This window comes from Electrona antarctica (assembly GCF_951216825.1).
Source record: "Electrona antarctica genome assembly, contig: scaffold_435, whole genome shotgun sequence".
Taxonomy (NCBI): Eukaryota; Metazoa; Chordata; class Actinopteri; order Myctophiformes; family Myctophidae; genus Electrona; species Electrona antarctica.
In genome coordinates this window covers 32,860-104,948 of record NW_027637086.1, presented here as the reverse complement: position 1 = coordinate 104,948, position 72,089 = coordinate 32,860, and the positions used below count along the sequence as shown (strand labels likewise).

The following is a 72,089-nucleotide window of genomic DNA, read 5'->3' as shown; positions in this document are numbered from 1 at the left end:
AGCCGTCTTTTGTCCAGTGTCCACTCTGGGTCTGGAAACAGCTCTTTTTTTACATTTGACAGCAGTAGAAGGTCTGCTGCTCGGAATTTTACACCTCTCCCGCTTAGCGGAGAGTGGGGCGTGGTAGAGGACATCTCCCTGAACGCGTGCGTATGTCACAACACTTGCCTCGCGGAGCCGTCTTTTGTCCAGTGTCCACTTTATAAAGTCCATGCACTCCAGTGAATAGCATTTATCCATTTAGATAACTTTTTTACGTTATTTAATTACTTATTTTTACACAGAAACATAATGTGTGTCTTATAGCATCATATAGAATCATTTAAATGCTTCATTTGTAGTTTTAATGTGCAAATTAATATTTTTTCAATACTCTAGAGGGTACTCTTATTTTGAAGAGATCGTCCACCGGAAGTCTTATATTTGCTCCCTTAGATTTGCCAGAAAAACAGTGCCGAAGACATGCAGGAGTAAAGTTATCTTATTGTTAAGTATAAGTTTAAAACGTCTAAAAGTGAAACTTACATTGTTTGACGGACTAATTCCATTACTGTTTGTGTGCGGCTGTCCGTCTGTTGTGGAACACTTGGTTGGACTTTGGATTTGTAGGCAGAACAACGAGGTTTGTTTATTTGAGTTGTGTTTACGTTTAGCCCCATATGTGCCATCTCCCTACGCTCATTCTGTAGCTCCGAGATGCTACAGAATGAGCGTAGGGAGAGGGCACATATGGGGCTAGTTTACGTTATGTTTGTATCATATCATTACACCCCACTGAGCAATAGCCGGCTATTGCGTCTAAAAATGGGAAGAAAGTCTAAAAATAAAGTTTTTTTAGACGTCTATTCTTAGATTAGACGTTGATTAGCGGTTGTTTAAACGTCTATATATAGACGGTCTATATATAGACGTCTAATCAACCGCTAATCTAAGAATAGACGTCTAAAGAACTTTCATTTTTAGACGTTTTTTATCCCATTTGTTGGAATGTATGATCATTAATGGCCTGTATATATATATCTCTATGTATATTTATATCTATACCTTTATCATTAATTGCCTGTATATATATATCACTGTATGTATATTTATATCTATACCTTTAATTGAGAGCACGTGACCTGATCACCTGACCGGTCACGTGATCATGTGATCAGTGTATATAAGGAAGTGAAAATAAACACACTGCTCTCGGCCATGGACTAAAGAGCAAAGGCATATCTGTTCTCTGTGTCAATTTGTTCATCCTCTTTTAGAATGTATTCTGGCTAGCTCAGGACTGCTGTTGATTTGACGCCATATGCGCTAGCTTGATTTAACACCATTTTTAGACGGTCCTTTAGAGGAATATTAGACGTCTATTAGACCAAAAAATGCTCAGGATGCGTGTTGTGAGAGCTTGTTTATAGTCGGACGTTGGATTTAGGCTGATATTAGAATGGTGTACTTCTGCGTGTTGCCAAGTGTTTGCACATGGACTATTGTCTCTGAGGTTGGTGGATTGAAAGGGGGTAGTAGTAGTAGCTTATAGTATACTAAACTATACTTGTGTAAATTAAATGATTGCACACAGACATTAAATGTCATATTCAGTACACTTGGTGGAGTAGATTTGTGTGAAGTGGACCTCTACTAGCCGCAATTTGCAATTCTAGATTTCTTTATAATGCCATTATCCCATTATGGGATGAATCTAGAGTTGCAATAGCCCTGAAACATGACTGTCATGATGCACGAGCGTCATGTGAACCATGGCTAGAGTTGCAAATACCCTCCTCCATTGACTCCCCATTCATCCAATTTGCATTTGAGATCTGCTTGTATTAAACGACGTTAAAGTCACCAACATTGCAGCTGTTTAGTCTATCATCTATCACTGTAATATTAATACTGGTAGCCTACTGTATGTTGGAGTTTTTCACTCCACACACAAGTGTGTGGAGTGGAGTCTGTCGTTCAGAAGCATAAGTAAGGGATAATATCTGGCTAGGTGGTCATTGTCGGGAGATAGTTCACCGACAGGGAGTTTAACCACCGCAAGCCTCATCCTGTTTAATTTCAAGGACCCCCATTTCGACATGCATCCACGTCCACGGACTCCCATTTAATGGCATTTCTATCTTCTATCTCTTTATATTGTAAAATCAAAGTTAATTTAACTCTGAGAGTGTACAATGTTTGGTTCCCAAACTATAATTCAGCTGGGGACCCCCTGGAACTCCCTCAAGGACCACTGCCTTATATCATCATTATGGGAGGGAGAAGAGTCTAGGATGTGTAGCTGACATGATGTTTAATGCCACAATGCATAGGAAACATAATGATGTGATGTATATGTTATGCACCAAGTGACCCAATGTGTCTTTAGGGTTAGGGTTAGGGTTAGCCCTAACCCCTTGTAGCAGCGATGGATCGAGTGGAAGGAAGGCATACATCAGATGCTTACTAGTTGTTCTCACTCTCTGAGAAACATGTACATGTTCATTTGCCAAAGAAGTAACCCAGAGAAAGAATCCTTTGGCCAGTAGTGTTGGGCAGCTTCAACGTTTCCCAGCCGCTCTGGGGGTTGGTGTAAACACATGTAACAGTAGTGTGTTCTCTCTCCACCTCACCTCAGCCATGGATGACGACATTTTCGACGACATCCATGACGACATTTTCCTGGATGCTGTCTGGCAGAGAGAATCACCACAGGCTGCCAAGAGGATGAGACTGGACTCTGACCATGTGAGTCAGGGGCGCCTAACTTTGTTTCCAGGTGGGGAGCACAGATTTGGACTCATATGCGCGCGCAGCGACTCAGCGTTTTTTCGAGGCCGAGTCGGGTGTCTTAGCGCGATTCTAACTCTGTTAAAAGCATGACAGCCACTACTAAGAAGTCACTACTGACCTTGTTTAAAAATACCCGCATGGTTAACTGCAGGGCTAACAAGCATTGGTAGGCTACTGCACATTCATGTCATGAATAATAATTTAAGAAATCATAGCAGATTATATGAGTTAAAAAAAAAAGGATCTCAATTCCACAGCTGTGAAGGGAAAGCTGTAGTACACATGGCCGGCCTGTAGATGGCCACCAAAAAAAAGAAAAAGCTTATTCTGGTATTTCACACAGGTGTTACCAAATAACTAATTATCTTGCCAGTCAGATGCGCATATGACATATCTAGGACATATCAATTTAATCAGCAGAGCAGTGCTGCTTCTCTCTCTGAGTCTGCACACACTGACTGACCAGCTAAAGTTTATGCCTACTTTAAACCATAATATGACAAACCTTGGATTAATTCTTCTGAAAACGAGCAGCAAGCACGAAGTAAGTGATTCACACAGGCGGGCATTATTGGAAATGGATATTTCTGGGGGCGCAGTGCGCCGGTTCATTTTAATCTGCTGGAGCAGCTGCTCCGTTTGCTCAATGGCTCAGGCGCCACTGATGTGAGTGACCACAAGCATCATTACCAGATCAGCAACATGACTCACAGATTAATAATAGTTTATTTGTCTTGGATATTGTTGTCGTTGCACTTCAGGAGGACGACACCAGTGTACCTGTATCCTCCCTGGATGCTAAGGTGTTTGTGAACTACCTCCATCCCAACAAGCTGTTAGAGGGTCTCAACAGGCTGCGTCTCAACAGATTCTTGTGTGATGTGATTCTGTGCTGTGAGGGACAGGAGATCCCCTGCCATCGTCATCTACTGGCCTCCTTCAGCCCTTACTTTGAGGTAAATACACACGTCTATTGCCCTGCTGGTGTTCAGGCAATGACATTTCAAGTCTGCCTTGTCCTTTACATGAATCAATTCATCATTCTACACAAAATTAATTAATCGGTTAACAATGTAAATTATAAATAAACTATGGACACTCCAAGCCAACCATTCTCCTTTCCAATGTGCACAGGCCATGTTTACATCTGGTATGAGGGAGTCCACACAGGACAGAGTGACCATCAGTGGAGTGGAACCTTGCTGGTGAACTACGCCTACACTTCTGAGGTCTCCGTCAGTAATGATAATGTACAGGTAATGTATTTTATTATTATCATAAACATCATTCATTGTCTCCATGTTAGTCCTACATAACATCAGTTCCCCATAAAGCTAATGTGTTCATTTGTTCCAGGCTCTGCTGGCAGCATCAGACCTGCTGGAAGTCACGGCTGTTCGAGAGGCCTGCTGTGACTACATGAAGTGTCGCGTGGACGTAAATAACTGTGTGGAGTTTTACTGCAGTGCCGACGACCACTCCTGTGAAATGTTAAAGAAACACAGCTTGGATCATATTCTGGAATACTTCGGTGTCATCTACCAGAAGGTCAGTGGTTGGGTAGCGTGATATTGGTCCGACCTCCTGTTAGATCGACCATTACTAACCCTATCTCTAACTCTAACCTAAACATAACCGCAAGCACGGGAGCAACGCATCCCTCACCAACCTTAATCCGGTCTTTTTAACGCATCCCTCACCAACCTTAATCCGGTCGAACCAACGGGAGGTCGAACCTTATGGCAGCCCCCCAGTGGTTGAGGGTCATACATTTGGGTTGTTTTATTACCATAACTAAACTTCCCACCATCACAACTGACCTGGGTAGAAACATTCAATCAGTCACAGTGATTAGATATACGTATATTACCATACGATACAGTCATATGTCCATTTCACTAATCTATCACCAGTGAACATTTCAGACGAGAAAATGTGACTTCAGTGTGAAGTATGGAAACAGTGTCTTCATCTATCAGCTAATTGTGTTTATTTTTCTACCAATAGGAGGAGTTTCTCTCTCTCTCCATGGAAAGGCTGACAGAGGTTCTCTCCAGTGACCATCTGAATGTTCCTGAGGAGGACATGGTGTTTGAGGCTGCCATGCTGTGGTTAGACAAGAGTCCTACCCGTAAGCAGAGCTTTGGACAGGTCAGTCATTTCTTAGGCCCAGGCTACACGTATATGGATCTTTTGCTAAACACACATTTGTTTGTGCGTTTGGGCCTTTCAGCCACACGCAAACTGCGTTTTCGGCCACTCAAACAGAGGTTTTTGGAAACGGATAAATAAGTGAAGATTTTCTAAATATCCGGATCAGTGGATCTGTGTAGTAATGCGAAACTGAGCTTTTGAGAAACGATGATGTCACCGCTTATTAGCGCATATCATTTTTACTATAGGTGAGAAATGCATCTTGTGCCTGCATGGAAACTACATGGATATCTATCCTATAAGTTAACAACTTTAAAACGTATCATATGTTGCATCAACTGCAGCGAGCAAAGGCTCTGCTCTGCTGCATCCAATAATAAATATATCAGCCTACTAGTCCAGTGCGGACTGGTGATTTCATTTGTATTGGTGCCGAGTGCGAAGCTTGAGGTTAATTGCGGACCGCTACAGATAAACTGTGGATATTAACCTACCAGTAGGCTACACCTGCAACAACACGTCTATGTGTGGTGTGTGCATAGCCGCATGTGAAACTATATTCTCCTGCTGTATTTTGCTCTCCATTTCATGGTCATGGAGGGGAGAGAGAGGGGGTTCATGTTCCACTTCCACTCACAATTTAGGTGGTGGCTTTTAAAATGCGGTTATTCCTTCATTAAAAAATATGATTACTCATAAGTGTAAATATAAAATCAAATATAATATAGCCTACAATTGAAACCTGCTACTGCAGTGATTTTATCCTGTGTTCAATGCGTTTCTGCGTTTGTGTGTGGACTCAGATATCTCTGTCGTATGGGCAGGGATTACTAAGACGGAGGATGAATATATCCGTTTTGCAAAAGATCCATATACGTGTAGCCTGGGCCTTAGTCTCTCACCTTGTAAGACAATCGGAGGTCTCTATCAATGTCATGTTGATCACCCAATATCCAGTTGGACTAGTACTAGCCTGGAACTCACCTATGCTTTTTATGGCATAGGCAGCTCCCGGCAGGATCCGCCGGGAGAAACTATGCGCAGCTGCGCGACATGAGACTAATTACTTAGAGCGACAGAGAGAGAGAGAGGAGTGTGTGTGTGTACGTGTGTGTCAATTTAACAAAGGTGCAGAGGATCAGAAATCAGCAGAGAGTGAGAGATGTTTGCACTACTCTATGCCGAATTTAAGTGGACTCGGACCCAGACTTTATTTTTCTCCCTGGAAATAAAAACGTCTGGGTTTCCGAGGCTAGACTAGTACTAATACTTGGTGTTCTGTGTGTTCTTCAAGGTGTTGGAGCACATCCGTCTGCCTCTCATCAGTCCCTCCTACCTCCACACTGTGGTTGAGAGTCTGGATGTGGTGAAAGAACAGCAGGGCTGTTCATCTTTGAAGCCAAGGGGGAGCAGCCACACTCTACCAGAGCACACCCACGCAGGATCACAGGTATCCTGCTGAACACATGCATGCATGTTGGACCTGATGATGCTGGAAAAAGCGTATCTGCCAATAAAGAATAAGCCTTCTATTCAGGCTTCATAGTGGTTATTACATCATGATTCCATTATTTTTTCCTCATTTCGTTTTTTTGTGATTTTATATATGTCAAAATGCACACCAATTGTCTCCTGGATTCATTCAGTGACTGCTAATGTAGTGCTGCCTCTCTGGAGAGAGAGTTCCAGAGGGCTGCCACACTGCAGCCTCTATCCCAGAAGGTTGTACTCTCCATGGGGAGAGAGTTCCAGAGGGTTGGGGCTGCCACACTGCAGCCTCTATCCCAGAAGGTTCTACTCTCCATGGGGAGAGAGTTCCAGAGGGTTGGGGCTGCCACACTGCAGCCTCTATCCCAGAAGGTTCTACTCTCCATGGGGAGAGAGTTCCAGAGGGTTGGGGCTGCCACACTGCAGCCTCTATCCCAGAAGGTTGTACTCTCCATGGGGAGAGAGTTCCAGAGGGTTGGGGCTGCCACACTGCAGCCTCTATCCCAGAAGGTTCTACTCTCCATGGGGAGAGAGTTCCAGAGGGTTGGGGCTGCCACACTGCAGCCTCTATCCCAGAAGGTTCTACTCTCCATGGGGAGAGCGTTCCAGAGGGTTGTGGCTGCCACACTGCAGTCTCTATCCCAGAAGGTTCTACTCTCCATGGGGAGAGAGTTCCAGAGGATTGGGGCTGCCACACTGCAGTCTCTATCCCAGAAGGTTCTACTCTCCATGGGGAGAGAGTTCCAGAGGATTGGGGCTGCCACACTGCAGTCTCTATCCCAGAAGGTTCTACTCTCCATGGGGAGAGAGTTCCAGAGGGTTGGGGCTGCCACACTGCAGCCTCTATCCCAGAAGGTTCTACTCTCCATGGGGAGAGAGTTCCAGAGGATTGGGGCTGCCACACTGCAGTCTCTATCCCAGAAGGTTCTACTCTCCATGGGGAGAGAGTTCCAGAGGATTGGGGCTGCCACACTGAAAGCTCGAATACATTTTGGTTTCTCCTTCAACTCTTAAATCTACTCTGTCTCCCCTGCTCCTTCTCCTCTGCTTGTTGAAGTGGTTGTGATGCTGGGAGGGTCCAAAGTTGAGAGCTTCGATCCACTGACCAATCAGCAGAAGACTTTTGAAATCCTGCCCATGGCGTGCATAAAGGAGTATTCTGTGTGTTCATCAGGTGAGGATTACCATCTAGTAGGGGGTATTATCGTCATGAAATAGCTAAAATCGTTACGCGGTGGAAACAAGCACCAAATTTCAGACACATTAAAGGCTTTTTATAGGGAAAAATCCAAAATGGCCGCCAGAAATGACCTATTATTCCTAAAGGTGATATAATTCTGAAATGTTTTCAATGTCAGTTGTCTTGCCATACAGAACACGGGTGTATATTTCAAGCACTGCAAAACTGATTGATTCCTGCCTAAGCACTTCAAAAGGATTAACCATCAGTTTTATTTTGTATCACCTGCTTAGGTGGTCATTTAAAAAAAAACTCACTTCCTGTTTAAAACATTTTGGGCACGCCTTGTAGGATGCGTTAAGATCACCCAATTGACATTTGTAACACATGTCATGCTTTTATGGGTGTCTTTTGCATCACCTGTCAACTGTAGGTGGCCATTTTCAATTTAGTCAATAACGCACTTCCTGTTTCTGATTATTTTGGGCACCCCTTCTATGATGTCTTAGGATGACCCAAGGGACATGTGTGCAAAAAAGTTGTGCTTTTGAGATTATTTTGGCGTCTTTTGAGTCAATCGACAACACTGTAGGCGGCCATTTTCAATTTTGTCAATAATTCACTTCCTGTTTAAGATTTTTTTGGGCACCCCTTCTGGGATGTCTCAGGATGACCCAAGGGGGACACGTGCCGAATTGTATGCTTCTATGAGATTCTATAGGCGTTTTGAGTCAATCACCAACACTGTGGGCGCCGGCGGCCATTTTCAATTTGGTCAATAATTCACTTCCTGTTTAAGATTATTTTGGGCACCCCTTCTGGGATGTATTAGGATAACCCAAGGGACATATGTGCCAAACTGTATGCTTCTATGAGATTCTATAGGCTTTTCAGTCAATCACCAACACTGTAGGCGGCCATTTTCAATTTTGTCAATAATTCTCTTCCTGTTTAAGATTTTCCTGGGCACCCCTTCTAGGATGTCTTAGGATGACCCAAGGGACGTGTGTACCAAAATGTATGTTTTTTGGAGATTGTTTTGGTGTCTTTTGAGTCAACTGTCAACAGGCTGACAGAGGTTCTCTCCAGTGACCATCTGAATGTTCCAGAGGAGGACATGGTGTTTGAGGCTGCCATGCTGTGGTTAGACAAGAGTCCTACCCGTAAGCAGAGCTTTGGACAGGTCAGTCATTTGTTAGGCCCAGGCTACACGTATATGGATCTTTTGCTAAACACACATTTGTTTGTGCGTTTGGGCCTTTCAGCCACACGCAAACTGCGTTTTCGGCCACTCAAACAGAGGTTTTTGGAAACGGATAAATAAGTGAAGATTTTCTAAATATCCGGATCAGTGGATCTGTGTAGTAATGCGAAACTGAGCTTTTGAGAAACGATGATGTCACCGCTTATTAGCGCATATCATTTTTACTATAGGTGAGAAATGCATCTTGTGCCTGCATGGAAACTACATGGATATCTATCCTATAAGTTAACAACTTTAAAACGTATCATATGTTGCATCAACTGCAGCGAGCAAAGGCTCTGCTCTGCTGCATCCAATAATAAATATATCAGCCTACTAGTCCAGTGCGGACTGGTGATTTCATTTGTATTGGTGCCGAGTGCGAAGCTTGAGGTTAATTGCGGACCGCTACAGATAAACTGTGGATATTAACCTACCAGTAGGCTACACCTGCAACAACACGTCTATGTGTGGTGTGTGCATAGCCGCATGTGAAACTATATTCTCCTGCTGTATTTTGCTCTCCATTTCATGGTCATGGAGGGGAGAGAGAGGGGGTTCATGTTCCACTTCCACTCACAATTTAGGTGGTGGCTTTTAAAATGCGGTTATTCCTTCATTAAAAAATATGATTACTCATAAGTGTAAATATAAAATCAAATATAATATAGCCTACAATTGAAACCTGCTACTGCAGTGATTTTATCCTGTGTTCAATGCGTTTCTGCGTTTGTGTGTGGACTCAGATATCTCTGTCGTATGGGCAGGGATTACTAAGACGGAGGATGAATATATCCGTTTTGCAAAAGATCCATATACGTGTAGCCTGGGCCTTAGTCTCTCACCTTGTAAGACAATCGGAGGTCTCTATCAATGTCATGTTGATCACCCAATATCCAGTTGGACTAGTACTAGCCTGGAACTCACCTATGCTTTTTATGGCATAGGCAGCTCCCGGCAGGATCCGCCGGGAGAAACTATGCGCAGCTGCGCGACATGAGACTAATTACTTAGAGCGACAGAGAGAGAGAGAGGAGTGTGTGTGTGTACGTGTGTGTCAATTTAACAAAGGTGCAGAGGATCAGAAATCAGCAGAGAGTGAGAGATGTTTGCACTACTCTATGCCGAATTTAAGTGGACTCGGACCCAGACTTTATTTTTCTCCCTGGAAATAAAAACGTCTGGGTTTCCGAGGCTAGACTAGTACTAATACTTGGTGTTCTGTGTGTTCTTCAAGGTGTTGGAGCACATCCGTCTGCCTCTCATCAGTCCCTCCTACCTCCACACTGTGGTTGAGAGTCTGGATGTGGTGAAAGAACAGCAGGGCTGTTCATCTTTGAAGCCAAGGGGGAGCAGCCACACTCTACCAGAGCACACCCACGCAGGATCACAGGTATCCTGCTGAACACATGCATGCATGTTGGACCTGATGATGCTGGAAAAAGCGTATCTGCCAATAAAGAATAAGCCTTCTATTCAGGCTTCATAGTGGTTATTACATCATGATTCCATTATTTTTTCCTCATTTCGTTTTTTTGTGATTTTATATATGTCAAAATGCACACCAATTGTCTCCTGGATTCATTCAGTGACTGCTAATGTAGTGCTGCCTCTCTGGAGAGAGAGTTCCAGAGGGCTGCCACACTGCAGCCTCTATCCCAGAAGGTTGTACTCTCCATGGGGAGAGAGTTCCAGAGGGTTGGGGCTGCCACACTGCAGCCTCTATCCCAGAAGGTTCTACTCTCCATGGGGAGAGAGTTCCAGAGGGTTGGGGCTGCCACACTGCAGCCTCTATCCCAGAAGGTTCTACTCTCCATGGGGAGAGAGTTCCAGAGGGTTGGGGCTGCCACACTGCAGCCTCTATCCCAGAAGGTTGTACTCTCCATGGGGAGAGAGTTCCAGAGGGTTGGGGCTGCCACACTGCAGCCTCTATCCCAGAAGGTTCTACTCTCCATGGGGAGAGAGTTCCAGAGGGTTGGGGCTGCCACACTGCAGCCTCTATCCCAGAAGGTTCTACTCTCCATGGGGAGAGCGTTCCAGAGGGTTGTGGCTGCCACACTGCAGTCTCTATCCCAGAAGGTTCTACTCTCCATGGGGAGAGAGTTCCAGAGGATTGGGGCTGCCACACTGCAGTCTCTATCCCAGAAGGTTCTACTCTCCATGGGGAGAGAGTTCCAGAGGATTGGGGCTGCCACACTGCAGTCTCTATCCCAGAAGGTTCTACTCTCCATGGGGAGAGAGTTCCAGAGGGTTGTGGCTGCCACACTGCAGCCTCTATCCCAGAAGGTTCTACTCTCCATGGGGAGAGAGTTCCAGAGGATTGGGGCTGCCACACTGCAGTCTCTATCCCAGAAGGTTCTACTCTCCATGGGGAGAGAGTTCCAGAGGGTTGGGGCTGCCACACTGCAGCCTCTATCCCAGAAGGTTCTACTCTCCATGGGGAGAGAGTTCCAGAGGATTGGGGCTGCCACACTGCAGTCTCTATCCCAGAAGGTTCTACTCTCCATGGGGAGAGAGTTCCAGAGGATTGGGGCTGCCACACTGAAAGCTCGAATACATTTTGGTTTCTCCTTCAACTCTTAAATCTACTCTGTCTCCCCTGCTCCTTCTCCTCTGCTTGTTGAAGTGGTTGTGATGCTGGGAGGGTCCAAAGTTGAGAGCTTCGATCCACTGACCAATCAGCAGAAGACTTTTGAAATCCTGCCCATGGCGTGCATAAAGGAGTATTCTGTGTGTTCATCAGGTGAGGATTACCATCTAGTAGGGGGTATTATCGTCATGAAATAGCTAAAATCGTTACGCGGTGGAAACAAGCACCAAATTTCAGACACATTAAAGGCTTTTTATAGGGAAAAATCCAAAATGGCCGCCAGAAATGACCTATTATTCCTAAAGGTGATATAATTCTGAAATGTTTTCAATGTCAGTTGTCTTGCCATACAGAACACGGGTGTATATTTCAAGCACTGCAAAACTGATTGATTCCTGCCTAAGCACTTCAAAAGGATTAACCATCAGTTTTATTTTGTATCACCTGCTTAGGTGGTCATTTAAAAAAAAACTCACTTCCTGTTTAAAACATTTTGGGCACGCCTTGTAGGATGCGTTAAGATCACCCAATTGACATTTGTAACACATGTCATGCTTTTATGGGTGTCTTTTGCATCACCTGTCAACTGTAGGTGGCCATTTTCAATTTAGTCAATAACGCACTTCCTGTTTCTGATTATTTTGGGCACCCCTTCTATGATGTCTTAGGATGACCCAAGGGACATGTGTGCAAAAAAGTTGTGCTTTTGAGATTATTTTGGCGTCTTTTGAGTCAATCGACAACACTGTAGGCGGCCATTTTCAATTTTGTCAATAATTCACTTCCTGTTTAAGATTTTTTTGGGCACCCCTTCTGGGATGTCTCAGGATGACCCAAGGGGGACACGTGCCGAATTGTATGCTTCTATGAGATTCTATAGGCGTTTTGAGTCAATCACCAACACTGTGGGCGCCGGCGGCCATTTTCAATTTGGTCAATAATTCACTTCCTGTTTAAGATTATTTTGGGCACCCCTTCTGGGATGTATTAGGATAACCCAAGGGACATATGTGCCAAACTGTATGCTTCTATGAGATTCTATAGGCTTTTCAGTCAATCACCAACACTGTAGGCGGCCATTTTCAATTTTGTCAATAATTCTCTTCCTGTTTAAGATTTTCCTGGGCACCCCTTCTAGGATGTCTTAGGATGACCCAAGGGACGTGTGTACCAAAATGTATGTTTTTTGGAGATTGTTTTGGTGTCTTTTGAGTCAACTGTCAACAGGCTGACAGAGGTTCTCTCCAGTGACCATCTGAATGTTCCAGAGGAGGACATGGTGTTTGAGGCTGCCATGCTGTGGTTAGACAAGAGTCCTACCCGTAAGCAGAGCTTTGGACAGGTCAGTCATTTCTTAGGCCCAGGCTACACGTATATGGATCTTTTGCTAAACACACATTTGTTTGTGCGTTTGGGCCTTTCAGCCACACGCAAACTGCGTTTTCGGCCACTCAAACAGAGGTTTTTGGAAACGGATAAATAAGTGAAGATTTTCTAAATATCCGGATCAGTGGATCTGTGTAGTAATGCGAAACTGAGCTTTTGAGAAACGATGATGTCACCGCTTATTAGCGCATATCATTTTTACTATAGGTGAGAAATGCATCTTGTGCCTGCATGGAAACTACATGGATATCTATCCTATAAGTTAACAACTTTAAAACGTATCATATGTTGCATCAACTGCAGCGAGCAAAGGCTCTGCTCTGCTGCATCCAATAATAAATATATCAGCCTACTAGTCCAGTGCGGACTGGTGATTTCATTTGTATTGGTGCCGAGTGCGAAGCTTGAGGTTAATTGCGGACCGCTACAGATAAACTGTGGATATTAACCTACCAGTAGGCTACACCTGCAACAACACGTCTATGTGTGGTGTGTGCATAGCCGCATGTGAAACTATATTCTCCTGCTGTATTTTGCTCTCCATTTCATGGTCATGGAGGGGAGAGAGAGGGGGTTCATGTTCCACTTCCACTCACAATTTAGGTGGTGGCTTTTAAAATGCGGTTATTCCTTCATTAAAAAATATGATTACTCATAAGTGTAAATATAAAATCAAATATAATATAGCCTACAATTGAAACCTGCTACTGCAGTGATTTTATCCTGTGTTCAATGCGTTTCTGCGTTTGTGTGTGGACTCAGATATCTCTGTCGTATGGGCAGGGATTACTAAGACGGAGGATGAATATATCCGTGTTGCAAAAGATCCATATACGTGTAGCCTGGGCCTTAGTCTCTCACCTTGTAAGACAATCGGAGGTCTCTATCAATGTCATGTTGATCACCCAATATCCAGTTGGACTAGTACTAGCCTGGAACTCACCTATGCTTTTTATGGCATAGGCAGCTCCCGGCAGGATCCGCCGGGAGAAACTATGCGCAGCTGCGCGACATGAGACTAATTACTTAGAGCGACAGAGAGAGAGAGAGGAGTGTGTGTGTGTACGTGTGTGTCAATTTAACAAAGGTGCAGAGGATCAGAAATCAGCAGAGAGTGAGAGATGTTTGCACTACTCTATGCCGAATTTAAGTGGACTCAGACCCAGACTTTATTTTTCTCCCTGGAAATAAAAACGTCTGGGTTTCCGAGGCTAGACTAGTACTAATACTTGGTGTTCTGTGTGTTCTTCAAGGTGTTGGAGCACATCCGTCTGCCTCTCATCAGTCCCTCCTACCTCCACACTGTGGTTGAGAGTCTGGATGTGGTGAAAGAACAGCAGGGCTGTTCATCTTTGAAGCCAAGGGGGAGCAGCCACACTCTACCAGAGCACACCCACGCAGGATCACAGGTATCCTGCTGAACACATGCATGCATGTTGCACCTGATGATGCTGGAAAAAGCTTATCTGCCAATAAAGAATGAGCCTTCTATTCAGGCTTCATAGTGGTTATTACATCATGATTCCATTATTTTTTCCTCATTTTGTTTTTTTGTGATTTTATATATGTCAAAATGCACACCAATTGTCTCCTGGATTCATTCAGTGACTGCTAATGTAGTGCTGCCTCTCTGGAGAGAGAGTTCCAGAGGGCTGCCACACTGCAGCCTCTATCCCAGAAGGTTGTACTCTCCATGGGGAGAGAGTTCCAGAGGGTTGGGGCTGCCACACTGCAGCCTCTATCCCAGAAGGTTCTACTCTCCATGGGGAGAGAGTTCCAGAGGGTTGGGGCTGCCACACTGCAGCCTCTATCCCAGAAGGTTCTACTCTCCATGGGGAGAGAGTTCCAGAGGGTTGTGGCTGCCACACTGCAGCCTCTATCCCAGAAGGTTCTACTCTCCATGGGGAGAGAGTTCCAGAGGATTGGGGCTGCCACACTGAAAGCTCGAATACATTTTGGTTTCTCCTTCAACTCTTAAATCTACTCTGTCTCCCCTGCTCCTTCTCCTCTGCTTGTTGAAGTGGTTGTGATGCTGGGAGGGTCCAAAGTTGAGAGCTTCGATCCACTGACCAATCAGCAGAAGACTTTTGAAATCCTGCCCATGGCGTGCATAAAGGAGTATGCTGTGTGTTCATCAGGTGAGGATTACCATCTAGTAGGGGGTATTATCGTCATGAAATAGCTAAAATCGTTACGCGGTGGAAACAAGCACCAAATTTCAGACACATTAAAGGCTTTTTATAGGGAAAAATCCAAAATGGCCGCCAGAAATGACCTATTATTCCTAAAGGTGATATAATTCTGAAATGTTTTCAATGTCAGTTGTCTTGCCATACAGAACACGGGTGTATATTTCAAGCACTGCAAAACTGATTGATTCCTGCCTAAGCACTTCAAAAGGATTGACCATCAGTTTTATTTTGTATCACCTGCTTAGGTGGTCATTTAAAAAAAAACTCACTTCCTGTTTAAAACATTTTGGGCACGCCTTGTAGGATGCGTTAAGATCACCCAATTGACATTTGTAACACATGTCATGCTTTTATGGGTGTCTTTTGCATCACCTGTCAACTGTAGGTGGCCATTTTCAATTTAGTCAATAACGCACTTCCTGTTTCTGATTATTTTGGGCACCCCTTCTATGATGTCTTAGGATGACCCAAGGGACATGTGTGCAAAAAAGTTGTGCTTTTGAGATTATTTTGGCGTCTTTTGAGTCAATCGACAACACTGTAGGCGGCCATTTTCAATTTTGTCAATAATTCACTTCCTGTTTAAGATTTTTTTGGGCACCCCTTCTGGGATGTCTCAGGATGACCCAAGGGGGACACGTGCCGAATTGTATGCTTCTATGAGATTCTATAGGCGTTTTGAGTCAATCACCAACACTGTGGGCGCCGGCGGCCATTTTCAATTTGGTCAATAATTCACTTCCTGTTTAAGATTATTTTGGGCACCCCTTCTGGGATGTATTAGGATAACCCAAGGGACATATGTGCCAAACTGTATGCTTCTATGAGATTCTATAGGCTTTTCAGTCAATCACCAACACTGTAGGCGGCCATTTTCAATTTTGTCAATAATTCTCTTCCTGTTTAAGATTTTCCTGGGCACCCCTTCTAGGATGTCTTAGGATGACCCAAGGGACGTGTGTACCAAAATTTATGTTTTTTGGAGATTGTTTTGGTGTCTTTTGAGTCAACTGTCAACAGTTTAGGTGGCCATTTTGAATTTTGTCAATAACTCACTTCCTGTTTAAGATTTTTTTGGGCACCCCTTCTGGGATGTTTTAGGATGACCCAAGGGACATCTGTACCAAATTTCATGCTTGTTTCCACCGCGTAACGTTCCGGACAATAATACCCCCTACTAATCACAGTCAATCAATTTAAGACCTGTAATGCAGTGGTAATCTACCTTTTCAAGCCCAAGGGCACATTTTATTATACCACTAAAATGTGTTTAAAACAATGTAAAATGACAAAATGAAAAAAACACAATTGCAATTTCAGACAAGCTCAATGCATGATCGCACATTCACACAAAGACTAGTAGTTTAAATAAGAATAAACACTGATATAATAATCTAATAATAACCAATATATAATCAATGGCTAAATAGTAAAGGGATACTTCACCCTTTTTGCAAAAATACATATGTGACGTTTAGAAGATTTAGAACACTTTCCTGGGGTCTTTACGTGTGTAATATGTGGTTTTAGATATTTTAGATTTTAGCAGTGTCCATGATGTAACAAGACACTGGGCTCACTTACTTCCTCGACGACAATTCCCATAATGCTTTGGTGCACTGCTCCTCCTTGTGGATAGGGGGAGGGCTGTCTTACTGAGACAACATGTAGTCCAGGAAGGAAGTGAGACTTTGGGTCAGCCTTGCACGTAGAATCTGAAGGTGCGTTCAAACCTGAAGATATTGGTTATATAGTCGCTTCAATCGTTTCACTTTAATCACGTCAGCATTGATACAAATAGTCCCTTTGCTCGGGTTGCGAGCCGATTGGCTGTAGACACCGTAATTTAACTTTGGTAGTGTAACCAAATGGACCGGCTTGTTCACACAAGACAGCTCGGGTCAATATATTTAACATAATTCCTGCTACTATGTCATGTATGAGCAGCTAAATTAGTTCCCATGTCTTTGCAAAGTTGCTGAGTCCCGGCAGATGAACGTTGCTCCAGTTAGATTTCTCCAGCCAGGATGAAGATACCAGGCAGCCGTTCGCTTAGTTCGCAGTAGCCTTTTGGTCAATCTGGGAACACACTTTACATTCTTGTGAATCTCACAGTGCTACAGGGCCTAGAAGCATTTATTCTAACAATCAAGGTTTTAATTCTGCTCTTTTTCCACCGTAGGTTCCAGTCTGTATTTGGCCGGAGGTTTTTATGATGATGATGTTGATGATTACAATAGCAGAGAGATGTGGCGCTATGATGTTCATAACTCATGGTTGAGGATGGCTCCCATGAATGAGCCACGCTTTTGTTTCAGTAAGATTGACAACATATATTTTATGTAATTTGATAAATAATTCTAGACAATATCAGAATTTGGAAATATGGAAATTCATTAAACTAGCAGAGGCACCTGTACAGGTAGCAACATGTAAGAGTTCCAACTGCAGAATAATGACATCACAAGTGGATCCAGATGATAATTGTACATACTGTACTGACTGTAATATTGACCTACCAGTAAGATGCCCTAAGGGGCGAGAAGCCCTTGGTGACAGCAGACTGCTGGGTGAGCACTGGCGCTTTGGCATGGTGGGGGGGTCAGATCAACATATGGAATGAATTCTGTACTGGCCATATATGGAGCGTGTCTTGAGTGTACAGGGTTTGAGGTCAGATCAACATATGGAATGTCAGAACAGGAAGGACGGGTGGGGGGGATCCTCATATGGCATGTCAGAACAGGTCAGTGTCGTGATCTTCATATATGGAGATGGCCATATATGGTGGCGTGACGTGTCACGAGATGTGATGTTACGAGGTGTGACCATATATGGAGGCGTGATGTCACGAGGTGTGACCATATATGGAGGTGTGATGTTTTCCCTGTTCAACCCCACATGTTCACAGGCCTGGTGATGCTGGATGGATGTGTGTTTGCAGTCGGGGGCCGAGGGAGTGAGAAGAGTGAAGACTCGATGGAAAAATACCACCCGCACACAGACTCCTGGCAGCTCATGGAGTCTGTCGGTGTGGCAGAGCATTACGATGCTGTCTGCTGTAACGTGGTCGCACTGGATGGACATCTCTATTGTTTTGGTATGGAACAGATTTATGGACCTGCAAGTTCAGCCTGTAGGTGTTGTGCAGTTGAGGTGTCATGAGATTGTGTTATTCATGTTCCCAGATTGGTGTATGTCAAGCATAATGGTTCACTGAAAATGTACAAATCCTTTGGTATTATGTATCCATGCTTCTCCTGTTGACAGTGAATAATGTTTTGATGTTTGTGTCCTCCTGGACTCTAGGTGGCGCTCGAGGTGGCGAGACAGGTGACCAAGTGGCCAAGTACAACCCTAAAACGTCTGTGTGGACACAACTCGCTCCTATGCAGATTCCACGACATGATCAAGCAGCTGCTTGTGTTCTGAATGAAAAGATCTACGTTACAGGTATCATACCTCTACTTAAAGGCTCTTAGTCAGTGGTGGAAGAAGGACTCTGTTTTCTTTTTACTTAAGAATAGCGATACCAGAATATTGAAATACTTTTATACCCGAGAGAAAGTACAAACATATAGGCATAAAATTAAAGATGCTTGCAATACCAAAAATAAAAATACTCAATATGCAAAATGGCTCTTTTCACAGTTTTACTATTTAATTGGAATAAGTAACGCATTAATGTATTCATCACTTTAATGTTAGATGAGGTACAGGCAGAGTTTCTGTTTAGCTTAACCTATAATAATAATAATAAACATTTATCAACATGTTTAGTATGAATAATCAACATTTTAAAAGTAAATAATTGTCAAATTGCAAAAAAAAGAAATAGTGTTTGCCTCTTAAAAGACAGGAAAAAGGAAACATTCAAGTAAATTAAAAGTACAGTAAAAATATTCAGTTACATTCCACCACTGATCTTAGTTCCATAATATACTCACTTAAACTTCATTATAGTTTATTATTATTTATATTATTATTATTATAGTTTATTATTATTATAGTTTATTATTATTATAGTTTAAACTTCATTATAGTTTGGGCACATAATAAAACACACTAATCCTGTTAATTCTTCTTTGTCTATAGGTGGTGGGAGTTATAACAATAATAATAATTGGATATTTGAAAATGCGATGGAGTGCTTCAACCCCCAGACCAACCAGTGGACCATGTGTGCCTCCATGCACATGGGACGCTCTTCACCTTGCATGGTTGTGGTGGATGGAAAGATCTACGTTCTAGAAGAGCGAGACTCCGATGATAAGTATGACACTGTTGCTCCTTGAATGTCTGGGGAAATGTGTCTTCTTGTCCACACCAGACATTTCTCTCATGGCTGTTTGTTTGTTTCTCTTTGTGTAGTGTTATCCGCAACATCGAGTGCTACTGTGAAGAGACGGACACGTGGACAACTGTGGGAGAGATTGCTGATGCTCGCTTCACATTCAAATGTGTGTCTCTCAAGCTGAGGAGGGATCACGGTTCTGTATTCTCTGCTGCCCCATCTGGCGGAGTCAGGTTAGGTCAACCCGGCATAGATGAAGAAGATGCTTCTGCTGGTGACTAGGGTTGGGGTCTGGAACCAGAACCAGCATTGAGGAGCTGGAATCTGTTCCATCACACTTGGATCCAGTTTTCCACACTGTCAGAGCTGGTATGTGGACTTCATGTCTGCTAGACAATTACAATAGCAGTGGTTCTCAAACTTGTTCATTTTATTGTATTTTTTTTTTTGAGTTTCCAGTTATTGTCACCTCTTGTTTCTTTGTCATTATGCCAATGCCCTCTCCACACATGTTGCCACTGCTGTTGTACTGTGTGTCCAAGCCGGATGCCCCATGGTGGGTTGGAACCCCCTAGACTTTACCCTGTACTGCCACAACCAGGTGCCACTGAAGTTGGCCTTGTTCTGGTGGTGGGACTCAGTGATGTAACTAACAGATTAGGTTTATAAATAAATATAATTTTCAGTGTTTTTCAGCCATCTAATGTTACAGGCAGAATGGCGACCAGGCATAACTATAATATGCAAATAGCTAATTTAGTAACTATTAAGAACTGACGTTGAATAAACTACCTCAATGTGTTGTTAAATTATTGTAGTTGAGATACTTTGCACCACTGAGAACAATTCAGGAATGTATAAATAGTCCAGATTAGAGCTAATCTTCATCCTCCTTTTGTTGCAGTTCATAGGCCTATATTCATTCAGTGTAGATATCCATACATACAGGATGGAAGTCTATACAAATACTTTGTTAAACATTTGTATTTATACTTGATTTAGTATTTATGTCAGCAACAAAGAAACACTAGGGTGACTACACTACCAATCTGGTGGCAAATGTAAATATATACAGGTACACGGTAAAGAGTGTTAATTTAACCCTGAACCTGTGAGGGGGTTAAAACACTCCAGATTATACAGTGCCTGCTATTGAGATGGGAGGGGAGAGACATGACGTAAACATGAGTGTAGAAAGTATCACATTTATACAATATTATGTGATGGTATTTATTAGACCATCCGTGGTTGGTTCTAATACCATACTTTGTAGGATGATGGGGGTCAGAACCTGTTGTCTCTAGCAGACCTACGCTGCCATCTTGTGGTGGTAAGGACTCATTGCTCACATTCATACAACATCTAAAATAAAGGTTTATATTCTCATCTTGTGTCAACTAATGACCATTTATTTCTACATAATGGGAAAATGCCAACATATGCCGATTCAGCATTCCATGACAAATGCATAGTTTGGTATGAAGGTAAATTATGGACTTTCACTAAAATAATAATTGCAGAGAAACTTTGTTTCTAAAGACTTAAAAGATCATAGGTCAGACATAAAGACGCGTCATAGAAATGGACAAACAGCTTCTCAAGTAGATTAAGATGACACAAATGCTTTAGGATGAATTTATTTTTTACATAAAATGGAATACACATATTTACTTTAGGCTTCATGGCTTGAGGTCCACTCTCAAACCAAACAAGCATAATTTACTTTATAAAATAAGATATAAATACTTAAATGCATAAATAAGAACTCCAGTTGACCTAACCTCGCGTCACAAAATCACCATTTGTACCAAACTAAACATTTTAGTGAAACTGTGTTCTGGCCGCGTGATGACGTCTACCTATTTCCGCCACGACCGGATCAGAAACCCGGAAATTACTTTAGTGTCCGGAACTTTTCTTCTGTATTGTGTTGTCAGACGGACACAGTTAGTGGTAACACACGTCGTCCCTGTGAAGAAGACGGCTCCGTTCCTTTGGCAAATCTAGAACTTCCTGTTTGAGAGCTAGCAAATTTAAGACATCCGGTTGCTTTCAGTATAAAAGCATGGTTAATTAAATAATTATTACATTACATTATTAGTATTGTTATTACATTACAGTTATTGTGAAGACACACATTATGTTTCTGTGTAAAAATAAGTAATTAAATAACGTAAAAAAGTTATCTAAATGGATAAATGCCCAAGTCCATGCACTGGAGTGCCCAAGTCCATTCACTGGAGTGCATGGACTTAATAAAGTGGATGCTGGACAAAATCCCTGCTATGTTTCGACTAGTGTGACATATGCACGCGTCCGGGGAGACCTCCTCTACAACACCACACTGTCCGCTAAGCAGCAGAGGTGTAAAACAAAAATTGGCACCAGGTCAGATGTAAAAAAACTTAAAAAAATGTCCCATTTCCAGACTACAGTGGACTAAAGTGGACGCTGGACAAAAATCCCTGCTATGTTTCGACTAGTGTGACATACGCACGCGTCCGGGGAGACCTCCTCTACAACACCACACTGTCCGCTAAGCAGCAGAGGTGTAAAACAAAAATTGGCACCAGGTCAGATGTAAAAAAACTTTAAAAAACTTCCCATTTCCAGACTACAGTGGACTAAAGTGGACGCTGGACAAAAATCCCTGCTATGTTTCGACTAGTGTGACATACGCACGCGTCCGGGGAGACCTCCTCTACAACACCACACTGTCCGCTAAGCAGCAGAGGTGTAAAACAAAAATTGGCACCAGGTCAGATGTAAAAGAACTTAAAAAAACTTCCCATTTCCAGACTACAGTGGACTAAAGTGGACGCTGGACAAAAATCCCTGCTATGTTTCGACTAGTGTGACATACGCACGCGTCCGGGGAGACCTCCTCTACAACACCACACTGTCCGCTAAGCAGCAGAGGTGTAAAACAAAAATTGGCACCAGGTCAGATGTAAAAAAACTTAAAAAAACTTCCCATTTCCAGACTACAGTGGACTAAAGTGGACGCTGGACAAAAATCCTTGCTATGTTTCGACTAGTGTGACATACGCACGCGTCCGGGGAGACCTCCTCTACAACACCACACTGTCCGCTAAGCAGCAGAGGTGTAAAACAAAAATTGGCACCAGGTCAGATGTAAAAAAAACTTTAAAAAACTTCCCATTTCCAGACTACAGTGGACTAAAGTGGACACTGGACAAAAATCCCTGCTATGTTTCGACACTGGCAACATATATCACACAAAGGACAAATTGAGAGGTAGATACATTAGAAGCACAGAGCGTGCAAACTTGGGTAGATCAATGAAGAACCGATTTGCACATACTGCTTACATTGAGGCATTGAACAATGCAGACCCAAGGTCTTTAATAGCTGGAAATCGTAGCGGAGTTGGCAAAGACACTTCTTTGTACAGGAAGGTCAAACATGAACAGCGGAAACAAGGATGGAAGGATGACAGTGAGATCAAAGCGTTGATGGACCTTAAAAAAGAATGGGAGGATAAAGACACAGACAGTGTTGTTGTAAAAGGATTCATTCAAATTATTAAAGTTAGTCCCCTTAAGGTTATATGTTTTAGTGAAGCAGGAGTGAAACTGTGGCACAATGCGACGGCACAATGTGCCGCATCATGGGATGCCACAGGGGGGATCATTAAGACTAAAATAACTAAAATAACAGAGAAAAGGATTTATACATTTGAGTGATGTGTGCACTTATAGGTATATTGCATGTTGTACCATATTATACATTTGAGTGACGTTTGCATTGAAGTACATTGCATGTTGTACCTATACTTTTGAGTAACGTTTGCACTTGGTACATTGAACGTCTTACCTTTTTATACATTTGAGTAATGTATGCACTTATAGGTACGTTTGCACTTATAGTATCATTTTTAATTTTTGAGTGACGTTTGCACTGATTGACGTTTGTAGCTTTTGCATGTTTTGCATGTGTTTGAATAATGTTTGCTGTATTAACACAGATGCACACACATACAGTAAATTGATCAAAAGTTACTACTAAACTATTAAAGTAGATTCTCAGTCCACCTTAAGACAAATTACGTTTAAAAACAAATATTGTAGGGATTTGGAAACTTTTTTTGCAGAGTGAATCATGTCACACTAGTCGAAACATAGCAGGGATTTTTGTCCAGCGTCCACTTTATAAAGTCCATGCTCTCCAGTGAATAGCATTTATCCATTTAGATAACTTTTTAATTACTTATCTTTACACAGAAACATTACTTATTACTTATTTTTACACAGAAACATAATGTGTGTCCTATAGCATCGTTTAAATGCTTAATTTATAGTTTTAATGTGCAAATTAATATTTTTTTTTCAATACTCTAGAGGGTACTCTTATTTTGAAGAGATCGTCCCCCGGAAGTCTTATATTTGCTAGCTTAGATTTGCCAGAAAAACAGTGCCGAAGAAGACATGCAGGAGTAAAGTTATCTTATTGTTAAAGTTTAAAACGTCTCAAAGTGAAACTTACATTGTTTGACGGACTAATTCCATTCCTGTTTGTGTGCGGATGTCCGTCTGTTGTGGAACACTTGGTTGGACTTTGGATTTGTAGGCAGAACAACGAGGTTTGTTTATTTGAGTTGTGTTTACGTTATGTTTGTATCATATCATTACATGCGTGTTGTCGTGAGAGCTTGTTTATAGTCGGACGTTGGATTTAGGCTGATATTAGCCCTGAAACATGACTGCCATGATAATCATGACAGTCATGTTTCAGGGCTAGGCTGATATTAGAATGGTGTACTTCTGCGTGTTGCCAAGTGTTTGCACATGGACTATTGTCTCTATGAGGTTGGTGGATTGAAAGGTAGTAGTAGCTTATAGTATACCAAACTATACTTGTGTAAATTAAATGACTGCACACAAACATTTAATTTCATATTCAGTACACTTGGTGGAGTGGACTTGTGTGAAGTGGACCTCTACTAGCCGCAATTTGCAACTCTAGATTTCTTTATAATGTGATGAATCTAGAGTTGCAATACCCTCCATTGACTTTTTTTGATTTTTACAACTCTAGCAGTGATTCTCAACCTGTTTAATTTCAAGGACCCCTATTTCGACATGCATCCACGGACTCCCATTTAATGGCATTTCTATCTCTGGGACCCCCAATTTATATTCTCAACTCAACTTTATTTATATAGCACATTTTACATGACCAGGTCAACCAAAGGTCTGTACAGGTGCAAAGAACAGAACAATACAATATAAACAGCCATTTAAAACATGAAAACAAGCATTCAGAAGAAATGAAAGCAAAACTATCCAATATAAGCAGACAATACAAAGGAGCAAACAATGCAGACTATTGTACTAGTGAAGGGAACAGGGCTACCTCAACTGACATTAAAAGCCAGGGAGAATAAGTGGGTCTTAAGCAAAGATTTAAAATCTTTTATCTTTTATATTGTAAAATCAAAGTTAATTTAACTCTTGAGTGTACAATGGGGGTCTGTTTGTTCCAAACTATAATTTAGCTGGGAACCCCCTGGAACTCCCTCAAGGACCCCTGGGGGTCCCCGGTCTCCACTTTGGGAACCACTGCCTTATATCATCATTATGGGAGGGAGAAGAGTCTAGGATGTGTAGCTGACATGATGTTTAATGCCACAATGCATAGGAAACATAATGATGCTTACTAGTTGTTCTCACTCTCTGAGAAACATGTACACGTTCATTTGTCAAAGAAGTAACCCAGAGAAAGAATCCTGATACTCAGACTGCTCTAGTGGCCAGTCGTAGCAGACTGGCTGTACTCAGTTACAAATGCTTGTTTAACTGAACAGAGTGTAGTAGCCAGGACTAGCGATGAAAATGATCAGTTAATTTGTTAATTGATAAGCATATCAATCAATTAACCGGTTAGTCGATAATCTGTGTTTTTTGTTAAACCCCAGCTGCGTGCCCTCTTGCTCGTGCTACATGCGCGAGTAGAACCGCCCGCTTGCAGTCCCAGCTTTGGCCAGTAGGGTTAGGCAGCTTCAACGTTTCCCAGCCGCCCTGGGGGTTGGTGTAAGCACATGTAACAGTAATGTAGTGTGTTCTCTCTCCACCTCACCTCAGCCATGAGTTAAACCACATGTAACAGTAATGTAGTGTGTTCTCTCTCCACCTCACCTCAGCCATGGCTGACAACATCCTGGATGCATCATTACCAGATCAGCAACATGACTCACAGATTGGTAGTAGTTTATTTGTCTGATTATGACTGTCCCTCTGGATGTTGTTGTTGTCGTTGCACTTCAGGAGGACGGTGTACCTCCATCCTCCCTGGATGCTGAGGTGTTTGTGGACCCCCACCATCCCAACAAGCTGTTAGAGGGTCTCAACAGGCTGCGTCTCAACCACTGGGCGAAAAGAGCAAGAATCCCTAAATTCCGGTTTTAGGATTCTTCTAGAATACGGACATTTCTGATGCATATCCTGAGTTTTGTTGATATGCGGCATATTATGTAAAATATGAACTCAATATACACCCTGAAGACAATATATTGTACTAGGATATGAGCGTAATTTTATTTTTGTCATGTATCTGTTCCGAAAATGACCTGTTTGTCATGTATCTGTTCCGAAAATGACCTGAGGGCGAAAATAGCAAGAATCCCTAATTTCCGGTTTTAGGATTCTTCTAGAATACGGACATTTCTTATGCATATCCTGAGTTTGTTGATATGCGGCATATTATGTAAAATATGAACTCAATATACACCCTGAAGACAATATATTGTACTAGGATATGAGCGTAATTTTATTTTTGTCATGTATCTGTTCCGAAAATGACCTGTTTGTCATGTATCTGTTCCGAAAATGACCTGAGGGCGAAAATAGCAAGAATCCCTAATTTCCGGTTTTAGGATTCTTCTAGAATACGGACATTTCTTATGCATATCCTGAGTTTGTTGATATGCGGCATATTATGTAAAATATGAACTCAATATACACCCTGAAGACAATATATTGTACTAGGATATGAGCGTAATTTTATTTTTGTCATGTATCTGTTCCGAAAATGACCTGTTTGTCATGTATCTGTTCCGAAAATGACCTGAGGGCGAAAATAGCAAGAACCCCTAATTTCCGGTTTTAGGATTCTTCTAGAATACAGACATTTCTTATGCATATCCTGAGTTTGTTGATATGCGGCATATTATGTAAAATATGAACTCAATATACACCCTGAAGACAATATATTGTACTAGGATATGAGCGTAATTTTATTTTGGTCATGTATGTGTTCCGAAAATGACCTGAGGGCGAAAATAGCAAGAATCCCTAATTTCCGGTTTTAGGATTCTTCTAGAATACGGACATTTCTTATGCATATCCTGAGTTTGTTGATTTGCGGCATATTATGTAAAATATGAACTCAATATACACCCTGAAGACAATATATTGTACTAGGATATGAGCGTAATTTTATTTTTGTCATGTATCTGTTCCGAAAATGACCTGTTTGTCATGTATCTGTTCCGAAAATGACCTGAGGGCGAAAATAGCAAGAATCCCTAATTTCCGGTTTTAGGATTCTTCTAGAATACGGACATTTCTTATGCATATCCTGAGTTTGTTGATATGCGGCATATTATGTAAAATATGAACTCAATATACACCCTGAAGACAATATATTGTACTAGGATATGAGCGTAATTTTATTTTGGTCATGTATGTGTTCCGAAAATGACCCGAGGGCGAAAATAGCAAGAATCCCTAATTTCCGGTTTTAGGATTCTTCTAGAATACGGACATTTCTTATGCATATCCTGAGTTTGTTGATATGCGGCATATTATGTAAAATATGAACTCAATATACACCCTGAAGACAATATATTGTACTAGGATATGAGCGTAATTTTATTTTTGTCATGTATCTGTTCCGAAAATGACCTGAGGGCGAAAATAGCAAGAATCCCTAATTTCCGGTTTTAGGATTCTTCTAGAATACGGACATTTCTTATGCATATCCTGAGTTTGTTGATATGCGGCATATTATGTAAAATATGAACTCAATATACACCCTGAAGACAATATATTGTACTAGGATATGAGCGTAATTTTATTTTTGTCATGTATGTGTTCCGAAAATGACCTGAGGGCGAAAATAGCAAGAATCCCTAATTTCCGGTTTTAGGATTCTTCTAGAATACGGACATTTCTTATGCATATCCTGAGTTTGTTGATATGCGGCATATTATGTAAAATATGAACTCAATATACACCCTGAAGACAATATATTGTACTAGGATATGAGCGTAATTTTATTTTTGTCATGTATGTGTTCCGAAGATGACCTGAGGGCGAAAATAGCAAGAATCCCTAATTTCCGGTTTTAGGATTCTTCTAGAATACGGACATTTCTTATGCATATCCTGAGTTTGTTGATATGCGGCATATTATGTAAAATATGAACTCAATATACACCCTGAAGACAATATATTGTACTAGGATATGAGCGTAATTTTATTTTGGTCATGTATGTGTTCCGAAAATGACCTGAGGGCGAAAATAGCAAGAATCCCTAATTTCCGGTTTTAGGATTCTTCTAGAATACGGACATTTCTTATGCATATCCTGAGTTTGTTGATATGCGGCATATTATGTAAAATATGAACTCAATATACACCCTGAAGACAATATATTGTACGAGGATATGAGCGTAATTTTATTTTTGTCATGTATCTGTTCCGAAAATGACCTGAGGGCGAAAATAGCAAGAATCCCTAATTTCCGGTTATAGGATTCTTCTAGAATACGGACATTTCTTATGCATATCCTGAGTTTGTTGATATGCGGCATATTATGTAAAATATGAACTCAATATACACCCTGAAGACAATATATTGTACTAGGATATGAGCGTAATTTTATTTTTGTCATGTAGCCTATGTGTTCCGAAAATGACCTGAGGGCGAAAATAGCAAGAATCCCTAATTTCCGGTTTTAGGATTCTTCTAGAATACGGACATTTCTTATGCATATCCTGAGTTTGTTGATATGCGGCATATTATGTAAAATATGAACTCAATATACACCCTGAAGACAATATATTGTACTAGGATATGAGCGTAATTTTATTTTGGTCATGTATGTGTTCCGAAAATGACCTGAGGGCGAAAATAGCAAGAATCCCTAATTTCCGGTTTTATGATTCTTCTAGAATACGGACATTTCTTATGCATATCCTGAGTTTGTTGATATGCGGCATATTATGTAAAATATGAACTCAATATACACCCTGAAGACAATATATTGTACTAGGATATGAGCGTAATTTTATTTTTGTCATGTATGTGTTCCGAAGATGACCTGAGGGCGAAAATAGCAAGAATCCCTAATTTCCGGTTTTAGGATTCTTCTAGAATACGGACATTTCTGATGCATATCCTGAGTTTGTTCTATTATGCACCATATAACCATTGGGCCTGTTTTGAGTGAGATATTTTACTGATATTGGTACTTGGTAGTTCATGAACATTGACATGTTGGATAAGTCACTGGATTTTCTGTAGAATACAGAGCTGATTGACCTGAGTTCTTTGATTTGCCAAATGTTATCATATACAAACCCACTATACATCACAAGGACATACATCTCTGCTGTCAGGAAGAAACCACTGTTATTTCTTTCAGAAAATGAAGAAAACATTTTTTTTTAAACAAAGCAATACTGCCTTAGTTGGAATTTATATATTGCCACTTACTTGCATGAGAGGTGGTAGAGTTAGCTGTTTTAACAGACAGTTTGAGTTTCCAATTGAGTTAAGAGGTTTAGTTCAAAGCACCTTTTACGATTTCATTGTGTGTTAATAGCATTGATTTGAAACCTCCAAAATAGAGTTGGGTGGTACCTCCCGACAGTAACAATACTATAAGGATACCAGCAGCTACATCTTATTTTTGTCATGTGTTCCAAATAACACATTTCCACGATTTTTCAAAAACAAAAGGGGGATGGCACTCTATTGTGTAAAGGTTGTTGGGGGGGCATTCTGCCCAACAATTACATAGGTTAAACCAGGGGTTAAACTATGGTGCGTGCACCCCTTGTGGTTCACAAAGTGGGGTCTGGGGACCCCCAGGGGTCCTTGAGGGAGTTCCGTGGGGTCCCCAGCTAAATGATAGTTTGGAACCAAATGGACCCTTATTGGTCTATAACTCTGAGTGTACAATTGGAACCATGTGTACACTCTCAATTAACATTGATTTTACAATATAAATTGGGGTCCCAGAGATGGAAATGCCATTAAATGGGGGGTCTGTTAGAGCCGTACATATCTTCTCTTATGGGAGTTCCTGACATATCTTTTCAAATTGGAGTCCGCGGGCTAATAAATGTCAATTTGGGGGTCCTTGACATGAAAACATTTGGGAACCACTGCTCTATGGGGTGCGTGACATGAAAAGGGTAATGGTGGATTTATGGTGATATTTAACACAAACAGCCAAATCTGCAACACTGTTGTAAGGAGATGTATAGAGCAGCTGCAGGAGTATACAGCAGATGGCATGTCTTTCAGTGCATTGGGTGCACGGACAGTACAGGGGGGTGCACAGGGGGTGCACGGACAAAAACATTTGTGTACCGTTAAACATATCTTGCTGAAGGTAGTGTTACCTTACCAACACATTAACAGATTCCTGTCTTGCTGTAGAAAATGCTACTTTGAAGTACAGCATGCACACTGGCTACTGTACGTGCCACGTAGGGTAAAACGGACGAAAGGAGTGTTCGTCGGAGAGAGACGAGAGAGAGTGCTAATAATAATTTAATGTAGGCCTAAAGTTTGTAAAATAAACGGTAAAACGCCCAAGGCTCCACGTGCGTCTGTGTTTACTGTTTGCTGTTTGTGTCTGTGTGTGCAGTGCACTTGCATGACGCCGCGCGGCCCCTGGTAAAGTAACGCCCACCGGAAACAGTTGATTTACAAACTCTCAACCTATTTCATTGCGACGCTTTGTGAGCTTGTAGATCGGCAGATTTCCCTGTCCCCCACTCAATAACCATTGACACAGTTGTAGTTATATTTACACTTTTATCTCAAAATTATTTTGCTATTCTACTGTTAGCTTGTATCCTATCCCCCCACCCCCTACCACCCACCCACACACACACACATACATATGCCTACATTCAGTTTTCTTGCATTTTGCTTATCTTAGGAGGTGATAACTTAACTTTGATTCAGACAGACAGACAGACAGACAGACAGACAGACAGACAGACAGACAGACAGACAGACAGACAGACAGACAGACAGACAGACAGACAGACAGACAGACTGTATGTCTGTCTGTCTCGCTGCCACGATATTTTCAAACCCGTCTGGGCAGGTGGGATACTGGCATGTTATATTATGATGGTGCCATTTACCAAAACACAGACAGGCACCATGCACATTTTGTAAGTGCCTGTGAATTATTTTGTAGTCCACTTCCAACTCTGTGTGGTCGATCATACTAACTACAGACAAATGAGCTGCAATGTTTTGGGAAGAATGTCCTGGAAGACAGTTGAAAGATGAATTAATGAAAACATTGACAAAGTGAAGTCATGTGAATCCTCAATGCCATTTGGGTCATGGTGTCATGAGTGACCTCCCGCTTTGCCCTCCACAAACGGCGAGGGAACTGTGCAGTTCACGTCATTTGACCAGTACAGTCCTCCTAATACCCTTTCACTTGCCATTCTTTATTATTTTTAATAGAAACCCTTAAATGCTGCACCAGCTGACCTTTTCTTAAATGTGTCTATATAGCAACTCTAGTCAGCTTTTGGTCATCATTTCTCACCAGCTTTGTTTAAACAGTAATTGACTAGAATGGTTATACATATGGAGATATTATTAACTGAAGTCACACACACACACACACACACACACACACACACACACACACACACACACACACACACACACACACACACACACACACACACACACACACACACACACACATTGTACAGTGCGAATGGGACAACATATAACCTATTTGTTTGATAATTACATTATGTATTGTGCCTGACTTGAATGAGCAATATATAATCGGGGACTCATGGGAGCCCATAATGCTCAGAGGCCTGAGGATTTAAACATCAAGGTTTCCCGAGTCCACCTCAGCCCCCCCATACATGCAGGCTTCTTCACCAACTGTAGAAGCTCTTCAACAGTTTGAAGGGGTTTACGGCACACAGGCATGACTTTAGTGACCTGTCAACCGGCCGGATACAGAATGTGTAGGGGTCTTAGTCATCCATGAGCATGCAGGGGACATATTTTAAAATATCTCCTTCTGACTGACTTCAATGAGCCATCAGGGACTGTGAACCAATAATGCTCTGAGCCCTGCTTGCCTAATCTGTACAGTAGGCTATGCGCATACAATTCGGCTGGCCGAGACGAACGAGAAAACATATAGGTCTCCTCCCAAACGGACACTCCTAAAGGTCAACAGTCACCCAAGACTTTGAAGCGACCTTTGGGCATTATAAATCGTTTAAATATTTTAAAAAAATCCTTTTTTTTCAGGCAGGACACATTTTTCATATTTGAAGGATGCCAAATCCGATGAAATGGGTCTCGTGTCTCTCCGACACTTCTAAGCGTCCACGATCAAGGAATAGACACGACATTCGGACTAAGCCGATTCAACATTTGCGGCCTTCTGTCCTTAAAATAAATAGTAAATTCCCAATAAATCGTAGAGACAAACGGAAAAAAGATCTTCGATCGGCTGGCCGAGACGGACGAGAAAACATAGGTCTCCTCCCAAACGGACACTCCTAAAGGTCAACATTCACCCAAGAGGCTTTGAAGTGACCTTTTTGGCATTATAAATCCTTTAAATATTTAAAAAAAAATCATTTTTTTTCAGGCAGGACACATTTTTCATATTTGAAGGATGCCAAATCCGATGAAATGGGTCTCGTGTCTCTCCGACACTTCTAAGCGTCCACGATCAAGGAATAGACACGACATTCGGACTAAGCCGATTCAACATTTGCGGCCTTCTGTCCTTAAAATCAATAGTAAATTCCCCAAAAATCGTAGAGACAAACGGAAAAAATATCTTCGATCGGCTGGCCGAGACGAACGAGAAGACATAGGACACTCCTAAAGGTCAACATTCACCCAAGAGGCTTTGAAGCGACCTTTTTGGCATTATAAATCCTTTAAATATTTTTAAAAAATCCTTTTTTTTCCAGGCAGGACACATTTTTCATATTTGAAGGATGCCAAGGACCTTTTGTTGATCAGGCAAGTCTGACTGTGTGTGTGTGTGTGTGTGTGTGTGTGTGTGTGTGCGTGTGCGTGTGCGTGTGCGTGTGTGTGTGTGTGTGTGCGACTTCAGTTAATAATATCTCCATATGTATAACCATTCTAGTCAATTACTGTTTAAACAAAGCTGGTGAGAAATGATGACCAAAAGCTGACTAGAGTTGCTATATAGACAAATTTCAGAAAGGTCAGCTGGTGCAGCATTTAAGGGTTTCTATTAAAAAATAATAAAGAATGGCAAGTGAAAGGGTATTAGGAGGACTGTACTGGTCAAATGACGTGAACTGCACAGTTCCCTCGCCGTTTGTGGAGGGCAAAGCGGGAGGTCATGACACCATGACCCAAATGGCATTGAGGATTCACATGACTTCACTTGGCATTAATTCATCTTTCAACTGTGTTCCAGGACATTCTTCCCAAAATATTGCAGCTCATTTGTCTGTAGTTAGATCGACGTATGATCGACCACACAAAGTTGGAAGTGGACTACAAAATAATTCACAGGCACCTACAAAATGTGCATGGTGCCTGTCTGTGTTTTGGTAAATGGCACCATCATAATATAACATGCCAGTCTCCCACCTGCCCAGAGGGGTTTGATCTATCTATCTATCTATCTATCTATCTATCTATCTATCTATCTATCTATCTATCAGCGAGACAGACAGTGAGATAGACAGCGAGACAGAAAGACAGACAGACTGTCTGTCTGTCTGTCTGTCTGTCCTTTTTCAAGGACCCCCAGTTTGACATGCATATGCCACGTCAGACTTTCAGGTCCGTCATTGCCATCCCCAGTTCCTGCATACTGATGTGAGGGTATAAATTCCAGGATGGTATCTTGCAACCTTACGGAGGGGGAAAGACCTTCTTTAATACTTGGTTGTCTATGCTAAATCTTTCCAATGTGTGTAGTAGCGGCACCCACACACATTATCACACATTTGAAAAGATTATGGATTTTACAATCACATACACACACACACACACACACAGACACACGCGCGCACCATGCTTGGCTCCAGGATTAAATGACTGAGGCCGGCAAATAAAAATGTCAATTGTCAAATGTCAATCTAATTTTTAAATTTAAACTATGAGGGTGCAGAATTTGCAACTGAGGGTGCCAGGCACCAGTTATTGGTCTCATAACTTTCATTTTTAATTTTACGTAGATCTATAAGGGTCCATTTGGTTTAACCAACTCTCCATCATTTAGCTGGGGGCCACCTGGAACCCCTATAAGGACCACTGGTGGTCCCCGAACAACTGGAACTCCCCAGAACCACTGCTGAGTGTAACCCACCTGATAATAACCATATAATTTAATATCAAACACAAAAAAACTGCTTGAAATAAGTTTTTTTTTTAAACTGCATCATACAGTCAATACAGACAACATACATTAATTGACAGGTTGTAAGAAAATAATCAGTTTAAGGCCCAAACAATCTGTATTATTATATTATATTGTGAATGAAAGTGAAAGAAATCAGGCATTCATCATTGTAGTTGCTGAAGAAACGTGACATAAGGAGTGTTAATGGAAAGCACTTAAAAGATCAACTACACATCCCACAATGCATTGCAGCTCTTCAGTTCACCCATAGTGCACCGCGTTTTTGAAAAGACGAAATCTGATTGGCTGTGACGTTTAGGCAGTGATGTGGCAGGCAGCCATTGGCTCATGAAAGAGCACACGCTGTCCTTTGAACAGAGAGGAGCCTGCCTGCACTCAGCAGTTGACAGACACACACAGAAGCTGTAGCATGGAATGGATATTACAGGTAATGCTAAGCTTTTATTTATTGGTTTGCAGCTACATTTGCACTTCATACTGTAGTGTTTTCAGCCTTTGTCAATGTTTGCCTTTGTCAATGTTTTCATGTCAAACCAAAAGTAGGCTATTTGGCTGCAGAGCCACGTTTGAAAAGACTTAAAATATGTTGCTTAATTAAAGGTAGTGTAGAGGATTTTCTTTGGTTGAAATAAGTGTCATAGCTCTATATTGTGATAATCATTGGTATAGTCTGTGTTTGTTCAGTAACAGTTTAAGTAGCTCTATATTGTGACAGTAATCATTGCTATAGAGTGTTTGTTCAGCAACAAGAATAAAATTGGTCCAATGGCTGGAGTTTGATATTCTCCCAACATGAAATCTATTACAAGAGTATATTTCAAGAATTCGGAGAGTATCCATATGGAGGATATCACCATATTCGGGCAAAGGATTCTTGGGTTTTTCGCTCAGTGGCTGTTTTCAATATAACTAATGGACTAATTAGCACTGCAGTTGTGCACATGATTATGTAACTGATTTTTGTATGCCAGATAGCACTATGAGAGCATTTCTGGCAATTTCATTGCTTTCAATTAAAAAGAGGAATGTACAGTATTGTTAGTGCAGTGGTTCTCAACCGGTCCGTCTGATTTTTTCGGGGTCCCCAGATGACAGTAATACAGTGACAATTTAAGGAAAGACTACATCAAAAGTAATCAAGAAACCATCATATAAACTGGTCAAACATGGGCCAAATAAAAAATAGCTGATCTACAAGCTCAATGCATGGAATTGTGAGCTTGTAGATCCGATAGTCACTTACTGTCTCCAGCACATTTTGTTTTAGCTTGTCTTTGAGGTACTACTGTATATAGCTGATATGTCCTATAGCCTGGTGCGTGTTAACATGTGCTTAGATAATGTAGAATTTGTTTTCGTGCATGAAATATTTTTGATAAAATTCAGGAATTCAGAGAAAAGCGGTTGGAAGGATCTCTGTGTCACTGCACACTTTGACACTGCACACTTTTGCCATGAGTTCTAAATGTACAGATGAGTTACATACAAGGACAGTACAGTAATTTGGAGTTACTTTAGATGCATACTGATAATGGGTCTAGTGGCGGTTTTGTATAGGGTTCTTTCTTGTGTGCTTCTGGAAGACCATATTGACATTTCAAAACCTATTTACATCACTGATGGTCGATAGGGAAGTGTAAAATAATCAAATTAACCTTTATATAGAGCACAGTTGCACTGGATTTCATAAATTTTACTCACCGCTGAGTATAATGTGAAGTTTAGGTGGAGTACAAAGCAGCAACATTGCCAACGCAGCATGCTGCAACCAAACACTGAATGCTGCCTTCAGTGACTGACACAGTGAGGGGAGTGGCAGTTCAGGAAGTGACATCATATTCTTTATACTGATCTGACTGACTGATCATTGACATGTTTGGTTACCATTTTTAACTGGGTTACCCCTCCGATTGCAAATATTATAGTAGTTAGTTAGTTTCTAATAGTATTTCATATTTTATCACCTTGTTTATTAGTGATTGCTTGAAAGTTTCCAGAGTGTCAACCAGTTGCTGATGATATTGTGACATCAAATGATGCACCATGAAAGCATAGGATTGGCACAAATCTTCCATGAGACCTTTTGTGTTATGGAAGGTATTGGATAGTGTCTTAACAGTTAAGGGGAGATATGGACAAAATCAAAATGGTACCACATTATGATGATTGTGGTGGTCATCTGGCCTAAGGCAACACATGGTGCGAGGGAAGGATAAAGTATAGAAAAGTAGGAAAAACAAGAAGAAAATAACTGAATGGCCTTTGTCAAGGTCAAATCTGTTGTGCAGTCAACTTGTTGGATTGGTGCTTCCAGTGGGAAAAAAATAAGGAGTTTCCAGTTATGGTGTCAAATAGAAATTATATATATAAAAAGTTATGTGAGTCTGTGACTGTTCTTTAGTGGAAAATGCAGTGATGAAAATGTTATAAGATGGTCATATCCCTTCATTCAGGCCAAGAAAAGCTATGGCATCCAATTTGAAAATTAAAAAAAAGTTTTCTCAAAACAAAGTTCTTGCAATGTTGTGGTCAGTTGAATGTGTTGAATTCCCTCTGCTCTTAGTAGCAGGTCATTATTGGCATGATCATCGCTGACAGGCCTGGTTATCCATGTTGTTATTGAAAGTGTGTTTGTGTTATATACTTATGCAGTCTTTGCGCCTGTGTTTTATGTAGCCAAAATACAAAACTGGTGTTGCCGTTAATACAATCTCCGTTGGTAGGTCTGGTTGGTGTCAGTGAATGTTTGAGAGTGTATGTAGGATATGTATCCCAGTAATTGCAGTGATCTGTAGTTGCCAATGAGTTTACAGACATGTATTCATGTTTTTCTTTTTTTTATGCTAAGGTTTTCTCAAAGGGATGTGTGTATGTGTGTGTGCCCATTTTTGCTTTTGAAAACTGGTGTAACTTTTCCTTAATTCCAGAAATGGCAGAAATAAAAGTTGGCTAAGGTCCTGCAGCTCCAATGCCCTGATTGGGTGTAGACCTTCATAGCACCATGGCACAACTTCCCAGAGGAACTGTTGCAGTCTTTGGACACCGGAGAAACATCAAATGGGAATTCAGGAAGATTGTGGTGAAATTATGAATGTGAGTTCCTGCTTAGGAAGAACTAAGCAGACTAAGCAACTAAGCAGAACTAAGCAGGAAGAACACAACTGTATGCAGCTGAACTTGTATTTCCCTCAACCTGAAATACAATACATTTATGTTGATGGTGATGAGCAGTTTTAAAATCTTAATGATGCTTGTTTTATTATTTTGTTAGTTTCTTATTCAGAGAGTCCTGTTTTCTGCAAAACGTCTACCCATCAGCGCTGGCATCAACCCTGGGGTTTCTGGAGAGGTGTGTATTTTTGTGTTTGCTTTAGCCTGCACTAAAAGAAAGTAGCACTGCCTAATCTAAATCTTTTCCATTAGAAGTTGCCTTAAATGAACATCTTCATTTAAAAATATATTTTTCTTTGTTTTATAATAATATATATATAATACTGTTTTTATTCTATTTCCGCAGGTGTCTGTTCTCCATCAACCCAGAGAAGGAGAGCACATCGTATCTATAGTTGTGAATCCTAGGTATACCTTGATTCACTCTCGGACCATGAGTAGTGAGATTGTTGATTATGGTAAGATTCATAGGCCCTCATTTATCAATTGAGTGTAAAATCTGCCCCAAATTCGAGTGTAGGATTCGTAGTACACCCACGTCGGGTCGGCATTTACAAAATGATCGCAGACAGCTGTTTCTTCCTTAATTTCGTTCGGACGTTTATAAATGTGACGGCTGAAATCTATCTGGCACGCCCTATGAAATCAAGCCTCGCCCTCGTTTTTGCGACATGAACAACTGCAGTACGACCTTGGAAACCATAGTTACATGACGAAAAAAGTCAATAAAAAAGTCACCCCCCTCTCATACACACACAGACGCACGCACGCACACGCAACTTGCAAGTCCAACTGGTTTGTTGTAGCCTATCTTAAATAAATTGTGCATGCAACTTTCTGGTTAGTAAACCACAGCATGCAAGCCGCCTTTGTTTTAAAATGGTTCCCCAAACCGTTCACACTTCACACTTCACTATCGGCCGGGGCTACCCCCCCCATGCTAATTTGCCCAGTCAATCATTTGATCCGCGCTACGCGCCTGCCGTGTGTTGTTAGTTGTAGCCTATATTAAATTATTAAAGTATTTATTCATTTAATATAGCCTACAACAATATATTAGTGAACGAAAATCTGAACCTGCATGTGAACAATGAATTAAATAACAAATAGGCGCACACACACGCTGCTGTTTTCCTCCTCTCCTGTCCTGTCTGTCTCTATCACTGTTCATGACACCGCGACCATGCACGTTTATGACAATCTATTTAGATTAGCCTACCTCGCTAGTCGCAGTAGTAGTCGGTGCAGTGGCTGGGCTATCAACTGACAATTATATAAATGTGCAGCCTAAACCAGCCTCATGTGGCACACTGGCACTGGTGGGCTGGCAGCCTGGCTGGGTGGTTTAGCCTATACCTAACTCCGATGCGGTCAGCGGTCCCCAATTTTGCGCTGGCACGCCGGCATGGCACATTTGGCATTCGAGCGACGCGTCGGGTTTATTAAACGAGGAGGAGATTGCACATAGGCTACTGTAACTCCAGAAAGACATCGGCCTGCTGTTGATTAGGCTACAGTAGGCTACCCAAGTTGGGACTCTCCGCAGCTGCAGCGCTGCACTCTCCAACGTCCCGTCATGGAAATATTTCAGCACAGACAGCCCAAATCCTCGCATGTATGCGCTCATCATGCAAAACACTGTTTAAATGGCTTACGCATCTAACTTGCAACATTGTTTTTAAATGCGCGATTTTAATTGCTTGCTTGTAAAGTTGGAAAGCTCCTACTAATTTCATATGACACAAAGACACATCGTTGATGTATTCCTTAACTTTTTTTTACTTTTTTACATTTAGCCCATATACATACCTATACAGTTTTATATAAACATTTTAGGGGTGAATACATATGTTTCGATGCCTGTGACAGCCTCTCAGCTGGTCAAACAATGCTGCTCCGCTGTTCTACGACAGAAAAACAGGTGAGGACAAAGCGTACGACAGCTCCCGACCAGACGTGGTTATTGTCTTGGCTCAAGTTCAAAATCAAACGTTGGCGCAAATGGTAAATGCCGAAAATTGCGGTAATTTCGGCGTACACCCATATTTTGGCGTACCACGGTTGATAAATGAGGGCCATAGTGTCCACGCATGAATCTTACCGTGTCCACGCACGCACGCGGCGAGTGTGCGTGCGTGGACACACACACACAGTACTTAGATATACACACACACACACACACACACAGTACTTAGATATACACACACACACACACACACACACACAGTACTTAGATATACACACATTAATAATTTGAAATTCTATTTTATCAGGTCAACCCAGATGGTGGAGAAGACGACCAAAGACCAGGAACCTTTGAGTAACATGATCTTCGAATATGGGCTTTTAAAACAAGTAAGCTTAAACATTCAGTACGCATTTCATAGACACACATACACCACCCTCCAGTCTTTATTATTTTTTAATTGCTTTATATAATCTACATTAGTTTATTTTCTTTACATGGCTGTATTATAATCTAAAGATTTTCTTCATTGTCCTTGTGTGTCTGCAGATGCATGTTCTTGATCAACCCAGAGAAAGGCACTAAAGTGGAAAGCAAAACAAATCACGACTTGGTGTGAATCCTAGGGTCTACCATGATCCAGTTTCTTTCGGACCATGACTGGGGCGTGATCTTGAATATGGTAAGAATTTTGGCCACGCACGCACGTGTTATTCGGTGCATTATCCTGGTGGCTTTCTTTCACATGTCCTCTCGGTTATGAGGGAACACGCATGCGCTTAAGACACTACACCCCGAAGAGACCCAGCTATGACCTGTGGTCCTGCACTGCTACCTATTGACCAAGGTTATTGTGATTTTGTTGGAAAATGAAACACAGAACATAAACTTGTAATAATAACAGTAATTCAATCCTAACTTATTTATTTTCCCCTCACATTTGTAGAGCGGTAACACAGCTCACCAGAAGGGTGGATGCCGTCAAGGAGTTGTCCAGCACCGTCAAGGAGAGCTTTTCAGGGGTGACAGAGGCTGGACAGGATGGAGGCATCCATCCTGCAAACGCCTCCTCCTGCCAGCCAAAAGATTCCCCAAGAGCTGTCTGTATGTACTTAATCTACCTATTTATCTTCAACAGAGCCCCCCCCCCCAACAGTACAACTCTAGAACCCCTTGTATAAATGTATGGCTGTGACCCTACCCAGTTCACTGTCTCTGCATTCTATGTATGTTTACCTTGCTTACTGTAAATCGCTCTTGATAAAGTGTGCTAAATGCCTAAATTGTAGATTAGTGTTGATTTGATACGGTTAAAAATAACAGATGGCACAATGACCAAATATTGACAAATGTAATATTGGTGTGATTTGTGTTATTTTTTTGTTAAATAGGTTTTCTATTCAAATGGTAATCATGTCTGTAGTGTTTGCTAAATAATAGGGGTCTCCCTGTCTCTATAGCTAGCTCGTCAGAGTACCCCCATTTAGTTTGACAGTTTACATTTTGTCTGCTAATTTCTATCACCATCCTTTTGAGATGCCTTAATATAATACATTTAGAGATCATAATAGTGGTATTTGTGTTGTCATTCACTAGAAGCCTGTAACAGGGCTTTTGAAAGCCTCAAGACAACCACACGAATTGAGCTGGCCGGGACATTGGAGGATGTGAAGAGGAGGAAGGCTCTCACTAGCCGGAGGGATCGGGTGAGCTATTGACCTGCTCTTACTGACATGTGGAATGTCAGAACCTGATGTCTCCCTTTTGACTGATACCTGTCCATTTAAACTCTAGACGGGCCTGCCCCAAAGTTATTAGTGCAGCTGCGCCCGGCAACTAGAGTTCAACAGGCCTGAATTAAGGCCTATCAAACCCTGTACACAAGAGAATGTCCCCGCTACCACCCTTAGATCTCCATATATGGAGCTGACCTGTTCTGACATTCCATATGTTGATCTGACATCATCAAACACTGTACACTCAAGACATGCTCCTTATAGTCCGGCAGCCACGGTTATGGCTATGGGGTGGGAAATTTGGTATACTTTTTTTTTTATTGGCCTAAAATATTGTCTATATACTGCTGACCGGCTGTCACTATTGGGCAATTTTTTTTATAGGGGTTTCTTGTGACCCTACCATTAACATCCTATGGCAGGCAGAAATGTCAAAAATGATCTTTATGCTTTAAGTAGCATGTGACATGTCAAACTATGGGGTTTTCATGATTCTGAATCCATTCCAAGCATTAGTTTGAGGTCAGCACATTTTGGGCACATTTGGGCTAGTGGCTATGGCTGCTTTTAGCCCAAGGAGTGTTTTTTGTGCAAAACTAATGCTTGGAATGGATTCAGAATAATAAACCCCCTAGTTTGACATGTCGCATGCTACTTAAAGCAAAAGGAAAGTTTGACATTTTTTGCATGCCATAGGATGTTAATTTTAAACTAAAGAAGCCTGTCGGCTGCCGGACTATTAGGCTATATGGCCAGTACAGAATTCATTCCTTGTTGATCTGACCCTTCCATGCCAAAGCGCCAGTGCTCACCCAGCAGTCTACCGTCAACAAGTGCACACATCCGCCTCTTAGGTGTCTTACTGGTTTATTTAAGCCAAGGGATATAACAGTGAGGTGGTCATTACAGAGAAATCTGCTGCAGGACATGAAGCAGAGGGGTCATACACAAAGGGGTAGAATGTTTGGAGATGTGTGTAGTTGCCAATGACATAATAGCGTTGTCCCGATTTCTTTCAGACTGAGTAAAAGTACTTAATTGTTAGTACTCGCCAATACCGAGTACCGATACGAGTACTTTTTATTTTCATTGAGTAACCACTTAATTTACCCCCTTTTTCTCCAATTTAATTTCATATGCCTACAACAGTTGGCGGGGTGTGGAGCCCAAGGAGCCCTGCATGAGGGTTCATTCTGGACTCTTTACCCTGAGATCCCCCCCTGCTCCAGAGGGGTGTGGAGCCCAAGGAGACCCGCATGAGGGTTCAGTCTGGACTCTTTACCCTGAGACCCCCCCCCCCCCTGCTCCAGAGGGGTGTGGAGCCCAGGGAGACCCGCATGAGGGTTCATTCTGGACTCTTTACCCTCAAACGTCTGTACATAAAAGAGGCCCTGGAGGGTGAAGCGGAAGGGACTGGAGGAGTGTGAGTGCGTGAGTGTGAGAGGCATGAATTCCGTTTGTGTCCGAGCATAGGCATGGTAACGCCCCGCCTGCCTGTGATTGGCCTACCAACACTGCCTGTCTTGACTGTCCTCCGAGGTGGATATGCTGGATAGTCTGAGGCGAGGTTACTCCGTGGTGGGAAATAATACAAGTAGTATGGTATGACACAAGAGAAAGCTAACTTGTACGTTTTATTTTTGTAGAAAAGGCAAACTAATATTGTTTATGCCGTTTGCTTTGATGGAATAATTGATTGAACATGCACGCCATGATTTGATTTGGGTAGTAGGCTACAACACAGGTGTTATTCAATCAAAGCAAACGGCATAAACAAAATTAGTTTGCCTCTTCTACAAATTTGTAGCCTATTATTTATTTCTCAATCTCACCACGGAGTAATTAACCTCGCGTCTCCGAGGACAGTCAAGACGGGCAGTGTCGGTAGACCAATCACAGGCAGGCGGGGCGTTACCATGCCTCAGCCATGCCTATGCTCTGACACAAACGGAATTCACGCGTGTGAGAGTGGTTTCCCCTCATCTGCTCCTCACCCTGACTCCCGTCGTCTGTGCGCCATCCTGTGTGTTCTTGTTCTTGTCCTGTTCAGACAAACTGTGAGACCATGTCCTGGCTACAATACTTTGTTGTCAAGCTGCCTTTTTTTGTTTTAACATTTATCTAAATGTTTAAACCTTCATTGTATTGTTTCTAGAGTGACTTTTTCAACCTAGGTTCATGTTTTAGGTTATTAGAGAAAGTAAAAGATTAATGTAATTTTTTTTCCATTTGCTGCTCTTTTTCATTTTAGGGATTTTAGCTGACATGGGGCTAAATATGTATTTTTTCACATTTTTATAGCGATTTATTTTTTTATTATTTACTATAGTCTTACTAGACTCCAAGAAATTACATCTGGCCACAAAAGATCACAGGATCTACTGAATGTGTCAAACGTACATGACACACAGTGTGGCTTCCTCCCAGTAGGCTATACCTTCACATTCAGTAGATCCTGTGATCTTTTGTGGCCAGATATAATATCGTGGGGTCTAGTAGGACTATAGTAAATAATAAAAAAATAAATCACTATCAAATTTTGTAAAAAAGTACCCCCATGCTCTAATGATTCAAAATGATTCCAGAATACACGTTGCCTGGTCCCCACTAGCCTTGATTCTGCCGCACCCGAGTACACTTCATTCAACTGTATTCAATGCTTTCACAATGCAGCGATCCGTATCCCAGTACACTTCATTCAACTGTATGCAATGCTTTCACATTGCAGCAATCCGTATCTGAGTACACTTCATTCAACTGTATTCAATGCTTTCACATTGCAGTGATCCGTATCTGAGTACTGTATTCAATGCTTTCACATTGCAGCAATCCGTATCTGAGTACACTTCATTCAACTGTATTCAATGCTTTCACATTGCAGTGATCCGTATCTTTTGGAGGCATGGCCCCTGTTTTGAGGTTGCTAAATAAATGTTTGTTTGCGCTGAAGTGATTTTTGTTTTGTAAATTGTTTTTAGCTTAATGTTTATATTCAAAGTAGGTAGCCTTTTTGGATGAGACATTTGGTGTAGAGGGGAAAAAAGAACTGGGCCTAGTATAAAGTTTTGGGTACACTGATCTGTCCTTGTATAGTGGGTCATCATGATATGGGCCATGAATGGTATACTGAAATATACAGGTCATATTCTGACAAGATACAACTGGTGTTTGGATTTAGGATATGACGACAGGTCATATTCTGACAAAAGATACAACTGGTGTTTGGATTTAGGATATGACGACAGGTCATATTCTGACAAAAGATACAACTGGTTTTAGGATTTAGGATATGACGAGAGGTCATATTCTGACAAAAGATACAACTGGTTTTAGGATTTAGGATATGAAGACAGGTCATATTCTGACAAAAGATACAACTGGTGTTTGGATTTAGGATATGACGACAGGTCATATTCTGACAAAAGATACAACTGGTTTTAGGATTTAGGATATGACGACAGGTCATATTCTGACAAAAGATACAACTGGTGTTTGGATTTAGGATATGACGACAGGTCATATTCTGACAAAAGATACAACTGGTGTTTGGATTTAGGATATGACGACAGGTCATATTCTGACAACAGATACAACTGGTTTTAGGACTTAGGATATGACGACAGGTCATATTCTGACAAAAGATACAACTGGGGTTAGGACTTAGGATATTCATAGTAGTCATATCTTGACATTGGATATGACATGTATCCTGGATAAAATTAACTCCATATTCTAGAAGAATAAAATTGGTCCCATTCTGGAGTTTTGATATTCTCCGAACATGAAATCCATTACGAGAGTATATGTCAAGAATCCGGAGAGTATCCATATGGATATCACCGTATTTGAATCATATCTGGTAATATTCGGGCAACGATTTCTAGGGATTCTTGGGTTTTTCGCCCAGTGGTGGTTTTTCACGATTTCGGAGGATAAAAAAAAAAAGGTGAAAATCACGCAAAAGCGAAAGGCTATAGTCCATGGTGTCGGAGGGCATACTATAGTATGTCGTTTTTCACGATTTCGGAGGATTTGAAAAAAAGGTGAAAATCACGCAAAAGCGAAAGGCTATAGTCCATGGTGTCGGAGAGCATACTATAGTATGTCGTTTTTAACGATTTCGGAGGATTTAAAAAAAAGGTGAAAATCACGCAAAAGCGAAAGGCTATAGTCCATGGTGTCGGAGGGCATACTATAGGATGTCGTTTTTCACGATTTCGGAGGATTAAAAAAAAAGGTGAAAATCACGCAAAAGCGAAAGGCTATAGTCCATGGTGTCGGAGGGCATACTATAGTATGTCGTTTTTCACGATTTCGGAGGATTTGAAAAAAAGGTGAAAATCACGCAAAAGCGAAAGGCTATAGTCCATGGTCTCGGACCGCATACTAGTATGTCGTTTTTCACGATTTCGGAGGATTTAAAAAAAAATGTGAAAATCACGCAAAAGCGAAAGGCTATAGTCCATGGTGTCGGAGGGCATACTATAGTATGTCGTTTTTCACGATTTCGGAGGATTTTTAAAAAAAAAGGTGAAAATCACGCAAAAGCGAAAGGCTATAGTCCATGGTGTCGGAGGGCATACTATAGTATGTGGTTTTTCACGATTTCGGAGGATTAAAAAAAAAAGGTGAAAATCACGCAAAAGCGAAAGGCTATAGTCCATGGTGTCGGAGGGCATACTATAGTATGTCGTTTTTCACGATTTCGGAGGATTTAAAAAAAAAGGTGAAAATCACGCAAAAGCGAAAGGCTATAGTCCATGGTCTCGGACCGCATACTAGTATGTCGTTTTTCACGATTTCGGAGGATTTAAAAAAAAAAGGTGAAAATCACGCAAAAGCGAAAGGTTATAGTCCATGGTGTCGGAGGGCATACTATAGTATGTCGTTTTTCACGATTTCGGAGGATTTAAAAAAAAAAGGTGAAAATCACGCAAAAGCGAAAGGCTATAGTCCATGGTGTCGGAGGGCATACTATAGTATGTGGTTTTTCACGATTTCGGAGGATTTAAAAAAAAAGGTGAAAATCACGCAAAAGCGAAAGGCTATAGTCCATGGTGTCGGAGGGCATACTATAGTATGTCGTTTTTCACGATTTCGGAGGATTTGAAAAAAAGGTGAAAATCACGCAAAAGCGAAAGGCTATAGTCCATGGTGTCGGAGGGCATACTATAGTATGTCGTTTTTCACGATTTCGGAGGATTTAAAAAAAAAAGGTGAAAATCACGCAAAAGCGAAAGGCTATAGTCCATGGTGTCGGAGGGCATACTATAGTATGTGGTTTTTCACGATTTCGGAGGATTTAAAAAAAAAGGTGAAAATCACGCAAAAGCGAAAGGCTATAGTCCATGGTGTCGGAGGGCATACTATAGTATGTCGTTTTTCACGATTTCGGAGGATTTGAAAAAAGGTGAAAATCACGCAAAAGCGAAAGGCTATAGTCCATGGTGTCGGAGAGCATACTATAGTATGTCGTTTTTAACGATTTCGGAGGATTTAAAAAAAAAGGTGAAAATCACGCAGAAGCGAAAGGCTATAGTCCATGGTGTCGGAGGGCATACTATAGGATGTCGTTTTTCACGATTTCGGAGGATTAAAAAAAAAGGTGAAAATCACGCAAAAGCGAAAGGCTATAGTCCATGGTGTCGGAGGGCATACTATAGTATGTCGTTTTTCACGATTTCGGAGGATTTGAAAAAAAGGTGAAAATCACGCAAGAGCGAAAGGCTATAGTCGATGGTCTCGGACCGCATACTAGTATGTCGTTTTTCACGATTTCGGAGGATTTTAAAAAAAAAGTGAAAATCACGCAAAAGCGAAAGGCTATAGTCCATGGTGTCGGAGGGCATACTATAGTATGTCGTTTTTCACGATTTCGGAGGATTTAAAAAAAAAAGGTGAAAATCACGCAAAAGCGAAAGGCTATAGTCCATGGTGTCGGAGGGCATACTATAGTATGTGGTTTTTCACGATTTCGGAGGATTAAAAAAAAAAGGTGAAAATCACGCAAAAGCGAAAGGCTATAGTCCATGGTGTCGGAGGGCATACTATAGTATGTCGTTTTTCACGATTTCGGAGGATTTAAAAAAAAAGGTGAAAATCACGCAAAAGCGAAAGGCTATAGTCCATGGTCTCGGACCGCATACTAGTATGTCGTTTTTCACGATTTCGGAGGATTTAAAAAAAAAAGGTGAAAATCACGCAAAAGCGAAAGGTTATAGTCCATGGTGTCGGAGGGCATACTATAGTATGTCGTTTTTCACGATTTCGGAGGATTTAAAAAAAAAAGGTGAAAATCACGCAAAAGCGAAAGGCTATAGTCCATGGTGTCGGAGGGCATACTATAGTATGTGGTTTTTCACGATTTCGGAGGATTTAAAAAAAAAGGTGAAAATCACGCAAAAGCGAAAGGCTATAGTCCATGGTGTCGGAGGGCATACTATAGTATGTCGTTTTTCACGATTTCGGAGGATTTGAAAAAAAGGTGAAAATCACGCAAAAGCGAAAGGCTATAGTCCATGGTGTCGGAGGGCATACTATAGTATGTGGTTTTTCACGATTTCGGAGGATTTAAAAAAAAAAGGTGAAAATCACGCAAAAGCGAAAGGCTATAGTCCATGGTGTCGGAGGGCATACTATAGTATGTCGTTTTTCACGATTTCGGAGGATTTAAAAAAAAAGGTGAAAATCACGCAAAAGCGAAAGGCTATAGTCCATGGTCTCGGACCGCATACTAGTATGTCGTTTTTCACGATTTCGGAGGATTTAAAAAAAAAAGGTGAAAATCACGCAAAAGCGAAAGGTTATAGTCCATGGTGTCGGAGGGCATACTATAGTATGTCGTTTTTCACGATTTCGGAGGATTTTTAAAAAAAAGGTGAAAATCACGCAAAAGCGAAAGGCTATAGTCCATGGTGTCGGAGGGCATACTATAGTATGTGGTTTTTCACGATTTCGGAGGATTTAAAAAAAAAGGTGAAAATCACGCAAAAGCGAAAGGCTATAGTCCATGGTGTCGGAGGGCATACTATAGTATGTCGTTTTTCACGATTTCGGAGGATTTGAAAAAAAGGTGAAAATCACGCAAAAGCGAAAGGCTATAGTCCATGGTGTCGGAGACCATACTATAGTATGTGGTTTTTCACGATTTCGGAGGATTTAAAAAAAAAGGTGAACAATCACGCAAAAGCGAAAGGCTATAGTCCATGGTCTCGGACCGCATACTAGTATGTCGTTTTTCACGATTTCGGAGGATTTAAAAAAAAAAGGTGAAAATCACGCAAAAGCGAAAGGTTATAGTCCATGGTGTCGGAGGGCATACTATAGTATGTCGTTTTTCACGATTTCGGAGGATTTAAAAAAAAAAGGTGAAAATCACGCAAAAGCGAAAGGCTATAGTCCATGGTGTCGGAGGGCATACTATAGTATGTGGTTTTTCACGATTTCGGAGGATTTAAAAAAAAAGGTGAAAATCACGCAAAAGCGAAAGGCTATAGTCCATGGTGTCGGAGGGCATACTATAGTATGTCGTTTTTCACGATTTCGGAGGATTTGAAAAAAAGGTGAAAATCACGCAAAAGCGAAAGGCTATAGTCCATGGTGTCGGAGGGCATACTATAGTATGTGGTTTTTCACGATTTCGGAGGATTTAAAAAAAAAAGGTGAAAATCACGCAAAAGCGAAAGGCTATAGTCCATGGTGTCGGAGGGCATACTATAGTATGTCGTTTTTCACGATTTCGGAGGATTTAAAAAAAAAGGTGAAAATCACGCAAAAGCGAAAGGCTATAGTCCATGGTCTCGGACCGCATACTAGTATGTCGTTTTTCACGATTTCGGAGGATTTAAAAAAAAAAGGTGAAAATCACGCAAAAGCGAAAGGTTATAGTCCATGGTGTCGGAGGGCATACTATAGTATGTCGTTTTTCACGATTTCGGAGGATTTTTAAAAAAAAGGTGAAAATCACGCAAAAGCGAAAGGCTATAGTCCATGGTGTCGGAGGGCATACTATAGTATGTGGTTTTTCACGATTTCGGAGGATTTAAAAAAAAAGGTGAAAATCACGCAAAAGCGAAAGGCTATAGTCCATGGTGTCGGAGGGCATACTATAGTATGTCGTTTTTCACGATTTCGGAGGATTTGAAAAAAAGGTGAAAATCACGCAAAAGCGAAAGGCTATAGTCCATGGTGTCGGAGACCATACTATAGTATGTGGTTTTTCACGATTTCGGAGGATTTAAAAAAAAAGGTGAACAATCACGCAAAAGCGAAAGGCTATAGTCCATGGTGTCGGAGGGCATACTATAGTATGTCGTTTTTCACGATTTCGGAGGATTTGAAAAAAAGGTGAAAATCACGCAAAAGCGAAAGGCTATAGTCCATGGTGTCGGAGAGCATACTATAGTATGTCGTTTTTAACGATTTCGGAGGATTTAAAAAAAAAGGTGAAAATCACGCAAAAGCAAAAGGCTATAGTCCATGGTGTCGGAGGGCATACTATAGTATGTCGTTTTTCACGATTTCGGAGGATTTTTAAAAAGAAAGGTGAAAATCACGCAAAAGCGAAAGGCTATAGTCCATGGTCTCGGACCGCATACTAGTATGTCGTTTTTCACGATTTCGGAGGATTTAAAAAAAAAGGTGAAAATCACGCAAAGGCGAAAGGCTATAGTCCATGGTGTCGGAGGGCATACTATAGTATGTGGTTTTTCACGATTTCGGAGGATAAAAAAAAAAAGGTGAAAATCACGCAAAAGCGAAAGGCTATAGTCCATGGTGTCGGAGGGCATACTATAGTATGTCGTTTTTCACGATTTCGGAGGATTTGAAAAAAAGGTGAAAATCACGCAAAAGCGAAAGGCTATAGTCCATGGTGTCGGAGAGCATACTATAGTATGTCGTTTTTAACGATTTCGGAGGATTTAAAAAAAAGGTGAAAATCACGCAAAAGCGAAAGGCTATAGTCCATGGTGTCGGAGGGCATACTATAGTATGTCGTTTTTCACGATTTCGGAGGATTTGAAAAAAAGGTGAAAATCACGCAAAAGCGAAAGGCTATAGTCCATGGTGTCGGAGGGCATACTATAGTATGTCGTTTTTCACGATTTCGGAGGATTTAAAAAAAAAGGTGAAAATCACGCAAAAGCGAAAGGCTATAGTCCATGGTGTCGGAGGGCATACTATAGTATGTGGTTTTTCACGATTTCGGAGGATAAAAAAAAAAAGGTGAAAATCACGCAAAAGCGAAAGGCTATAGTCCATGGTGTCGGAGGGCATACTATAGTATGTCGTTTTTCACGATTTCGGAGGATTTAAAAAAAAAGGTGAAAATCACGCAAAAGCGAAAGGCTATAGTCCATGGTGTCGGAGGGCATACTATAGTATGTCGTTTTTCACGATTTCGGAGGATTTAAAAAAAAAGGTGAAAATCACGCAAAAGCGAAAGGCTATAGTCCATGGTGTCGGAGGGCATACTATAGTATGTCGTTTTTCACGATTTCGGAGGATTTGAAAAAAAGGTGAAAATCACGCAAAAGCGAAAGGCTATAGTCCATGGTGTCGGAGAGCATACTATAGTATGTCGTTTTTAACGATTTCGGAGGATTTAAAAAAAAAGGTGAAAATCACGCAAAAGCAAAAGGCTATAGTCCATGGTGTCGGAGGGCATACTATAGTATGTCGTTTTTCACGATTTCGGAGGATTTTTAAAAAGAAAGGTGAAAATCACGCAAAAGCGAAAGGCTATAGTCCATGGTCTCGGACCGCATACTAGTATGTCGTTTTTCACGATTTCGGAGGATTTTAAAAAAAAGGTGAAAATCACGCAAAGGCGAAAGGCTATAGTCCATGGTGTCGGAGGGCATACTATAGTATGTGGTTTTTCACGATTTCGGAGGATAAAAAAAAAAAGGTGAAAATCACGCAAAAGCGAAAGGCTATAGTCCATGGTGTCGGAGGGCATACTATAGTATGTCGTTTTTCACGATTTCGGAGGATTTGAAAAAAAGGTGAAAATCACGCAAAAGCGAAAGGCTATAGTCCATGGTGTCGGAGAGCATACTATAGTATGTCGTTTTTAACGATTTCGGAGGATTTAAAAAAAAGGTGAAAATCACGCAAAAGCGAAAGGCTATAGTCCATGGTGTCGGAGGGCATACTATAGTATGTCGTTTTTCACGATTTCGGAGGATTTGAAAAAAGGTGAAAATCACGCAAAAGCGAAAGGCTATAGTCCATGGTGTCGGAGAGCATACTATAGTATGTCGTTTTTAACGATTTCGGAGGATTTAAAAAAAAAGGTGAAAATCACGCAGAAGCGAAAGGCTATAGTCCATGGTGTCGGAGGGCATACTATAGGATGTCGTTTTTCACGATTTCGGAGGATTAAAAAAAAAGGTGAAAATCACGCAAAAGCGAAAGGCTATAGTCCATGGTGTCGGAGGGCATACTATAGTATGTCGTTTTTCACGATTTCGGAGGATTTGAAAAAAAGGTGAAAATCACGCAAGAGCGAAAGGCTATAGTCGATGGTCTCGGACCGCATACTAGTATGTCGTTTTTCACGATTTCGGAGGATTTTAAAAAAAAAGTGAAAATCACGCAAAAGCGAAAGGCTATAGTCCATGGTGTCGGAGGGCATACTATAGTATGTCGTTTTTCACGATTTCGGAGGATTTAAAAAAAAAAGGTGAAAATCACGCAAAAGCGAAAGGCTATAGTCCATGGTGTCGGAGGGCATACTATAGTATGTGGTTTTTCACGATTTCGGAGGATTAAAAAAAAAAGGTGAAAATCACGCAAAAGCGAAAGGCTATAGTCCATGGTGTCGGAGGGCATACTATAGTATGTCGTTTTTCACGATTTCGGAGGATTTAAAAAAAAAGGTGAAAATCACGCAAAAGCGAAAGGCTATAGTCCATGGTCTCGGACCGCATACTAGTATGTCGTTTTTCACGATTTCGGAGGATTTAAAAAAAAAAGGTGAAAATCACGCAAAAGCGAAAGGTTATAGTCCATGGTGTCGGAGGGCATACTATAGTATGTCGTTTTTCACGATTTCGGAGGATTTAAAAAAAAAAGGTGAAAATCACGCAAAAGCGAAAGGCTATAGTCCATGGTGTCGGAGGGCATACTATAGTATGTGGTTTTTCACGATTTCGGAGGATTTAAAAAAAAAGGTGAAAATCACGCAAAAGCGAAAGGCTATAGTCCATGGTGTCGGAGGGCATACTATAGTATGTCGTTTTTCACGATTTCGGAGGATTTGAAAAAAAGGTGAAAATCACGCAAAAGCGAAAGGCTATAGTCCATGGTGTCGGAGGGCATACTATAGTATGTGGTTTTTCACGATTTCGGAGGATTTAAAAAAAAAAGGTGAAAATCACGCAAAAGCGAAAGGCTATAGTCCATGGTGTCGGAGGGCATACTATAGTATGTCGTTTTTCACGATTTCGGAGGATTTAAAAAAAAAGGTGAAAATCACGCAAAAGCGAAAGGCTATAGTCCATGGTCTCGGACCGCATACTAGTATGTCGTTTTTCACGATTTCGGAGGATTTTAAAAAAAAAGGTGAAAATCACGCAAAAGCGAAAGGTTATAGTCCATGGTGTCGGAGGGCATACTATAGTATGTCGTTTTTCACGATTTCGGAGGATTTTTAAAAAAAAGGTGAAAATCACGCAAAAGCGAAAGGCTATAGTCCATGGTGTCGGAGGGCATACTATAGTATGTGGTTTTTCACGATTTCGGAGGATTTAAAAAAAAAGGTGAAAATCACGCAAAAGCGAAAGGCTATAGTCCATGGTGTCGGAGGGCATACTATAGTATGTCGTTTTTCACGATTTCGGAGGATTTGAAAAAAAGGTGAAAATCACGCAAAAGCGAAAGGCTATAGTCCATGGTGTCGGAGACCATACTATAGTATGTGGTTTTTCACGATTTCGGAGGATTTAAAAAAAAAGGTGAACAATCACGCAAAAGCGAAAGGCTATAGTCCATGGTGTCGGAGGGCATACTATAGTATGTCGTTTTTCACGATTTCGGAGGATTTGAAAAAAAGGTGAAAATCACGCAAAAGCGAAAGGCTATAGTCCATGGTGTCGGAGAGCATACTATAGTATGTCGTTTTTAACGATTTCGGAGGATTTAAAAAAAAAGGTGAAAATCACGCAAAAGCAAAAGGCTATAGTCCATGGTGTCGGAGGGCATACTATAGTATGTCGTTTTTCACGATTTCGGAGGATTTTTAAAAAGAAAGGTGAAAATCACGCAAAAGCGAAAGGCTATAGTCCATGGTCTCGGACCGCATACTAGTATGTCGTTTTTCACGATTTCGGAGGATTTAAAAAAAAAGGTGAAAATCACGCAAAGGCGAAAGGCTATAGTCCATGGTGTCGGAGGGCATACTATAGTATGTGGTTTTTCACGATTTCGGAGGATAAAAAAAAAAAGGTGAAAATCACGCAAAAGCGAAAGGCTATAGTCCATGGTGTCGGAGGGCATACTATAGTATGTCGTTTTTCACGATTTCGGAGGATTTGAAAAAAAGGTGAAAATCACGCAAAAGCGAAAGGCTATAGTCCATGGTGTCGGAGAGCATACTATAGTATGTCGTTTTTAACGATTTCGGAGGATTTAAAAAAAAGGTGAAAATCACGCAAAAGCGAAAGGCTATAGTCCATGGTGTCGGAGGGCATACTATAGTATGTCGTTTTTCACGATTTCGGAGGATTTGAAAAAAAGGTGAAAATCACGCAAAAGCGAAAGGCTATAGTCCATGGTGTCGGAGGGCATACTATAGTATGTCGTTTTTCACGATTTCGGAGGATTTAAAAAAAAAGGTGAAAATCACGCAAAAGCGAAAGGCTATAGTCCATGGTGTCGGAGGGCATACTATAGTATGTGGTTTTTCACGATTTCGGAGGATAAAAAAAAAAAGGTGAAAATCACGCAAAAGCGAAAGGCTATAGTCCATGGTGTCGGAGGGCATACTATAGTATGTCGTTTTTCACGATTTCGGAGGATTTAAAAAAAAAGGTGAAAATCACGCAAAAGCGAAAGGCTATAGTCCATGGTGTCGGAGGGCATACTATAGTATGTCGTTTTTCACGATTTCGGAGGATTTAAAAAAAAAGGTGAAAATCACGCAAAAGCGAAAGGCTATAGTCCATGGTGTCGGAGGGCATACTATAGTATGTCGTTTTTCACGATTTCGGAGGATTTGAAAAAAAGGTGAAAATCACGCAAAAGCGAAAGGCTATAGTCCATGGTGTCGGAGAGCATACTATAGTATGTCGTTTTTAACGATTTCGGAGGATTTAAAAAAAAAGGTGAAAATCACGCAAAAGCAAAAGGCTATAGTCCATGGTGTCGGAGGGCATACTATAGTATGTCGTTTTTCACGATTTCGGAGGATTTTTAAAAAGAAAGGTGAAAATCACGCAAAAGCGAAAGGCTATAGTCCATGGTCTCGGACCGCATACTAGTATGTCGTTTTTCACGATTTCGGAGGATTTTAAAAAAAAGGTGAAAATCACGCAAAGGCGAAAGGCTATAGTCCATGGTGTCGGAGGGCATACTATAGTATGTGGTTTTTCACGATTTCGGAGGATAAAAAAAAAAAGGTGAAAATCACGCAAAAGCGAAAGGCTATAGTCCATGGTGTCGGAGGGCATACTATAGTATGTCGTTTTTCACGATTTCGGAGGATTTGAAAAAAAGGTGAAAATCACGCAAAAGCGAAAGGCTATAGTCCATGGTGTCGGAGAGCATACTATAGTATGTCGTTTTTAACGATTTCGGAGGATTTAAAAAAAAGGTGAAAATCACGCAAAAGCGAAAGGCTATAGTCCATGGTGTCGGAGGGCATACTATAGTATGTCGTTTTTCACGATTTCGGAGGATTTGAAAAAAAGGTGAAAATCACGCAAAAGCGAAAGGCTATAGTCCATGGTGTCGGAGGGCATACTATAGTATGTCGTTTTTCACGATTTCGGAGGATTTAAAAAAAAAGGTGAAAATCACGCAAAAGCGAAAGGCTATAGTCCATGGTGTCGGAGGGCATACTATAGTATGTGGTTTTTCACGATTTCGGAGGATAAAAAAAAAAGGTGAAAATCACGCAAAAGCGAAAGGCTATAGTCCATGGTGTCGGAGGGCATACTATAGTATGTCGTTTTTCACGATTTCGGAGGATTTAAAAAAAAAGGTGAAAATCACGCAAAAGCGAAAGGCTATAGTCCATGGTGTCGGAGGGCATACTATAGTATGTGGTTTTTCACGATTTCGGAGGATAAAAAAAAAAAGGTGAAAATCACGCAAAAGCGAAAGGCTATAGTCCATGGTGTCGGAGGGCATACTATAGTATGTCGTTTTTCACGATTTCGGAGGATTTAAAAAAAAAGGTGAAAATCACGCAAAAGCGAAAGGCTATAGTCCATGGTGTCGGAGGGCATACTATAGTATGTGGTTTTTCACGATTTAGGAGGATAAAAAAAAAAAGGTGAAAATCACGCAAAAGCGAAAGGCTATAGTCCATGGTGTCGGAGGGCATACTATAGTATGTCGTTTTTCACGATTTCGGAGGATTTGAAAAAAAGGTGAAAATCACGCAAAAGCGAAAGGCTATAGTCCATGGTGTCGGAGAGCATACTATAGTATGTCGTTTTAAACGATTTCGGAGGATTTAAAAAAAAGGTGAAAATCACGCAAAAGCGAAAGGCTATAGTCCATGGTGTCGGAGGGCATACTATAGTATGTCGTTTTTCACGATTTCGGAGGATTTGAAAAAAAGGTGAAAATCACGCAAAAGCGAAAGGCTATAGTCCATGGTGTCGGAGGGCATACAATAGTATGTCGTTTTTCACGATTTCGGAGGATTTAAAAAAAAAGGTGAAAATCACGCAAAAGCGAAAGGCTATAGTCCATGGTGTCGGAGGGCATACTATAGTATGTGGTTTTTCACGATTTCGGAGGATAAAAAAAAAAAGGTGAAAATCACGCAAAAGCGAAAGGCTATAGTCCATGGTGTCGGAGGGCATACTATAGTATGTCGTTTTTCACGATTTCGGAGGATTTGAAAAAAAGGTGAAAATCACGCAAAAGCGAAAGGCTATAGTCCATGGTGTCGGAGAGCATACTATAGTATGTCGTTTTTAACGATTTCGGAGGATTAAAAAAAAAGGTGAAAATCACGCAAAAGCGAAAGGCTATAGTCCATGGTGTCGGAGGGCATACTATAGTATGTCGTTTTTCACGATTTCGGAGGATTTGAAAAAAAGGTGAAAATCACGCAAAAGCGAAAGGCTATAGTCCATGGTGTCGGAGGGCATACTATAGTATGTCGTTTTTCACGATTTCGGAGGATTTAAAAAAAAAGGTGAAAATCACGCAAAAGCGAAAGGCTATAGTCCATGGTGTCGGAGGGCATACTATAGTATGTCGTTTTTCACGATTTCGGAGGATTTAAAAAAAAAAGGTGAAAATCACGCAAAAGCGAAAGGCTATAGTCCATGGTGTCGGAGGGCATACTATAGTATGTGGTTTTTCACGATTTCGGAGGATTAAAAAAAAAAGGTGAAAATCACGCAAAAGCGAAAGGCTATAGTCCATGGTGTCGGAGGGCATACTATAGTATGTCGTTTTTCACGATTTCGGAGGATTAAAAAAAAAAGGTGAAAATCACGCAAAAGCGAAAGGCTATAGTCCATGGTGTCGGAGAGCATACTATAGTATGTCGTTTTTAACGATTTCGGAGGATTTAAAAAAAAGGTGAAAATCACGCAAAAGCAAAAGGCTATAGTCCATGGTGTCGGAGGGCATACTATAGTATGTGGTTTTTCACGATTTCGGAGGATTTAAAAAAAAAGGTGAAAATCACGCAAAAGCGAAAGGCTATAGTCCATGGTGTCGGAGGGCATACTATAGTATGTCGTTTTTCACGATTTCGGAGGATTTTAAAAAAAGGTGAAAATCACGCAAAAGCGAAAGGCTATAGTCCATGGTGTCGGAGGGCATACTATAGTATGTGGTTTTTCACGATTTCGGAGGATTTAAAAAAAAAAGGTGAAAATCACGCAAAAGCGAAAGGCTATAGTCCATGGTGTCGGAGGGCATACTATAGTATGTCGTTTTTCACGATTTCGGAGGATCTAAAAAAAAAGGTGAAAATCACGCAAAAGCGAAAGGCTATAGTCCATGGTCTCGGACCGCATACTAGTATGTCGTTTTTCACGATTTCGGAGGATTTAAAAAAAAAAGGTGAAAATCACGCAAAAGCGAAAGGTTATAGTCCATGGTGTCGGAGGGCATACTATAGTATGTCGTTTTTCACGATTTCGGAGGATTTTTAAAAAAAAGGTGAAAATCACGCAAAAGCGAAAGGCTATAGTCCATGGTGTCGGAGGGCATACTATAGTATGTGGTTTTTCACGATTTCGGAGGATTTAAAAAAAAAGGTGAAAATCACGCAAAAGCGAAAGGCTATAGTCCATGGTGTCGGAGGGCATACTATAGTATGTCGTTTTTCACGATTTCGGAGGATTTGAAAAAAAGGTGAAAATCACGCAAAAGCGAAAGGCTATAGTCCATGGTGTCGGAGACCATACTATAGTATGTGGTTTTTCACGATTTCGGAGGATTTAAAAAAAAAGGTGAACAATCACGCAAAAGCGAAAGGCTATAGTCCATGGTGTCGGAGGGCATACTATAGTATGTCGTTTTTCACGATTTCGGAGGATTTGAAAAAAAGGTGAAAATCACGCAAAAGCGAAAGGCTATAGTCCATGGTGTCGGAGAGCATACTATAGTATGTCGTTTTTAACGATTTCGGAGGATTTAAAAAAAAAGGTGAAAATCACGCAAAAGCAAAAGGCTATAGTCCATGGTGTCGGAGGGCATACTATAGTATGTCGTTTTTCACGATTTCGGAGGATTTTTAAAAAGAAAGGTGAAAATCACGCAAAAGCGAAAGGCTATAGTCCATGGTCTCGGACCGCATACTAGTATGTCGTTTTTCACGATTTCGGAGGATTTAAAAAAAAAGGTGAAAATCACGCAAAGGCGAAAGGCTATAGTCCATGGTGTCGGAGGGCATACTATAGTATGTGGTTTTTCACGATTTCGGAGGATAAAAAAAAAAAGGTGAAAATCACGCAAAAGCGAAAGGCTATAGTCCATGGTGTCGGAGGGCATACTATAGTATGTCGTTTTTCACGATTTCGGAGGATTTGAAAAAAAGGTGAAAATCACGCAAAAGCGAAAGGCTATAGTCCATGGTGTCGGAGAGCATACTATAGTATGTCGTTTTTAACGATTTCGGAGGATTTAAAAAAAAGGTGAAAATCACGCAAAAGCGAAAGGCTATAGTCCATGGTGTCGGAGGGCATACTATAGTATGTCGTTTTTCACGATTTCGGAGGATTTGAAAAAAAGGTGAAAATCACGCAAAAGCGAAAGGCTATAGTCCATGGTGTCGGAGGGCATACTATAGTATGTCGTTTTTCACGATTTCGGAGGATTTAAAAAAAAAGGTGAAAATCACGCAAAAGCGAAAGGCTATAGTCCATGGTGTCGGAGGGCATACTATAGTATGTGGTTTTTCACGATTTCGGAGGATAAAAAAAAAAAGGTGAAAATCACGCAAAAGCGAAAGGCTATAGTCCATGGTGTCGGAGGGCATACTATAGTATGTCGTTTTTCACGATTTCGGAGGATTTAAAAAAAAAGGTGAAAATCACGCAAAAGCGAAAGGCTATAGTCCATGGTGTCGGAGGGCATACTATAGTATGTCGTTTTTCACGATTTCGGAGGATTTAAAAAAAAAGGTGAAAATCACGCAAAAGCGAAAGGCTATAGTCCATGGTGTCGGAGGGCATACTATAGTATGTCGTTTTTCACGATTTCGGAGGATTTGAAAAAAAGGTGAAAATCACGCAAAAGCGAAAGGCTATAGTCCATGGTGTCGGAGAGCATACTATAGTATGTCGTTTTTAACGATTTCGGAGGATTTAAAAAAAAAGGTGAAAATCACGCAAAAGCAAAAGGCTATAGTCCATGGTGTCGGAGGGCATACTATAGTATGTCGTTTTTCACGATTTCGGAGGATTTTTAAAAAGAAAGGTGAAAATCACGCAAAAGCGAAAGGCTATAGTCCATGGTCTCGGACCGCATACTAGTATGTCGTTTTTCACGATTTCGGAGGATTTTAAAAAAAAAGGTGAAAATCACGCAAAGGCGAAAGGCTATAGTCCATGGTGTCGGAGGGCATACTATAGTATGTGGTTTTTCACGATTTCGGAGGATAAAAAAAAAAAGGTGAAAATCACGCAAAAGCGAAAGGCTATAGTCCATGGTGTCGGAGGGCATACTATAGTATGTCGTTTTTCACGATTTCGGAGGATTTGAAAAAAAGGTGAAAATCACGCAAAAGCGAAAGGCTATAGTCCATGGTGTCGGAGAGCATACTATAGTATGTCGTTTTTAACGATTTCGGAGGATTTAAAAAAAAGGTGAAAATCACGCAAAAGCGAAAGGCTATAGTCCATGGTGTCGGAGGGCATACTATAGTATGTCGTTTTTCACGATTTCGGAGGATTTGAAAAAAAGGTGAAAATCACGCAAAAGCGAAAGGCTATAGTCCATGGTGTCGGAGGGCATACTATAGTATGTCGTTTTTCACGATTTCGGAGGATTTAAAAAAAAAGGTGAAAATCACGCAAAAGCGAAAGGCTATAGTCCATGGTGTCGGAGGGCATACTATAGTATGTGGTTTTTCACGATTTCGGAGGATAAAAAAAAAAAGGTGAAAATCACGCAAAAGCGAAAGGCTATAGTCCATGGTGTCGGAGGGCATACTATAGTATGTCGTTTTTCACGATTTCGGAGGATTTAAAAAAAAAGGTGAAAATCACGCAAAAGCGAAAGGCTATAGTCCATGGTGTCGGAGGGCATACTATAGTATGTGGTTTTTCACGATTTCGGAGGATAAAAAAAAAAAGGTGAAAATCACGCAAAAGCGAAAGGCTATAGTCCATGGTGTCGGAGGGCATACTATAGTATGTCGTTTTTCACGATTTCGGAGGATTTAAAAAAAAAGGTGAAAATCACGCAAAAGCGAAAGGCTATAGTCCATGGTGTCGGAGGGCATACTATAGTATGTGGTTTTTCACGATTTAGGAGGATAAAAAAAAAAAGGTGAAAATCACGCAAAAGCGAAAGGCTATAGTCCATGGTGTCGGAGGGCATACTATAGTATGTCGTTTTTCACGATTTCGGAGGATTTGAAAAAAAGGTGAAAATCACGCAAAAGCGAAAGGCTATAGTCCATGGTGTCGGAGAGCATACTATAGTATGTCGTTTTGAACGATTTCGGAGGATTTAAAAAAAAGGTGAAAATCACGCAAAAGCGAAAGGCTATAGTCCATGGTGTCGGAGGGCATACTATAGTATGTGGTTTTTCACGATTTCGGAGGATAAAAAAAAAAAGGTGAAAATCACGCAAAAGCGAAAGGCTATAGTCCATGGTGTCGGAGGGCATACTATAGTATGTCGTTTTTCACGATTTCGGAGGATTTAAAAAAAAAGGTGAAAATCACGCAAAAGCGAAAGGCTATAGTCCATGGTGTCGGAGGGCATACTATAGTATGTCGTTTTTCACGATTTCGGAGGATTTAAAAAAAAAGGTGAAAATCACGCAAAAGCGAAAGGCTATAGTCCATGGTGTCGGAGGGCATACTATAGTATGTCGTTTTTCACGATTTCGGAGGATTTGAAAAAAAGGTGAAAATCACGCAAAAGCGAAAGGCTATAGTCCATGGTGTCGGAGAGCATACTATAGTATGTCGTTTTTAACGATTTCGGAGGATTTAAAAAAAAAGGTGAAAATCACGCAAAAGCAAAAGGCTATAGTCCATGGTGTCGGAGGGCATACTATAGTATGTCGTTTTTCACGATTTCGGAGGATTTTTAAAAAGAAAGGTGAAAATCACGCAAAAGCGAAAGGCTATAGTCCATGGTCTCGGACCGCATACTAGTATGTCGTTTTTCACGATTTCGGAGGATTTTAAAAAAAAGGTGAAAATCACGCAAAGGCGAAAGGCTATAGTCCATGGTGTCGGAGGGCATACTATAGTATGTGGTTTTTCACGATTTCGGAGGATAAAAAAAAAAAGGTGAAAATCACGCAAAAGCGAAAGGCTATAGTCCATGGTGTCGGAGGGCATACTATAGTATGTCGTTTTTCACGATTTCGGAGGATTTGAAAAAAAGGTGAAAATCACGCAAAAGCGAAAGGCTATAGTCCATGGTGTCGGAGAGCATACTATAGTATGTCGTTTTTAACGATTTCGGAGGATTTAAAAAAAAGGTGAAAATCACGCAAAAGCGAAAGGCTATAGTCCATGGTGTCGGAGGGCATACTATAGTATGTCGTTTTTCACGATTTCGGAGGATTTGAAAAAAAGGTGAAAATCACGCAAAAGCGAAAGGCTATAGTCCATGGTGTCGGAGGGCATACTATAGTATGTCGTTTTTCACGATTTCGGAGGATTTAAAAAAAAAGGTGAAAATCACGCAAAAGCGAAAGGCTATAGTCCATGGTGTCGGAGGGCATACTATAGTATGTGGTTTTTCACGATTTCGGAGGATAAAAAAAAAAGGTGAAAATCACGCAAAAGCGAAAGGCTATAGTCCATGGTGTCGGAGGGCATACTATAGTATGTCGTTTTTCACGATTTCGGAGGATTTAAAAAAAAAGGTGAAAATCACGCAAAAGCGAAAGGCTATAGTCCATGGTGTCGGAGGGCATACTATAGTATGTGGTTTTTCACGATTTCGGAGGATAAAAAAAAAAAGGTGAAAATCACGCAAAAGCGAAAGGCTATAGTCCATGGTGTCGGAGGGCATACTATAGTATGTCGTTTTTCACGATTTCGGAGGATTTAAAAAAAAAGGTGAAAATCACGCAAAAGCGAAAGGCTATAGTCCATGGTGTCGGAGGGCATACTATAGTATGTGGTTTTTCACGATTTAGGAGGATAAAAAAAAAAAGGTGAAAATCACGCAAAAGCGAAAGGCTATAGTCCATGGTGTCGGAGGGCATACTATAGTATGTCGTTTTTCACGATTTCGGAGGATTTGAAAAAAAGGTGAAAATCACGCAAAAGCGAAAGGCTATAGTCCATGGTGTCGGAGAGCATACTATAGTATGTCGTTTTAAACGATTTCGGAGGATTTAAAAAAAAGGTGAAAATCACGCAAAAGCGAAAGGCTATAGTCCATGGTGTCGGAGGGCATACTATAGTATGTCGTTTTTCACGATTTCGGAGGATTTGAAAAAAAGGTGAAAATCACGCAAAAGCGAAAGGCTATAGTCCATGGTGTCGGAGGGCATACAATAGTATGTCGTTTTTCACGATTTCGGAGGATTTAAAAAAAAAGGTGAAAATCACGCAAAAGCGAAAGGCTATAGTCCATGGTGTCGGAGGGCATACTATAGTATGTGGTTTTTCACGATTTCGGAGGATAAAAAAAAAAAGGTGAAAATCACGCAAAAGCGAAAGGCTATAGTCCATGGTGTCGGAGGGCATACTATAGTATGTCGTTTTTCACGATTTCGGAGGATTTGAAAAAAAGGTGAAAATCACGCAAAAGCGAAAGGCTATAGTCCATGGTGTCGGAGAGCATACTATAGTATGTCGTTTTTAACGATTTCGGAGGATTAAAAAAAAAGGTGAAAATCACGCAAAAGCGAAAGGCTATAGTCCATGGTGTCGGAGGGCATACTATAGTATGTCGTTTTTCACGATTTCGGAGGATTTGAAAAAAAGGTGAAAATCACGCAAAAGCGAAAGGCTATAGTCCATGGTGTCGGAGGGCATACTATAGTATGTCGTTTTTCACGATTTCGGAGGATTTAAAAAAAAAGGTGAAAATCACGCAAAAGCGAAAGGCTATAGTCCATGGTGTCGGAGGGCATACTATAGTATGTCGTTTTTCACGATTTCGGAGGATTTAAAAAAAAAAGGTGAAAATCACGCAAAAGCGAAAGGCTATAGTCCATGGTGTCGGAGGGCATACTATAGTATGTGGTTTTTCACGATTTCGGAGGATTAAAAAAAAAAGGTGAAAATCACGCAAAAGCGAAAGGCTATAGTCCATGGTGTCGGAGGGCATACTATAGTATGTCGTTTTTCACGATTTCGGAGGATTAAAAAAAAAAGGTTAAAATCACGCAAAAGCGAAAGGCTATAGTCCATGGTGTCGGAGAGCATACTATAGTATGTCGTTTTTAACGATTTCGGAGGATTTAAAAAAAAGGTGAAAATCACGCAAAAGCAAAAGGCTATAGTCCATGGTGTCGGAGGGCATACTATAGTATGTGGTTTTTCACGATTTCGGAGGATTTAAAAAAAAAGGTGAAAATCACGCAAAAGCGAAAGGCTATAGTCCATGGTGTCGGAGGGCATACTATAGTATGTCGTTTTTCACGATTTCGGAGGATTTTAAAAAAAGGTGAAAATCACGCAAAAGCGAAAGGCTATAGTCCATGGTGTCGGAGGGCATACTATAGTATGTGGTTTTTCACGATTTCGGAGGATTTAAAAAAAAAAGGTGAAAATCACGCAAAAGCGAAAGGCTATAGTCCATGGTGTCGGAGGGCATACTATAGTATGTCGTTTTTCACGATTTCGGAGGATCTAAAAAAAAAGGTGAAAATCACGCAAAAGCGAAAGGCTATAGTCCATGGTCTCGGACCGCATACTAGTATGTCGTTTTTCACGATTTCGGAGGATTTAAAAAAAAAAGGTGAAAATCACGCAAAAGCGAAAGGTTATAGTCCATGGTGTCGGAGGGCATACTATAGTATGTCGTTTTTCACGATTTCGGAGGATTTTTAAAAAAAAGGTGAAAATCACGCAAAAGCGAAAGGCTATAGTCCATGGTGTCGGAGGGCATACTATAGTATGTGGTTTTTCACGATTTCGGAGGATTTAAAAAAAAAGGTGAAAATCACGCAAAAGCGAAAGGCTATAGTCCATGGTGTCGGAGGGCATACTATAGTATGTCGTTTTTCACGATTTCGGAGGATTTGAAAAAAAGGTGAAAATCACGCAAAAGCGAAAGGCTATAGTCCATGGTGTCGGAGACCATACTATAGTATGTGGTTTTTCACGATTTCGGAGGATTTAAAAAAAAAGGTGAACAATCACGCAAAAGCGAAAGGCTATAGTCCATGGTGTCGGAGGGCATACTATAGTATGTCGTTTTTCACGATTTCGGAGGATTTGAAAAAAAGGTGAAAATCACGCAAAAGCGAAAGGCTATAGTCCATGGTGTCGGAGAGCATACTATAGTATGTCGTTTTTAACGATTTCGGAGGATTTAAAAAAAAAGGTGAAAATCACGCAAAAGCAAAAGGCTATAGTCCATGGTGTCGGAGGGCATACTATAGTATGTCGTTTTTCACGATTTCGGAGGATTTTTAAAAAGAAAGGTGAAAATCACGCAAAAGCGAAAGGCTATAGTCCATGGTCTCGGACCGCATACTAGTATGTCGTTTTTCACGATTTCGGAGGATTTAAAAAAAAAGGTGAAAATCACGCAAAGGCGAAAGGCTATAGTCCATGGTGTCGGAGGGCATACTATAGTATGTGGTTTTTCACGATTTCGGAGGATAAAAAAAAAAAGGTGAAAATCACGCAAAAGCGAAAGGCTATAGTCCATGGTGTCGGAGGGCATACTATAGTATGTCGTTTTTCACGATTTCGGAGGATTTGAAAAAAAGGTGAAAATCACGCAAAAGCGAAAGGCTATAGTCCATGGTGTCGGAGAGCATACTATAGTATGTCGTTTTTAACGATTTCGGAGGATTTAAAAAAAAGGTGAAAATCACGCAAAAGCGAAAGGCTATAGTCCATGGTGTCGGAGGGCATACTATAGTATGTCGTTTTTCACGATTTCGGAGGATTTGAAAAAAAGGTGAAAATCACGCAAAAGCGAAAGGCTATAGTCCATGGTGTCGGAGGGCATACTATAGTATGTCGTTTTTCACGATTTCGGAGGATTTAAAAAAAAAGGTGAAAATCACGCAAAAGCGAAAGGCTATAGTCCATGGTGTCGGAGGGCATACTATAGTATGTGGTTTTTCACGATTTCGGAGGATAAAAAAAAAAAGGTGAAAATCACGCAAAAGCGAAAGGCTATAGTCCATGGTGTCGGAGGGCATACTATAGTATGTCGTTTTTCACGATTTCGGAGGATTTAAAAAAAAAGGTGAAAATCACGCAAAAGCGAAAGGCTATAGTCCATGGTGTCGGAGGGCATACTATAGTATGTCGTTTTTCACGATTTCGGAGGATTTAAAAAAAAAGGTGAAAATCACGCAAAAGCGAAAGGCTATAGTCCATGGTGTCGGAGGGCATACTATAGTATGTCGTTTTTCACGATTTCGGAGGATTTGAAAAAAAGGTGAAAATCACGCAAAAGCGAAAGGCTATAGTCCATGGTGTCGGAGAGCATACTATAGTATGTCGTTTTTAACGATTTCGGAGGATTTAAAAAAAAAGGTGAAAATCACGCAAAAGCGAAAGGCTATAGTCCATGGTCTCGGACCGCATACTAGTATGTCGTTTTTCACGATTTCGGAGGATTTAAAAAAAAAGGTGAAAATCACGCAAAGGCGAAAGGCTATAGTCCATGGTGTCGGAGGGCATACTATAGTATGTGGTTTTTCACGATTTCGGAGGATAAAAAAAAAAAGGTGAAAATCACGCAAAAGCGAAAGGCTATAGTCCATGGTGTCGGAGGGCATACTATAGTATGTCGTTTTTCACGATTTCGGAGGATTTGAAAAAAAGGTGAAAATCACGCAAAAGCGAAAGGCTATAGTCCATGGTGTCGGAGAGCATACTATAGTATGTCGTTTTTAACGATTTCGGAGGATTTAAAAAAAAGGTGAAAATCACGCAAAAGCGAAAGGCTATAGTCCATGGTGTCGGAGGGCATACTATAGTATGTCGTTTTTCACGATTTCGGAGGATTTGAAAAAAAGGTGAAAATCACGCAAAAGCGAAAGGCTATAGTCCATGGTGTCGGAGGGCATACTATAGTATGTCGTTTTTCACGATTTCGGAGGATTTAAAAAAAAAGGTGAAAATCACGCAAAAGCGAAAGGCTATAGTCCATGGTGTCGGAGGGCATACTATAGTATGTGGTTTTTCACGATTTCGGAGGATAAAAAAAAAAAGGTGAAAATCACGCAAAAGCGAAAGGCTATAGTCCATGGTGTCGGAGGGCATACTATAGTATGTCGTTTTTCACGATTTCGGAGGATTTAAAAAAAAAGGTGAAAATCACGCAAAAGCGAAAGGCTATAGTCCATGGTGTCGGAGGGCATACTATAGTATGTCGTTTTTCACGATTTCGGAGGATTTAAAAAAAAAGGTGAAAATCACGCAAAAGCGAAAGGCTATAGTCCATGGTGTCGGAGGGCATACTATAGTATGTCGTTTTTCACGATTTCGGAGGATTTGAAAAAAAGGTGAAAATCACGCAAAAGCGAAAGGCTATAGTCCATGGTGTCGGAGAGCATACTATAGTATGTCGTTTTTAACGATTTCGGAGGATTTAAAAAAAAAGGTGAAAATCACGCAAAAGCAAAAGGCTATAGTCCATGGTGTCGGAGGGCATACTATAGTATGTCGTTTTTCACGATTTCGGAGGATTTTTAAAAAGAAAGGTGAAAATCACGCAAAAGCGAAAGGCTATAGTCCATGGTCTCGGACCGCATACTAGTATGTCGTTTTTCACGATTTCGGAGGATTTTAAAAAAAAGGTGAAAATCACGCAAAGGCGAAAGGCTATAGTCCATGGTGTCGGAGGGCATACTATAGTATGTGGTTTTTCACGATTTCGGAGGATAAAAAAAAAAAGGTGAAAATCACGCAAAAGCGAAAGGCTATAGTCCATGGTGTCGGAGGGCATACTATAGTATGTCGTTTTTCACGATTTCGGAGGATTTGAAAAAAAGGTGAAAATCACGCAAAAGCGAAAGGCTATAGTCCATGGTGTCGGAGAGCATACTATAGTATGTCGTTTTTAACGATTTCGGAGGATTTAAAAAAAAGGTGAAAATCACGCAAAAGCGAAAGGCTATAGTCCATGGTGTCGGAGGGCATACTATAGTATGTCGTTTTTCACGATTTCGGAGGATTTGAAAAAAAGGTGAAAATCACGCAAAAGCGAAAGGCTATAGTCCATGGTGTCGGAGGGCATACTATAGTATGTCGTTTTTCACGATTTCGGAGGATTTAAAAAAAAAGGTGAAAATCACGCAAAAGCGAAAGGCTATAGTCCATGGTGTCGGAGGGCATACTATAGTATGTGGTTTTTCACGATTTCGGAGGATAAAAAAAAAAAGGTGAAAATCACGCAAAAGCGAAAGGCTATAGTCCATGGTGTCGGAGGGCATACTATAGTATGTCGTTTTTCACGATTTCGGAGGATTTAAAAAAAAAGGTGAAAATCACGCAAAAGCGAAAGGCTATAGTCCATGGTGTCGGAGGGCATACTATAGTATGTGGTTTTTCACGATTTCGGAGGATAAAAAAAAAAAGGTGAAAATCACGCAAAAGCGAAAGGCTATAGTCCATGGTGTCGGAGGGCATACTATAGTATGTCGTTTTTCACGATTTCGGAGGATTTAAAAAAAAAGGTGAAAATCACGCAAAAGCGAAAGGCTATAGTCCATGGTGTCGGAGGGCATACTATAGTATGTGGTTTTTCACGATTTAGGAGGATAAAAAAAAAAAGGTGAAAATCACGCAAAAGCGAAAGGCTATAGTCCATGGTGTCGGAGGGCATACTATAGTATGTCGTTTTTCACGATTTCGGAGGATTTGAAAAAAAGGTGAAAATCACGCAAAAGCGAAAGGCTATAGTCCATGGTGTCGGAGAGCATACTATAGTATGTCGTTTTAAACGATTTCGGAGGATTTAAAAAAAAGGTGAAAATCACGCAAAAGCGAAAGGCTATAGTCCATGGTGTCGGAGGGCATACTATAGTATGTCGTTTTTCACGATTTCGGAGGATTTGAAAAAAAGGTGAAAATCACGCAAAAGCGAAAGGCTATAGTCCATGGTGTCGGAGGGCATACAATAGTATGTCGTTTTTCACGATTTCGGAGGATTTTAAAAAAAAGGTGAAAATCACGCAAAAGCGAAAGGCTATAGTCCATGGTGTCGGAGGGCATACTATAGTATGTGGTTTTTCACGATTTCGGAGGATAAAAAAAAAAAGGTGAAAATCACGCAAAAGCGAAAGGCTATAGTCCATGGTGTCGGAGGGCATACTATAGTATGTCGTTTTTCACGATTTCGGAGGATTTGAAAAAAAGGTGAAAATCACGCAAAAGCGAAAGGCTATAGTCCATGGTGTCGGAGAGCATACTATAGTATGTCGTTTTTAACGATTTCGGAGGATTAAAAAAAAAGGTGAAAATCACGCAAAAGCGAAAGGCTATAGTCCATGGTGTCGGAGGGCATACTATAGTATGTCGTTTTTCACGATTTCGGAGGATTTGAAAAAAAGGTGAAAATCACGCAAAAGCGAAAGGCTATAGTCCATGGTGTCGGAGGGCATACTATAGTATGTCGTTTTTCACGATTTCGGAGGATTTAAAAAAAAAGGTGAAAATCACGCAAAAGCGAAAGGCTATAGTCCATGGTCTCGGACCGCATACTAGTATGTCGTTTTTCACGATTTCGGAGGATTTAAAAAAAAAAGTGAAAATCACGCAAAAACGAAAGGCTATAGTCCATGGTGTCGGAGGGCATACTATAGTATGTCGTTTTTCACGATTTCGGAGGATTTAAAAAAAAAAGGTGAAAATCACGCAAAAGCGAAAGGCTATAGTCCATGGTGTCGGAGGGCATACTATAGTATGTGGTTTTTCACGATTTCGGAGGATTAAAAAAAAAAGGTGAAAATCACGCAAAAGCGAAAGGCTATAGTCCATGGTGTCGGAGGGCATACTATAGTATGTCGTTTTTCACGATTTCGGAGGATTAAAAAAAAAAGGTGAAAATCACGCAAAAGCGAAAGGCTATAGTCCATGGTGTCGGAGAGCATACTATAGTATGTCGTTTTTAACGATTTCGGAGGATTAAAAAAAAAGGTGAAAATCACGCAAAAGCAAAAGGCTATAGTCCATGGTGTCGGAGGGCATACTATAGTATGTCGTTTTTCACGATTTCGGAGGATTAAAAAAAAAAGGTGAAAATCACGCAAAAGCGAAAGGCTATAGTCCATGGTGTCGGAGGGCATACTATAGTATGTCGTTTTTCACGATTTCGGAGGATTTGAAAAAAAGGTGAAAATCACGCAAAAGCGAAAGGCTATAGTCCATGGTGTCGGAGGGCATACTATAGTATGTCGTTTTTCACGATTTCGGAGGATTTAAAAAAAAAGGTGAAAATCACGCAAAAGCGAAAGGCTATAGTCCATGGTGTCGGAGGGCATACTATAGTATGTGGTTTTTCACGATTTCGGAGGATAAAAAAAAAAAGGTGAAAATCACGCAAAAGCGAAAGGCTATAGTCCATGGTGTCGGAGGGCATACTATAGTATGTCGTTTTTCACGATTTCGGAGGATTTAAAAAAAAAGGTGAAAATCACGCAAAAGCGAAAGGCTATAGTCCATGGTGTCGGAGGGCATACTATAGTATGTCGTTTTTCACGATTTCGGAGGATTTAAAAAAAAAGGTGAAAATCACGCAAAAGCGAAAGGCTATAGTCCATGGTGTCGGAGGGCATACTATAGTATGTCGTTTTTCACGATTTCGGAGGATTTGAAAAAAAGGTGAAAATCACGCAAAAGCGAAAGGCTATAGTCCATGGTGTCGGAGAGCATACTATAGTATGTCGTTTTTAACGATTTCGGAGGATTTAAAAAAAAAGGTGAAAATCACGCAAAAGCAAAAGGCTATAGTCCATGGTGTCGGAGGGCATACTATAGTATGTCGTTTTTCACGATTTCGGAGGATTTTTAAAAAGAAAGGTGAAAATCACGCAAAAGCGAAAGGCTATAGTCCATGGTCTCGGACCGCATACTAGTATGTCGTTTTTCACGATTTCGGAGGATTTTAAAAAAAAGGTGAAAATCACGCAAAGGCGAAAGGCTATAGTCCATGGTGTCGGAGGGCATACTATAGTATGTGGTTTTTCACGATTTCGGAGGATAAAAAAAAAAAGGTGAAAATCACGCAAAAGCGAAAGGCTATAGTCCATGGTGTCGGAGGGCATACTATAGTATGTCGTTTTTCACGATTTCGGAGGATTTGAAAAAAAGGTGAAAATCACGCAAAAGCGAAAGGCTATAGTCCATGGTGTCGGAGAGCATACTATAGTATGTCGTTTTTAACGATTTCGGAGGATTTAAAAAAAAGGTGAAAATCACGCAAAAGCGAAAGGCTATAGTCCATGGTGTCGGAGGGCATACTATAGTATGTCGTTTTTCATGATTTCGGAGGATTTGAAAAAAATGTGAAAATCACGCAAAAGCGAAAGGCTATAGTCCATGGTGTCGGAGGGCATACTATAGTATGTCGTTTTTCACGATTTCGGAGGATTTAAAAAAAAAGGTGAAAATCACGCAAAAGCGAAAGGCTATAGTCCATGGTGTCGGAGGGCATACTATAGTATGTGGTTTTTCACGATTTCGGAGGATAAAAAAAAAAAGGTGAAAATCACGCAAAAGCGAAAGGCTATAGTCCATGGTGTCGGAGGGCATACTATAGTATGTCGTTTTTCACGATTTCGGAGGATTTAAAAAAAAAGGTGAAAATCACGCAAAAGCGAAAGGCTATAGTCCATGGTGTCGGAGGGCATACTATAGTATGTGGTTTTTCACGATTTCGGAGGATAAAAAAAAAAAGGTGAAAATCACGCAAAAGCGAAAGGCTATAGTCCATGGTGTCGGAGGGCATACTATAGTATGTCGTTTTTCACGATTTCGGAGGATTTAAAAAAAAAGGTGAAAATCACGCAAAAGCGAAAGGCTATAGTCCATGGTGTCGGAGGGCATACTATAGTATGTGGTTTTTCACGATTTAGGAGGATAAAAAAAAAAAGGTGAAAATCACGCAAAAGCGAAAGGCTATAGTCCATGGTGTCGGAGGGCATACTATAGTATGTCGTTTTTCACGATTTCGGAGGATTTGAAAAAAAGGTGAAAATCACGCAAAAGCGAAAGGCTATAGTCCATGGTGTCGGAGAGCATACTATAGTATGTCGTTTTAAACGATTTCGGAGGATTTAAAAAAAAGGTGAAAATCACGCAAAAGCGAAAGGCTATAGTCCATGGTGTCGGAGGGCATACTATAGTATGTCGTTTTTCACGATTTCGGAGGATTTGAAAAAAAGGTGAAAATCACGCAAAAGCGAAAGGCTATAGTCCATGGTGTCGGAGGGCATACAATAGTATGTCGTTTTTCACGATTTCGGAGGATTTAAAAAAAAAGGTGAAAATCACGCAAAAGCGAAAGGCTATAGTCCATGGTGTCGGAGGGCATACTATAGTATGTGGTTTTTAACGATTTCGGAGGATTTAAAAAAAAGGTGAAAATCACGCAAAAGCGAAAGGCTATAGTCCATGGTGTCGGAGGGCATACTATAGTATGTCGTTTTTCATGATTTCGGAGGATTTGAAAAAAATGTGAAAATCACGCAAAAGCGAAAGGCTATAGTCCATGGTGTCGGAGGGCATACTATAGTATGTCGTTTTTCACGATTTCGGAGGATTTAAAAAAAAAGGTGAAAATCACGCAAAAGCGAAAGGCTATAGTCCATGGTGTCGGAGGGCATACTATAGTATGTGGTTTTTCACGATTTCGGAGGATAAAAAAAAAAAGGTGAAAATCACGCAAAAGCGAAAGGCTATAGTCCATGGTGTCGGAGGGCATACTATAGTATGTCGTTTTTCACGATTTCGGAGGATTTAAAAAAAAAGGTGAAAATCACGCAAAAGCGAAAGGCTATAGTCCATGGTGTCGGAGGGCATACTATAGTATGTGGTTTTTCACGATTTCGGAGGATAAAAAAAAAAAGGTGAAAATCACGCAAAAGCGAAAGGCTATAGTCCATGGTGTCGGAGGGCATACTATAGTATGTCGTTTTTCACGATTTCGGAGGATTTAAAAAAAAAGGTGAAAATCACGCAAAAGCGAAAGGCTATAGTCCATGGTGTCGGA

The 72,089-nt window shown here is 40.9% G+C and overlaps 2 protein-coding genes and 1 long non-coding RNA gene across 3 annotated transcripts; all 3 read left to right on the top strand.

Moving 5' to 3' along the window:
* The first annotated feature begins 2,602 nt into the window (after positions 1 to 2,602).
* Positions 2,603 to 4,029, top strand: LOC306919177 (kelch-like protein 38). The gene is made up of 3 exons (XM_079532006.1): positions 2,603 to 2,727; positions 3,534 to 3,728; positions 3,907 to 4,029. Exons 1-3 carry the CDS (start codon positions 2,620 to 2,622, stop codon positions 3,979 to 3,981), a joined length of 378 nt encoding a protein of 125 aa, XP_079388132.1. The 5' UTR covers positions 2,603 to 2,619; the 3' UTR covers positions 3,982 to 4,029.
* Positions 4,030 to 14,101: 10,072 nt separating this feature from the next.
* LOC306919176 (kelch-like protein 23) lies at positions 14,102 to 20,608 on the top strand. The gene is made up of 7 exons (XM_079532005.1): positions 14,102 to 14,222; positions 14,835 to 14,951; positions 17,188 to 17,322; positions 17,917 to 18,105; positions 18,315 to 18,458; positions 19,101 to 19,278; positions 19,377 to 20,608. Exons 2-7 carry the CDS (start codon positions 14,843 to 14,845, stop codon positions 19,579 to 19,581), a joined length of 960 nt encoding a protein of 319 aa, XP_079388131.1. The 5' UTR covers positions 14,102 to 14,222; positions 14,835 to 14,842; the 3' UTR covers positions 19,582 to 20,608.
* Positions 20,609 to 36,957: 16,349 nt separating this feature from the next.
* LOC306919175 lies at positions 36,958 to 37,577 on the top strand. The gene is made up of 3 exons (XR_013789482.1): positions 36,958 to 37,064; positions 37,243 to 37,320; positions 37,489 to 37,577. It is a non-coding gene; the product is annotated as an uncharacterized lncRNA (long non-coding RNA).
* The last annotated feature ends 34,512 nt before the right edge of the window (positions 37,578 to 72,089 follow it).

Coding starts and splice junctions, on each gene's coding strand:
- LOC306919177 (XM_079532006.1), top strand. CDS start 2,620: ATGGATGACGACATTTTCGACGACATCCATGACGACATTTTCCTGGAT. Junction 2,728..3,533: donor TGAGACTGGACTCTGACCAT/GTGAGTCAGGGG, acceptor GTTGCACTTCAG/GAGGACGACACCAGTGTACC. Junction 3,729..3,906: donor CCTTCAGCCCTTACTTTGAG/GTAAATACACAC, acceptor CAATGTGCACAG/GCCATGTTTACATCTGGTAT.
- LOC306919176 (XM_079532005.1), top strand. CDS start 14,843: ATGCTGGGAGGGTCCAAAGTTGAGAGCTTCGATCCACTGACCAATCAG. Junction 17,323..17,916: donor TGAGCCACGCTTTTGTTTCA/GTAAGATTGACA, acceptor ACATGTTCACAG/GCCTGGTGATGCTGGATGGA. Junction 18,459..19,100: donor TGAAAAGATCTACGTTACAG/GTATCATACCTC, acceptor CTTTGTCTATAG/GTGGTGGGAGTTATAACAAT.